General features: G+C 52.2%; 4 protein-coding genes across 17 annotated transcripts; 2 read left to right on the top strand and 2 right to left on the bottom strand.

Moving 5' to 3' along the window:
* The first annotated feature begins 14,410 nt into the window (after window positions 1–14,410).
* On the top strand, window positions 14,411–34,127 carry TMEM221 (transmembrane protein 221). Its single transcript, XM_005278961.5, has 3 exons — window positions 14,411–15,194; window positions 24,020–24,105; window positions 26,249–34,127. Exons 1-3 carry the CDS (start codon window positions 14,908–14,910, stop codon window positions 26,767–26,769), a joined length of 894 nt encoding a protein of 297 aa, XP_005279018.2. The 5' UTR covers window positions 14,411–14,907; the 3' UTR covers window positions 26,770–34,127.
* BORCS8 (BLOC-1 related complex subunit 8) lies at window positions 24,826–43,186 on the bottom strand. 3 transcript variants are annotated; one of them, XM_005278962.5, is made up of 6 exons: window positions 43,015–43,173; window positions 39,607–39,719; window positions 31,870–31,934; window positions 30,627–30,734; window positions 29,512–29,599; window positions 24,826–25,304 (listed from the first exon to the last, which is right to left on the bottom strand). In XM_005278962.5, exons 1-5 carry the CDS (start codon window positions 43,049–43,051, stop codon window positions 29,557–29,559), a joined length of 366 nt encoding a protein of 121 aa, XP_005279019.1. In that variant the 5' UTR covers window positions 43,052–43,173; the 3' UTR covers window positions 24,826–25,304; window positions 29,512–29,556. The 3 variants fall into 3 exon arrangements, with proteins under 3 accessions (XP_005279019.1, XP_042717918.2, XP_065434468.1); XM_065578396.1 differs by lacking the exon at window positions 24,826–25,304 and adding an exon at window positions 27,010–27,943; XM_042861984.2 differs by lacking the exons at window positions 30,627–30,734; window positions 31,870–31,934 and having other exon boundaries at window positions 43,015–43,186.
* A 2,486-nt stretch (window positions 43,187–45,672) lies between these two features.
* On the top strand, window positions 45,673–58,278 carry RFXANK (regulatory factor X associated ankyrin containing protein). 10 transcript variants are annotated; one of them, XM_065578392.1, is made up of 11 exons: window positions 45,688–45,882; window positions 46,639–46,730; window positions 47,537–47,781; window positions 48,771–48,854; window positions 50,514–50,594; window positions 52,118–52,183; window positions 53,104–53,204; window positions 55,748–55,873; window positions 56,853–56,919; window positions 57,368–57,448; window positions 57,877–58,278. In XM_065578392.1, exons 3-11 carry the CDS (start codon window positions 47,640–47,642, stop codon window positions 57,933–57,935), a joined length of 807 nt encoding a protein of 268 aa, XP_065434464.1. In that variant the 5' UTR covers window positions 45,688–45,882; window positions 46,639–46,730; window positions 47,537–47,639; the 3' UTR covers window positions 57,936–58,278. The 10 variants fall into 10 exon arrangements, with proteins under 10 accessions (XP_065434465.1, XP_065434459.1, XP_065434464.1 ...); XM_065578389.1 differs by lacking the exon at window positions 45,688–45,882 and adding an exon at window positions 45,917–45,967 and having other exon boundaries at window positions 47,507–47,781; XM_065578393.1 differs by lacking the exon at window positions 46,639–46,730 and having other exon boundaries at window positions 45,673–45,882; window positions 47,507–47,781; window positions 48,774–48,854.
* Window positions 58,279–61,160: 2,882 nt separating this feature from the next.
* On the bottom strand, window positions 61,161–66,896 carry NR2C2AP (nuclear receptor 2C2 associated protein). 3 transcript variants are annotated; one of them, XM_005278958.5, is made up of 6 exons: window positions 66,761–66,896; window positions 64,653–64,898; window positions 63,869–63,959; window positions 63,325–63,430; window positions 62,461–62,528; window positions 61,161–61,788 (listed from the first exon to the last, which is right to left on the bottom strand). In XM_005278958.5, exons 2-6 carry the CDS (start codon window positions 64,691–64,693, stop codon window positions 61,672–61,674), a joined length of 423 nt encoding a protein of 140 aa, XP_005279015.1. In that variant the 5' UTR covers window positions 64,694–64,898; window positions 66,761–66,896; the 3' UTR covers window positions 61,161–61,671. The 3 variants fall into 3 exon arrangements, with proteins under 3 accessions (XP_005279015.1, XP_023963927.1, XP_042717917.1); XM_024108159.3 differs by having other exon boundaries at window positions 64,653–64,868; window positions 66,761–66,893; XM_042861983.2 differs by having other exon boundaries at window positions 64,653–64,784; window positions 66,761–66,892.
* Window positions 66,897–68,323: the final 1,427 nt, after the last annotated feature.

Genomic DNA, 68,323 nt, shown 5'->3' with positions numbered 1-68,323 from the left:
AAGCTTGAAGGATGAGCAGTGGAACTACTGGCTACAAAGCACAGCTGCCAATTTTCACAGGGTAAATAAGCCCCCCGACTTTCACAATAAGCCAAAAATCAAGCTAATCCCATTTCAAAACAAGGCCAAAACAAGCCAGTCCCTAAGAACCCCAACACTCAATGTGACTAGATCCCCCCGGCGTGCAGTCTGGGACTGTGGTGGGCCTGCTGCACCCCTGACTCTCTCCCTGCCCCTTACCCCTGTTTGCCCCCCCCCTTGACTCTGCTTACCGGGAGCCGATCAAAAAAAAGAAGCAAGAAGCTATGAGCCAAACAAGCTACAAGCCAAAAACTAGCCAACAAGCAACTCACAAGCCAATTAAGCCAAAACCAAGCCCAATTTCTGCAGTTTTGTCACAGGTTTGACATGTCTGCTACAAAGCGCCAGGCTGCTGAAGTGTGTCCGTTTCCAGGAAGGCGCTGTTAAAACGAGCCATGGATCCATGCATCTCAGGCCCCAAAACAGAGAACACTGAAAATCTGGGCCAGCTAGTCTCATGCCTGGAGTTTCCAGGGACAATAGACATGTGCTGTGATTATCTCAGTACTTTTACCCCACGTCTCAGTGAATCAATGCGTCAGCCTTGCCGCTGGAAGCCCCTCTGATGTACATCACGAATGCCACAGAGCCACTGTCAAAGCAGCTGGCCAGGAATCTGAACTCTGCCAGAGTCCACAGCTTTACACACTGGGGGCCAAACCCGAGGCTGACTGACCCCCTGGGAAATGTCTTTGGTGTCACAGGCAGAATCTGGCCCTTGCGCTTCCCTTGATTAGGTTTGCTGAGCAGCTCGTGGCACTGGAAATGGGTGGGACACTGGTTTTATTGGTTTGAGCAGAGGACCGGGACTCAGGACGCCTGGGTGCTTTCCTCTGAGTGGGAGAGAGTGTGGTCTGGTAGTTAGAGCAGAGGGGTTGGAACTCAGGACGCCTGGGTTCTCTTGTCAGCTCTGGAATTAAATAGCAGTCAAGACCTAGCAAGTCCCTCTCTCTGCCTTAGTTTCCCCATCTCTACAGTGGGTGTAATGCAGCTTCCCTACGCAGCAAGGGAGGGCTATGAGGTGTAATCCAGGCTTGCAAACACCCTGGGGAGGGTGACACAAATGCCAGGGCCTTATTGTTTTTTGACTCTGTTACATTTTAAATGACCTCCCTCCGCCCAGTCAAGTCCCAGAAAGTGCTTGAAACGCTCAGAAAATCTTATCAGCACCTGAGATTTCCCCTCCTTCTTTAAGCCCCACTCCAATCCCCTCCATTCTGACTTCCCTTCCCCTCCCAGCAGGGTCCACTCCAAAACACCTGGCAGCCAGTCTCCTCCCTTCCACTCTGGCACTCTTCGCTGTGTGACATGGGGCGAGCCACCAAGCAAAGGGATGACAGGGCCCTCCCCTTCCCCCAAACAATGTGGTCTTTGTCGGTGCCACAACAGAGCCGCCAATTCGGAAACGGGAGGTGGAGCATTTCACCTCTCGGCCACGCATTCAAATTCTGCCAGACATTCTGCAATGAGTTGGTGGGGTCTCAGCTCAGGACAAGGACCAACCTCACAACAGGAACTCTAGTATAACTGTCTCCTTGGCAGCAGTCTGAGCTGACATCCAGGTCTGAGCTCCCCTCAGGCCTGACGTCCCTGTTCCTTCCTAAAGGTGGACTCACAAGCTGGGATGGGATGTTGTGGAAGAGGAGGGCAGTTTGCCGTGCCATGGTGGTGCAGACAGGGCTTTGTGCTCCAGATCTGTCGGTCCGACCCCTTTCACGGTGCTAAGGGCCATAAGATTCTTTGAACTAAATCCCAGACAGACACAAGCACACGGGCCTACTGAAACTGGAAGCTCTTTGGGGCACTGACTCTCTTTCTGGTCTATGTTTGCACAGTGCCTAGCACACTGGAGCCCTGGGGCATAACTGCGGGTCTTAGGTGCCACCATAATACATGTCAATAATAATACACACGCAGACACAAACCCCGACACTTCCTTATTCCCTTCAAATAAAGCTATTTCCCACCCATACCCTTCCGCTTTGGTTTCAGGTCCAGTCCCAGCCACACCCTGGACCTGGCCTGGCACCACCCCCTGCTCCCCTCTGGGGCCCAGAAAGTAATGCAACACGGACAGGGGGTTTTAAAAACTACACTGTGCGAGGGTGCCAGAGATGGGCTGAGCGACCAAACGGGAAGCTGCTGCTCTCCAGTGAGAGAAGATCCAGCTGGCTTCCCAGGGATATGCCCAGAGCGAAGGCAAAGCCTGAGATAATTATTGCCACAAACCATTTTTAGTGGCTTATTGTTCTAAACTGCAATCAAGGCCTCACAATAGCGAGATCTAAATAATCCAGGGCAAAGTCACAGTGGAATAGCTGAGGCTGCAACTGCTGAAATCTCCCTTCTTCTAAGCACATCCCAGGGTGTTAGGGGCTGGAATGTTACAGGGTATTTATTATCAGTGCATCTCTCTCTGGGGCCCGAGACATTTCAAACTCAGCCAGTTAAAGCACCGCAGCTAATGGGCCAGATTCTCTTTTGCCCTCCAGCTTGTGCAGACACTTACAACAGTGCAAAGTGTTGTCAGATCAGAATAGCTGCGTTTTACACCCAGACTGCATGGGGGTAAATGACTGGAAATGGTGCAGGGAAAATCAGGCCCAATGTAAGAAACAACCCTGCACTGGCCAGATTTAATAGCGCCTAACACAACCGTTCCCTGATTATTAATTATTTGTATTATCGCACCATTCGTCTCTGACCCTCACACTTTACACAGCATTACTAGCGGACTGACTGAGCCTTTCTAATGACAACGAATCCTAATAGGTCACACGTCTAGGGGCTCGAAGCATGTTAGACATGAGTAGAAGGTGCTATAGATGGTTATAACTGTGGTTGTAAGTAACCTAGTGACCTGTGGTAATTGATCAGCCATTTACCGAAACATCTACTAATCCTTTATTAACCCTTTATAAACAGAAGCTGAGCACAAGGTGCACCCCATTCGTTTTTAGCTCTTAGCCAGGGCTTTTCATGCCTGGATCCCCACAACGCATCACGAAGGAAGGTCAGTCTCATTATCTTCATGTTACGAGAGGGGAAGCTGTTGTTGGAATCCTGCTAGGACCTAATCTGGAGCGGATCAAGAATGAGCCCTGAGCATCTCTCGTGATGGGACGTCAAACAAAAGCGAATCTCCATGACTGGTCTCTGACTCAAACTCCTCTCTGAGTTCTACTGGTGATCTTGCCCTAGGGTAGGTTTGGGGGGGGGGGTCACCGTGGGGCAAGGTTTTTGGAGGGAACGCAGTAGGGCAGCTGAATCCTGCCCCAGATGGGATGGATACTACAGTCCATGATTGCTTTTCCCAGGCAGCAGCTTTCTGATGCTGCTTTTAATCAGGTTAAAAACAGATCAAATCTGGGTGAAACCTCACCGCGATCACTCCCACCATGAGCGGTGAATCTCCCGCCCGAGGACCGGTGCTATGAATCTGGAGCGAGGCAAAACGTTTGTCAGTTCTGGAAAGCAAAACATCCCTCCACCTCAAATGCAAAGAAATGGCAAAATTCCAGCCTGGCGCCAGTCTAGATTCATGGGAGAAGAGTCGCAGCAAGAAACTTTATCACCAGCAAAATTTGCCCTGCCTGTCTCTCTGACACATGGGGATGTTGAGCATGTGAGGACAGCATGAACAATTTGCTGTGCTCCACGCCAGAGATAACTGATTGGTTTCTTAGCCCTGCTTTCCCAGTGGTGCGTTTCCCCCAGCTCTCTAGTAACAGAAGATGGCCTGCGTGTGAGACCCCCCAAGGCACCATTTTCAATGCACACAGAGTGACTTCACAGCACAGCTCCTGACCAGACCCTTTGGCTTTTCTGGTGCAATCACCTCCCCGATGAGCCCTCGTTCATTTCAGCCTTGCGGGTCCAGCCTGGGGCCAAGGGGTTTCCACCTCTCTGGCATCTGGCCACTAGCTGGATGGCTATCAGCATGCGAATGTCAAGCACACATGGAACAAAAAGTCTGCACCGAACAGCAAGCCCAAGGGTCTATCAGTACTGTGGATATCTGGTCTGAGGAATCTACACCCCCAGGGCAGATGTGCTGCACCAGGATGACCCAAGACTTGCACCCAGGCAGTTTATTCCAGTCTGAAAGCAATCAAGTGCTTCTAACACTGGGGGTTTGCATCAGCACAGTGACACCAGTGCACAGATCCCCGGTACTGACAGGCCCCGAAGGCAGCCAGGGCTGGGCGAGGGGGAACTTCACAGTGGATTTGAGAGTCAAGAGAAGTTTGGACCTCCCAGGGCACTATGTTGCTGGTGAATGGAATAATCCCTCATCTGCGTGAAAGCAAAGCTGGACCCAACTCTTGGCTTCTGCTCCAGACAAGGCTTCTTACAAGAGCTGGGAAGTCACCCAGGTGATGCCCGAGAGCAACTGGAATGGACCTTCGTTCCTGGACAGGGATGTAGGAGACTTGGGTTCTACTCCCAGATCTGCCACTGACCTGCTGGGTGGCCTTGGGTAAGTCACTTCCCTGCTCTCTGCCTCAGTTTCCCCTCTTACCCCTTGTCTACGTAGACTGTGAGCTCTTTGGGACAGGGACTGGGTCGCCCTTTGTGTCTGTGCAGCACCTACCCAGTGGCGTTCTGATGGCTGTTGCGCCTCTGGGTGTGACTGTAATAAACGTGATCACTCTTGGTTCAGATGTGGTTACAACCCTGAAATTTGGGCTGAGGCTGGTGAAGTTCAGGGTGGGGCTGGCTGGGGGGAAGGAACTGGGGCTTTTGGCAGAGTTTCACTTTGAGTCCTTGGGCGTTTTCAGACCTGCAGTCTGGGGGAGGTGCAATCCCATGGGGCAGAAGCGAGAATAGGTTTGTCCCAGGCCAGCTGGGTTTGCTGGCCATCGTCCGGCAGACCCTACTTACCCCCCGGGAAGGGAATGTGTCTGCACTGGCCTCACGAGCTACACTGGGTGCTACTGGACGCTGAACGGTTTGACCAGGAAGGCACTTCCCATTCCCCTGCACAGGGCATTCAGCATGGCTCCAGCTCTGCTCCAGACAGCGGTAAGGAGCTGTCCTGGCAGCTGGATTCAGAAGCCTTGGGGGAGCACTGGGGGCCCTGGAGAACACCACTGTTTACAGCAGCTAAATGGAACTGATGCAACGTCTAGGCTCTAGTTACGTGATAGGAGCTGCCTAGCTACCAGGTGGGATGCTGGATTAGAAAGGGCTTGTCAGGAAATACACTCTCTCCCCAGCCCCATGCAGGGTCACACTGGGATGACATGGCTCCTGTCTCCAGGGAGAGTCTGTGCATAATGAACGCCCCCACCCATTAACCCGAAGTTCCCAGCCCTGAAAGTAAAACTCTAAAGGACGCAGGCACGTTACCGCAATGGCTTTGAGACTCATCCAGTTTCCACAGGTAGGGAATAAACTTGGGTGGATAAACAACAGGACAAAATTCCTATGGGACGTCCCAAACCAACCCTTCCAAAGGCCCAGAAAGGGTCTGTTGCTTCCTTAGAATGGTTAGTGCTGGGGAGACTGGCTGCCCCAGGATTTAGGGGGACGGGACACCTCTAAGTCACCCGTCCAAATCCAGCTGGTGTGCTGGTAGTGACCAAAAGCCAATCAACTGAAAGGTCTTTGGTGGCCTGTGTGAGGTCAGCGGATGGAGCTCAGTCCAATTCCCAGCCAGGCGGATGTCCACAGAACAGACCTGCCTGTGGCACAAGTCAGCTTCCCTGCAGGAAGCCACGGCAGAGAGGCCAAAGACTGAAGGAGCCCGGGGGGCTGCACTCTTGCCCTGAAGGGGCGGCAGCAGAGTCACTGGGGAAGAGGGAGCCGAGGCAGCGGTCGGTGCAATGTTGCCTGGCACAACAGTCAAACCGCTGAGCTCCGATGCACAAGTATCACCGTGCTGAGCGGAGGGAAGTCTGGCTGCCACTCAGAGCTCTGGCAGGGATCTGCCGGGCTGGGGGCCTTTCTCTGCCTGCCGCCCTCAGGCGCTATCGATGGGGAGAGCATACTAGCTTGCTGGGCCAATTCCTCCTGCCATGCTGGTATGTCCAGGATGTCTAGCGACAGTCAGCTCTCCTGCTGGGCTTTGGTCCTATGTCCTGAATACAGGCACTGGGTGAATTCTGTGGGATCCTCCCGAGAGGCCGTGAGCTGCCCCGGGATGAAGGAGCAGTCCTGGGAGCAGCAAGGCGTGAGAGGGGAAGCGGAGCGAGGTGGAAGGTCTCTCCATCCTGAATGCTGGGAGAGACTCGCCTTACCGGCAGCTCTGGGTAGACGAGAGCAGCATCTTTCCCAGGCCGGTGGCTGCTGGCTGCTTATAAATCTTGTGATTTATAGAGGGCTGCAGAGTGCAATTAGCAGGGTGTTAATTAGCCTCGCTCATAATCTTAATTGATCCTGGAAGGGGAGGGAGTGCAGAGGATATGTCAGCGTGTGTGGAATGACACCCTTGTATCCTGGGGTCTCCTAAGAGCTGCTTGGACCACAGAATAGGCCTCTGGCCGGGAGAGAGCCCCGCTGTCCCCGCCCTGCCCTGAGACACCCCTGCTCTTGCAGGCCGGAGACTCAGGAGCTCAATCAGGCAGTCTGATCTCTCCTTAGCCTGTCAGCAAAGGGGGCCCAGCAATGTGGACACCTGGGGGGGCCCAGAGGTGTGTCCCTGAGGGTCAGGGCTGGTTAACCAGCTGCAATGTTTGTGCCCTCCCCCTGAGGCTGTGGGTGGGCTGGTGAAAGCTTTCGGCTTTGTGGATCTAGTGGCCTGGGCAGGCTGCTTCCTGGCCAGTCATTTCACTGCCAGTCCCAGTCTCTGCTCCTCCTGCCTTTGGTGCTCGGAGCTTGCGCTCAAAAGCTTATGGCTCCCTCTTGAGGTCTTTCCTGTCTCTAGATCTTTGCTCTGCAGTGAGAGCCAGCAGGTCCCAGCGAGAAATCAACAAGATGAAGACAGCCAAGACACCTGTCAGGGGCCCCTCGCTGCTGGGCGTTGTCCCCGAGACGAGAGCTAAGCAAATGTTTGGCCTTAACCCACCTCGAAAGAGGCCCGGACTCAGAATAGGGAAGTGGGTTTTCATGCCCCATAGATGGCAGAAGAGGTAGAAAAGGGGTTGATCCAGAAAGAAGGGGAGAGTCAGTGCGACAAACTCATCCCTGCTGTTCCATCAGGTGCAGCGCCACTGACTCCAATGGAGTTGCATCTGTTTACTCCAGGCGCCTATTGGGACCGGATATGGAGTAGCCCAGCTACGCATTAGCTAGTCCGTCCCCCTGGATTGTTTTACACACGGTGTTCTCAGCCTTGGCCGAACCCAGAAGAACTCGGACAACATCCCATTATGGGGGGCGCTCTCTGTGCCAAAATGACCCGGGGCCTCTCGGTCGTCGCCCTTCTTTGCCAGAGGGTTCTGTGACCTGTGTCCGAACTACGCAAGAGGAGCAGCGCAGCTAAAGTCAGAAAGAAGTGAATCCAACTGACCACTGGTCACTTTGCTAAACCCTCCCTCCCATGGGCTCTGGACGATAGGCTGTTAACTGGGACAGCAATGGAGTAAATCTCAGCACGGCCCAGGGACACCAGAATCTCTGTGTTCCAAAAAATATTCCCAAATCATCCAGGCTTCTTCAGACAGACTCAGAGCCTCTGCTCACATCTTGCCACTGACTGTCCGCTGTCGGGTGCGGGAGGCAGATGGCAGTGAAGGGGATGGGAAATAAATGGCACAGGCTTATGGGTTCATGACCTTGGGCCATGTTACAATAACACAGGCCAAGGAGCTGAAATCCCCCAGGGCAAAAATGTTGGGTGGTCTGGAAATTAACAGGCGCTCAAACAGACTTCCTGCCAAAGCCAGCAGGCTGGCTTCCAACAGAGTCTATGGACCTTATTTTTGCTGGGCAGAGGTGGAAAGAGGCAGGCTGGTACCATACTACCCACCCAGATGAGACCAATTCCACAGCGATACAATTAGTAGCATTGTTGTCTCTCCACGAGGTGGTCATGGGTTCAAATCTCCCATGAAGATTGAGGCTCAGACCCCAATGCTGATGGCACAATGCAAGCCACGGCTTTGTGCCGGCAGAGACATGCAGGGCTGAAAGGGGCCTCGAGAGGCCGTCAGTGGTCATATCGCCCAAAATGAACAGTGTGACCATCTTGTCTGACCACCTGCAGAACTTGGGCCTTCCCTGGATTACTTCCTGTTTGAACCAGAGCAGATTGTTTAGAAAAACATCCCATCTGGATTTTAAAAGTATCAGTGATGGAGAATCCACCACAGCTCTTGGTAAGTTGTTCCAATGATTCATTACCCTCACTGCTGAACATTTGCACCTTATTTCCAGTCTGAATTTATCTAGCTTCAACTTCCAGCCACTGGAGCTTGTTAGACCGTTGTCTGCTGAACCGAAGAGCCCATTGTCAAATTTTGTTCCTCCTGCAGGTACTTATAGACTGTGATCAAGTCATCCCTTGGCCTTCTCTTTATTAAACTAAATAGATCTAGCTCCTTGAGTCTATCACTATCCGGCATTACACTGAGTTCCCGCCCTGTCTCTGGTGGGTTACCTGCATGGACAGAGCGATTCTGTGGTACATTTAGAAAAGAGTCAGGAACAAGCCCGGAGCCCCAGCCAACGTTCCCCCTCCCAGTAAAGCATGATCCAATGTTGTATGTGAGATGTCGCTGGGCCCACAATGGTTGCTGCCTTTGGCCGCAGCCACTCGCCTGCTCATTGCACAGGGAGTGTGCAGAATCTGAACGGCACTAGGCCTGATTCTGCCCTACACCATGAGTAGTCACTTGCACCAGTGTAACATGCAGCCACCCTGATTCACTAGCGTTTTGCTCTTGTGAAAAGTGACTACACCAGAAACAGCCCCGCCCCATATACAATCCTATTCTCTAAGGAGGTGAACTGGGTACTGACACACCAGATGTTACTACAGCAGAGTTCTATCCTGGCATACTAGGCAGATCACTGCAGCTTCAGGGGAGAGGTTTCAAACGGAGGACGGAGGCAGCTTAGACAGGCTCTGTGTAAGTCAGATGATGGATGATGCTAGGAAACTGGGCTGCCTACAGACCCAGAGTCAGGCTGCCTAAAAGGTGGATGGATCGTGTCAAGTCTCTAAGCAGCAAGTGTCTTCCTTGGCCCGTCTTCGACCCATGGGCATAGCATGATGCCAGGGCAATAACAATGACTGAACCCCCAGCCTTAGAACTGAACCCCCAGCCTTAGAACAACACGTCCTCTGCAGATTGATTCTGACACAAACCCGGCCTAGTGGTGCATACAGAGCTCCAGCACCCCCCGCTCCCCACACTGACTCCATCAGTGGCCTTGGACGCATCTCAGAACCTCCCTGCCTCAGTTTCCCTATTTTATAGAACGGCCCATCCCGCAGCAATGCTAATGTTTGTGACTACGCTGAAGAAGTCAGGCGGGAAGTATTTGTGCTAGTGATTGCCTGGGCTGGGATTTACAAAGGATCCTTTTACGAATGAAAGAACTTTGGCCAGGGCCGATGTCTCCCTGTAACCAGCACTCCGGGCATCCCCAGTCTATGTCCAGGTACTTCTCTGGCCCCCATCACCAGAGTATCTTTAAGGTATTTATCCTCCCAGCAGCTCTTGATATCCCCATTGTACAGACGGGACCTGGGACACAACGAGACTTGCCCAAGATCACACAGGAAGGCTGTGGCAGAGCAGGGAATTGAAGTCAGGTGTCCAAATGCCCAGGCGAGTGTCCTAAGCATCGCACCGTCCTTCCTGCTTCTTCAGCATTCCAGTGGATCACGGCTCAGAGCACATGGATTGTACGCAGTCTGAGACACTGCAATATGTCTGCATGTGTTTCTAGGGATCACACAACAGGAAGACGAGACACATCCCCGCAGAACCAGGACCATGGATCTGTTTCTGGGACCAGCCAAAACTCCTGGTGAACCATGGGCAATACAAACATCCCCCTCTCCGCCGAAGGGTCAGCCTTGCTAGGAGGAGGGATGCTTTCACACTGAAGAATGTGATTCCCTGGGAGCATCAGCCAGGAGGACAATCCCACGGGGAAAGCACTGCTGCTTCTCAGAGATATTTATAAGAGATGGCAAACCCCTGTCGGCTCAAGCGGCCCTTTTGTTGAGTGAACACCAACGTCCAGACCTGTCGTTTCTTAGCCTCGCTGCTCAGTGATGTATCTTGAGGGCTCTCTTCCCTTGCTCGCTCCTGACATTTTTAATAGACTAGTAATAATACCCCAGGCTGCATGCAGCAGCAAGAAGAGATGCCTGTCAAGGGTCTGATTTTCAAAAGAGCCTAAGCATGAGTCCCACTGAGAGTCAATGTGCTCCTAAACCTCCTGGAAAATCCCCCACCCTCAAGTGCAAAGTGGTCACAAACAGGTGCGAGAGTAGGCAGCAAAGCACTGTATGTGGTACTGCAAGGAAGTCCAAATCAAATGCACCAGACTCTTGGAGAGTCATAGAATTGTAGGACTGGAAGGGACCTCAACAGGCCATCTAGTCCAGTCCCCTGCACTCATGGCAGGACTAAGTATTATCTAGACCATCCTTGACAGCTGTTTGTCTCACCTGCTCTTAAAAATCTCCAACGATGGAGATTCCACAACCTCCCTGGGCAATTTATTCCAGCGTTTAACAAGGTGGAAATTGCTGTGGGCACAGCAGAAAAAGCAACTAGGAGGAGAGCATGGGGGAAATCAGAAGTCACAAATGTACAGAGAGTCAGTCTTCATTATACACATCCAAGGGCTAACACAACAGGCATCCACACAGCAGGGGTCAGGCTCTGTCACACCCTGTGTCACAACAGCTGGTCACAGCCATATCTCATGGGACAGGAGTCACAATCACCGCCTCAGTGATTTCCCCGGTGCAAAGGGTTGCTGTTCCTTACGGAGATCCAGACTGCCAGGGAAATGACAGAGCTCGGACACTATGATGATTCTGGCTATATAAATACCTAGGTCAGTTCACGCTTAGGAGAATGCCTGTGTGTCCATTGCTGCAGCATCCAAAGTGCAACTCCCATCTTTTCAGGTGCTGTGTATTTCTACCTGCCATCCATGCATCTGATGAAGTGGGCTGTAGTCCACGAAAGCTTATGCCCAAATAAATGTGTTAGTCTCTAAGGTGCCACAAGGACTCCTCGTTGTTTTTGCGGATACAGACTAACACGGCTGCCGCTCTGGAACCAGCAAAGGGTTACTGGCATTTCTATTAAAGGGGAGGGATGGGAGCAGTTAGCACCCCTGATTTTTATGTCCTCCCAAAGAGCTGTGTGCACAGATGCCGCTGTGTGGTGCTTTCAGCCGTTTCACCTGCCCGGCTGGGAGCATGTGAGACCCCTTGGGGCTCTGGCCCCCGGCGTGCCAGAGGTGACCCTGCTCTTCACGTGTGCACTCCTGACTGGGCAGCTAATGGCTGAACCCACCTATGTTTCTACATCTGCACCAAGAGCTTCCAGTTAATCTGTAACAGGAATGCGGCACCCGAGCGCCGAACATGGCTCACCTCGTGTTCTTGATGTTCATTTGCAATTAACACCTTGTACAAAGGGGACTAGGTGGGAAGGGAGAAAAAGCACAAGAAAAACAGACACAAAACAAAGCAGTCTGTAGTCCCCTTCCCTTGCATTAGGGCGCAGTCTAATCTGCAGGCATCTCATCTGCATGGAGTAGGAAGGGACAGGGGGACTGACAAGAGTATTTACCCAGTTGCTTTGGGGACCTGCAAAAAATGCCCCCCTTGGAGTGAAATCCTCATATGTAGTGGGGACAGAGGGCAGGTGGAAAGGTCTCGGCGCTGCTGAGCAAGGCAAATAGAGCATCACAATGTATTTAAGCACAAGATCATGCAAACCATGGGGAAAGAGAGAGGAGGGAAACCCATTCCCAGAATTCCTCTCTGCTTTCATTCCAGTTTCTAACAGAGCAGCCTGAAGTGCTGGGGGATTTGGTGAATGGCAGGGCAGGCGAATCCGTTTAGATCAAATAACCAGCACCCCAAAGCTGCCGTTGAAACTCACAGGAAGCACGAGACATTTGATTGCTGCTATCGCTCCTGTCTCTGTGTTTCCAGGCTCTGAGCAGGCCCACGAACAGTGGAACCTCATGAGACCGGCCCAGCCAAAAGCCCTGGGAACCTCCCCACAGCCTCTCTCCTTGTCACATGTCTAGCCTGGTTTTTGCAGTGCCAGGCGGCTTGAAGGGATCAGTAAAGCAGTGGAATTCCTGAGTCCAAACACCCAATCCCCCCAGCCTTTATCGACTGACCCACTCCGCCTGCTCCCTTCTGCACCCTTCCCCATGCCTGGTGCTGCTTCTACACCTGTGATGCTGCTGCTATGGGGCAGGAGGGCCATGCAGAAACACACAGTACAGGCAAGGGCCCCTGCTAAAAATACAATGAGCAATGGGAAATGGTATTTATAGAGCCACTGACTCTAGAGATGTCCCTGCTACCTCGATAGCCTCAGTTCCTTCCAGTTGCCCCCTACTGTACATGAGAGATTCTAGGACTGGAAGGGACCTCGAGAGGTCGTCGTGCCCAGTCCCCTGCCCGCATGGCAGGACCAAATACTGTCTAGACCATCCCTAATGGGCTGTGGCTTTCTTAATGCTGCATTTGCACACGTGGCAGGACAATACCTACAACCTGCAGGGAAGCAGACATGGAAAGAGTGGCTTATCCCTCAGTGCCTCCTGACGTAGCTGTTAGTATCTGCAGGAACTGGACATCCTTTGCCACAAGTACTACATACAGAACCACCCACCCAAGCACGGAACATTCCTGACCAACTTCCTATTTAAATAACCCAGTTCTGCCTCTAATTTCCCTCTGGAGTTTGACGTATATGTTGTATTAATCCTTTCCATTTCTAAATGACACTGAAGTGTCACTGCGAGCTATTAGGCAGCTGCCATGCTCCTCCCCAGAGATGGCTGCATTTTAGCCCTTAACCAAGCAAAACATGTTCAAGATCATAGGAGTTTTGCCTGACTGTGGACTGCAGAATGGAGCCCATAGCTTGCAAAGTGCTGTGAGATCCTCCTGATACATTCAGGAGCCCAGGGTGACTGACTGCATCACTACCAATGGAAGGCGGATTAGACTATTGTGTTGTTCTCATAAAGCAGTCAAGACAGATTTCCCGTTCTTCCTACCCCATCCTCCTCCCCAGGACTAGATATCACCCCATGCCGCCGGGGCTATTTACTCACAGGCGCTTAGCTATACACAAGTGCTGCGCCCTAGACCTGCGAGTTTTGTTAATAGGGTTGATCCAAGTCCTTGATGAACTTGAGAGCATTTTCTCACCATACAGGAAGTCAGGGTTAGCTGAGTCGCCATGGGAACAGTAGGAAAAAAATGTGGACAAGATGAAACTTCGGAGAGCAGCTTAAGGGCTGCACAAAGAGCCACATGGAAGAACGTGAGAGGAAGAGAGGAGCTGGAGACGCCGCTGTGCGCTGCACAGGCGGCCAGGGGTCCAGCCTGGACATCTGAATATCATCTCTCTCCTCCCCCTTCAACACAGAAAGGCACATGGGTGCTGATGCAAATCCACCTTGCTCTGGTGAAGCCAACAGATCTTCCCTGATTTACCCCCTCTGAGGATCTGGCCCAATATAGATAAAACAAACCAACCAGAGGTAACACTGACCCCACTTCCTACAGGCCAAAGGTTCTTGATGCTCCTTCTGGCTAAATTACGCTAAAGCCCTGGGCCAATGGGACTCCTCCGACTTTAATGGCGTTACTCCTGTTGAGACAGGTCCAAATTCTCCTTCACTAGCCAGGGACAAGCCGTAGGACTCCTCAAAGGCCAGATTTTCAAGCGCTCGGCACTCAGCAGCTCCCAGAGCCACCAAGAGCCGGCCCAGTGCACTGGCTAAATGGCCAAATCCTGATCTACGGGACCTGATCGAAAGCCTGTTGGAATCAATGGGACACTCTCCCTGGACTGCAGTGAGTTTTGGATCAGGAGACCGCAGGTGTTTGGAGCAAGATTCGGAGTTGGTGTAAATCAACGTACCGCTATCCAGAGCGACACTGATTTACACCCGCTCTGGATCTGGCCCTGTGAAGGGCTCTGTTCTGCTGATGTCAAACAGAAGTGACTCGGCTAAACTGGATAGAAGGACCGGGCTGTAAAAGCTGGGGTAACTGAGAGCAGATTCTGGGTCCCCAAATTAAAGGTCCCATCAAGAACATTCCAGCCTTATTCCTTGTTTGAAGGAAACAAACAAACCTTTCTCTGCAAAACAGATTGTCACCAACAGCACACAGCTGTCTCCTGCCAGGCCTGGCAGGATTGAAACACGATTAAAAGGCAGAGAGGGGAAGTGCAGAGCTAGTCGGATCTTTCCACACAGATTCTGTCTAGGTCCCCCGTTCAACCACCAGCTTTTCTTTGCACGCAGCTGGCTGTGCTGGGCGGAGAGCGGGAGTGAAATGGAGCAGAGGCAAACAGCGCACAAGGAGGGGCAGGCAGCCCTCGGCCCCAGGCTGGAGAAAACGCCTCCTTTGCGCAGGGAGCTTTGCTCCATCGCCAGGAAAAGTTTGAAATCCCTAATTAATAGAAACATCACGTGGGCAGAGGTGTGTGTGCGCGAGAGACAAGCCCCAGTGTGTGATTAGCAGCGCCGGGCTCCTCTGGCGGGGTGAGACCCAGCTCCGCTCCGCTCCTCCCGGGACGGCTCCGCGCTCTGCAGCCGGCGCTCCCCGGTCCCCTCGGCTGGGCTCGGCGAGAGGCAGGGGGCGCGCGGCGGGGAGAAAGTTTAGCACAAACTTTTCGGGGGCCTCTTTCATCCCTGCTCCCCGCGATGCCCTCCGCCTACACCCAGCGCTCCCTGGCCGCGCTGCTGCTCTTCGGCACGCTGGCGGCCCTCATGGCGGTGCTCGCCTCCATCCTCCTCTTCCAGCTGCAGGCGGGCCGGGCCCAGGCCGGCTCCCCCGGCGCCTTCTCGGAGCGGGTGGCGAGGGTGCTGCTGCCGGTCTCGGCCGTGCTGGCCGCCCTGTGCCTGGTGCTCAACGTCGGCTGCCTCCTGCTCTGCCTCCTGCACAGCTACTGCAGCGCCGAGGTGTGCCGGGGCGCCGCCGAGCCGGACAGGTGAGCAGGGGAGGATGCTCTTGGCTGGGGCTCAGCGCCGTCCCCCGGGTGCTGGCAGGGAAAAGGGCCGGGGGGGCGGGGAGCATCTTGGGTGCAGGCCCCAGGGCTCGGTCCCCTGCCAGGGGGACTCTGTGCACAGAGCCTGTGGCTTCCGGAGGAATTGAACTCCTGGGGCTCGAGGGCCAGGGGCCTGCGTGGTCACCCTCCCCGTGCCACCCCCTGCCCCAGGGGAACTTTGCATGGGGAGCCCCTGGAGGAGCTGACCTGCGGGGGGCTGGTTACAGGCTCCCAGATGGCCCGGGATAACTGTGCAGAGGGGCGGGGCAGGAGGACTCAGAGAAGTTAAAGACCTCCCTTGGCAAGGGGTAAATGGGAGATCTCCCCCCTCCGCCCATTGCACCAGCCTCCTCTGCGGCTTCATGCAACTCCTGCATGGGGCGAAGTCCCAGCTGAGCCTACATCAAAGCCAGTCACTGACCTACAGCCCTGCCAGGCCTGGCACTCTGCTGTCTCCCACTTGCCCAGAATCCACCCATGCAGTCCCCATTCCCTGTCTTTTTAACCGTGGCCCTCAGGAGACCTGGGTCCCAACTCCCTGCTCTGACACCGACCCCCTGGACAAGTAACTGGATCTTTGCCTCGGTTTCCCCATTTTCTAATGGGGATCCCAGCCCTGCTCTGCCTCCTAGGAGTGCATACAGATACGCTCCTGGATGAGCTACATTGCTTAGCATCATTATTAGCTACCTGACTCTGCTAACGTTCATCTTCGCAGTGTCTGGCTGTGGGTTGTCACCCATTTAATACCAGGTGTGTGTATTTGTGCTTAGTGATTTTATTGACTACCAGAGCAAATTTACAGCTGCCTTTACATCCGGTGACCGTAACCCCGTACTGAACCCCCCCAACACTTGCATAAATACCCAGGGCCAGATGCTCAGCTGGTGCGCATTAGTGTCGCTCCGTTGACTTCAGTGGAGGGAGGCCAACTGGAACCAGCTGAGGATCTAGCGCGACATATGTAATCCCGTCTTTAGCCAGCAAGACTTGCCGGAGAGATACAGCCCCGGAGCATCAGCAGGCGGCTAGAGGAGACATTAGCACACACAATCCATCCCGTGTAGACTGCGGCAGGGGGGCAAGACATTAGTTGAGCACTGGCTATTTTAACCTTCTGTAGTGCTTTCCACCGGAGGAGCTCAAAGCACTTCTAGCACATCAATGAACCGAGGCATCCAAGAGCCTAAATGCTATTAGATCTGTTTTGTAGGGAAACGGAGGCACCGAGATTAAATGGCATGCCCTAAGGTCACAGAGTGAGTCAGTGGCAGAGAACCCTGGAGTCCTGATTGCCAGGGGTGGCTGGTAGTCCCAGGCCCACTGACTGCTAGCAGTGGCTCAGTTTAGCTCCTCTTCTGTGTTTCTAGCGGCTGTGGCTGGCTCATTCGCAGTGACGAGCCTGGGCACCTGTAGAAGCCGCTGGACAATAGGGGAGCCACCACCTCCTGCCCAACCAGCTCTCCAGGCACCCCAGCTTCAAAACCACACTGACACAGGAGAGATCTTAGGGTTAATATTCCCCCCACACACCGCCTCTCACACCCACAGCTAACGCTGCAATTCATTAGCATCCCAGACACTTAGCAGATTCTATAGTAGGAAGTGCAAAGTCAGAAAAGAAGGCCAGCTGGCCAGATCCTGCATCTGTTTACCCCAGCTGGAGTTCTGGCCCCAAATTCTGTCCTTATTTGCAGTGCTTACAAGTCGTCCCCCCGCCCCTCCTTCTTTTAGGAATTGGCGAGCTGGGTTCTCTTGATTGGTGCCTGGGTGTGTTTGAAGGTGACCTGCACAGGAATACGACTCAAGACCCCAAATCATTAACCCAGAGACACATGTTGACTTAATACTTGCCAGGACATTTACACCTGCAAAACCATTTCTGAACACTGCCTCTTTCCTTGGCCTGCCAGGAACCCTGCCTGGGTTCACTGCATCCCTGCATGGCTGATACAGGGCTGGTTTTGGCCAAACACATGCACCTCACCTTGGTTGGGAAGTAAAGCGGGAAAGTGATTTGCAAATATTTAGTTTGAAAATGTATCGACGTCAGATAATGTCTATGCGTACAGGCCCCTCGGTGTGACTAACGCCACGGACTTCAGTGGATTCACACTAGGGATCAATTGGACTAGAGCTGAGCGAAATTCAGAATTTCCATCCTGCGGGAAATTCCAATAGTTCAACATTTTGTTTTCGTCCTACAGCGAGACAAAATGTTAAACATCTACATTGTTCGTGGAACGAAGAATTTCAAAAAAAGGTCAATTTGGAAATGACAAAACATTTGGTTTTGGCCTTTCCGATCAAAATGAAACACTGACATTTCTCGAATCAAATGTTTTGTTGTGGATTGTTACACCTCGAGTCTGTTGAACGTTAAACTTCATTTCCTTGTGGGGTCACGTTGCCTCATGGGAGTTGTAGTTCAGAAGCCACATGGCCCCACTCTGCCCTGTGGGCCAGGCGCCCTTGCTAGACTACATCTCCCAGCCTGCACCTGAAGCCACATGACTTGTGGTGGCCCATACTGCTGAGTTGGAGGGAAACCTGCATTGCATCGTGGAATATGTAGTTGGACCAGGGAGTCCAGCCCATAGCAAGCAATGGGACCCAAATTACAACTCGCATATGGCAACATGCACAATAGGGAAATACAGTTTAATGTTGAACTGATGGAAAAACTAAAAGTTTTGGGTCCGTTCAACAATCCAAAAATATTTCAGTTTGGGTCCAACCAATCCAAACCAAAACTTAATTTGACTTTCCCAACAGAAAATTGAATCACTTCTGCAAAACCAAAATTTTCCTGTTGAAAAGTCTGATTTTGTGGCAACCACGTTTTCCATTGGAAAAATCATTGATGGCAAAATTCCTGACCAACTGTAAATTTGACCCAGCACCGAATACTGAGTTCAGATCTTAAAAGTTTTATTTATTTTCAAAGCTCTGCAATTCATCTTTGAAATCCCCCATTAAAACTGGAGCAGGTCAATCAGCTAATTAGATAGCTAAATGCAAGGTCATACATCTAGGTGTGAAGAATGCAGGTCACACTTCCGGGATTGGGGCTGTATTTTGAAAAGCAGTGATTTGTTAATGGATTTAGGGGTCATGGCAAATAACCAACTGAACATGAGCTTGCATTGCAAGCTCGTGGCTAGGAGAGCAAGTCCAATCCTAGAATGTATACGCATGAGAATGTTGACTGGATGTAGGCAGATATTACCCTTGGGTATGGCATTGACGAGAGCGGTTGTGGTGTCCACTCTTTAGGGAGAAAGTTGGTTAAGTTGGAAAGGGTTCAGAAAAGAGCTACAAGAACAATACAAGGTCTGGAAAACCTGCCTCACAGAGAGAGACAAAAGAAGTCCAGTTTACCAAAGAGGAGGTTGAGGTGACTTGATCAAAATCTATAATGGAAAGATTTCTGATAGCAGAAGGGTCTTGACTCTAGCAAAGGCAGGACAAGATCCAAAGGCTAGAAGCTGAAGCTAGATAACTTCAGACTAGGAATAAGGTGACCAATTTGTACAGTGTGGGTAATCTTAGAAACATACAAATGTCGGGCTGGATCATCACGTCCAGCCCCCTGCACTGAGGCAGGACCAAGTAACCCGAGACCATCCGTGACAAGTGTTTGTCCAACCTGTTCTAAAAAATCTCCAATGACAGGGATTCCATCTCCCTGGGAAGCCTATTTCAGAGCTTAACTACCCTCATAGCTAGAAAGTTTGTCCTATTATCTAACCCAAATCTCCCTTGCTGCAGATGAAGCCCATTATTTCTTATCCTACCTTCACTGACCCATTGAAACAGCTTCCCTGCACCTCCAGATGTGGTGGAGTCTCCATGACGTGGGGACTGGCTGCCTTTCTAGAAGAGATGCTCTAGCTGAACCAGAAGTTATGGGCCTGATGCAAAAAAAAAAAAAAGTGTGATGAGTGAAATTCTCTGGTCTGTGCTGTCAGGAGGCCAGACACGATGATCCTAGCATTCCCTTCTGGCTTTAAAATCGATTAAGCACACCAAAATGTTCCTGAAGCAATTTGATCCTTGCTTACAGGGATGGAATGTCACTAGTGGGTAGAGGAGATGGAGACTCAGGACTCCTGGGATCTACTCCCAGCTCTGCCACTGACTGACTGTGTGACCCTGGGCAAGTCACATCCCCTTTCTGGGCCTCATCTCAGAGAGCTAAAGAACCCTATCAGCTTCCTCCCACGCACGTGGCAAGGTTCAGTTAATCCATGTTTGTGAAGACCCCTGGATGCTCCAGAAGAAGCACGTCTTTACTGTAGGGCTACCAGTAAAGCGTACAGCCTAGTGCAATCAGCTCCCATTAAAACCAAAGTGAGAGCGAGACGGTTGCAGGGTCAGCGGAACCCAGCACCGGCTGACAGGATGAGTTTGTATCTAGTGTGCTGGTGGGAGAAGGAAGCCGGGCTGAACACGGCTGCTCCTGTCTTGGGCAGCGTATGCAAGAGCCTTTGGGTCTGAGCAGAGCTGGTACCTCACCGCCCCCTTTGGTTGGTTTGCTGCAGTCACAGGCCATTCTGGTGACACTGGCTGCCTGTTGCCCCACTCTGCCAGCAGGAGTTGTCGTTTGAACCCTGCTGGGGCGACAGGGGGGTTCTCCTACCCCTCACCAGCTCCAGTCCCAATTGCTCCAGTTTCTGTTCCTCGTTAAGCTCTGAGCTTGCCAGCCATAGCTCTCTGCCTTGTTCCTGCATAGGGGAGACCGAGTGCAACCGCTCAGGAAGGGCAGTGACGGGAGGGGAACCCTAGCTAACTGCAGGTGCATCTTGCACAGGGTTAAGCATCTAAAGGCAAGGCCTCAGACAATGGAATCAGGGCACTCACCTGATCCCATGTCCCCAAGGGGCAGAATAATTCTCAGACCGTGGCCTCGCTGTGAGGGGAAATGAAACAGACCCAAGCTGCAGAGACCCATCTGAGCTCAGCAAACTGGGAATCAGGACTCCTGGGTTCTATTTTCAGCCCTGCCACTGAATCACCCTGTGACCCTGAAGCAAGCTACTTCACCTCTTTGTGCCTCGGTTTCCCCTGTTTGTGGAACAGGGACAGTAACTCTCTGTTTCACAAGTGGGGTGAGAGACTTAATTAACCGATGTGATTAAAGAAGGCCAACGAAATTCAGAGGATGTTTCTGTGACCCGTCTAGCTGCTTCTAACACCAGATTACAGAAAGGTTCTGGATTTCCCTCTATAAAAGTTGAGAATGTCCCAGGTTCTTTTCATTGTCAGTAATTTATTCTGAGCCCATGAGGGCAAAAGAACAGTGTTGGGAGGGCGGGGGGGTGCCTATGACAATGCCATTCAGCAAAGGGCTTCCCACCTATGAGACAGCTGGAGCCAATGCACCAGTGGTGACCTGGGATTTAGATCCATCTTCCAATCCAGTCCCAGTGCTTGGGCCATGCACTTTGCTGACACTGGGCCAGACTCCAGGAAAGCCCCCCCCCCCCCCCCCCCCAACCAATTTGGCTTAAATAGTTTGTCCTAAATTAGCTTCTCCCACCTCTCCACCCCAACCCCCCAGTTCTTAAGCAAGGTGAGAGGCTGTTATTGCTTCACCCTTCTGCTGCTGAGGGCATGGGCGTCCCTTGAGAGCGACTGATGGGAGGCAGCGTGGAATACGGACTCCTGGGTCCTGTTCTCTCTGCCACTCTTGCTGGATGATCCTGAGCAAGTCACGTCACTTCTCTGTGCCTCATTCTCCCCATCTGTAATGTGGGAGTTCTACCCCTATGGGGGGTCAGGGTTGTGACACTCAAATAATGTTTGTTTGCAAATTGCTTTGAGATCCTAGAATGGAAAGTGCTGTTATGGTCTAAAAATGCCAGCCCGTGAAGGGTTAATTCTCACAGCCCCTCCGCCCCCCTTGACATGCGATTAGCTATTGTCTCCCCATGTTGGAGCTTGTGTTTTCATCCTGCCCATCCCCATCTCTGGGGGACAGCCCTATGCCCCGAGAGGAGCTGGGGCTCTGGTTTCATTAGGAGATCTGCTCACGTAGCAGGCGGCTTTCCCACGTTGGGCCTGTCACGCTGCATTACTGCTCCGCACTCAATAACCCCAGCCTGCTCTAAACAAAGGCTGTTCCTCCCCCCTGCTAATCCCCCAAATCATGTAATTAATAAAACAAAGTGGCTTCTCTTCCCCGACAATGAGCGAGGAGCAGGAGCCCTTCCAAGTTCTATTAACAGCTCCGGACTGCAAACTCCCAGCACTAGGCAGGCCAGACACCCCAGGAGTTCAGCATTGAAAAGATCCTGTGGCCTCCATCTCATCCACCTTGTAACCTCCCAGCTAGGGGAAGGGCCGTTCCCGGGACAGCGTTTGGAGGCTTTGCCCCATTGCCAAACCCTAGGTAGCCAGATTCCACAGAAAAGTATAGTGCAATTTTGGTCACGCTGGCCAGAGCATCGTTGGTGTTGCCTAGTCCTCAGGTAGACTTATATCTGCTTTCATCAGCTGCTGGCTAACGAGCTGAGTTAAAGTCCCTTCCCTCTCGCTTGTTCCTTATGCAGTTACTCCAGATGCAAGCAGAGCTGTTACTCTTCTGCTTTCTCAGACTGGGGGAGGAGGGGTACAGAGGATTCCCCCCCACACACCATAGGCTGACCGGCCCTTCTGAACCAGCAGGGCTGAGTACCAGAGATCAAACTCTCCTGGGTAGTGTTTTCCCAGCACCTGATCTCATTGACCCACCCAAGTCCTTGCAAAAGCTCTCCCTAGGGAGAAGTGATGGAGGGAGAAGGTTAGGAAAGACACTCGCTCACTTCAAAACAAAAAGACCCAAACTCCTTCCTGGCAGAAGGCTCTTGCATGTCACGAGTTGTTAGGTTTCAAGTCAATTCCCAATGCACAGATACCCACATTACAAAAAGAACGGCCACCCTCAGCACTAACTGGCCCCTTTGCCACCCAGTTTTTGAGGCCAGGGACTACCTGGATTTAGGAGACTGAACTGCCCTTCAACTCCTGGGGCAGTTCCTCAGTGGCCAGGCCACCGCACGCATTGCCAAGAAGGGTGTGTGTGTGTGCGTGTACTGCTCAGAACAGATAGAGTGCCGCTCCCCAGGGGCTGCCAACCCCTCCCTATGTCAATCATTCCAATGTCACAATCCGCCACCTGTCTCTCCTGGATGAGCTACACAATCCTTTCCTTGTCTCCTACAGAGACAGTTGTGCTGCAGCATCTTTCAATCACAACCTTTAACCACACTTCATCCTACAGCACTGTGTGTCCTTTTCCCATTGTGTCCCCTCCTTTCATGACTATGTTCCGCTCTCACAATTAACAAGAGGCTGGCGTGCCGGCTTCCTTCAGTGATAATGGCCCATGAAGTCCCATAAGTGGAGTGCTGAGGTTCTGTAGGTCACCTCGGCTGTAATGAAGGGAACAAAAAATCTCAAGCAGTTTTCGCAGGGTGGATAAGAACAGCTATTGAATGCCTGCTCACTCGCATCTAGTGGCAGGGCTGCTGGCAAGTCTCAAGGGAGTCTGTGCGCCCGCAGAACCCATCCGGTGTCACAACTGGAACAAGCTGAATCTATCAAGCGGAAGGGCTCAGATACTACCGGGAGGAGCATGGAATACAGGCCTAGATAGGAGCTGACCTTTGATGTTTTATGCACTGTTCAAAAAGAAGGCCAACCCTTTCCAAACTGTGCATCTAAATGAACACAGCTAGGGTCTGAGCTAAAGCAATTCAGCACCGAGGATGAAAATGCAACCTGGCTTTGCTTAGGTCACTGCAGCAGCCCTTCACCCGTTCATGCTCTTTTAAAGGGCGATAGACTTAGGGACGAACACGCATCATCTTTTCTCTTTGCTCTTCGTTTCTTGTAATTGTCTTTAAGAAGCATTGAACTATTTCTCGCTCCCACCAGCTTTTGCCCTCTTTTCCAGCTTGCAGCCTCTTTAGGTTTATCTCCCTCCTTGCAGAAAGACAGAGCTGAGCAAAAACGGCTCTTGCTTTATTTGCTTTTTATGTAGCTGCATCAGCAGTGTTTGGAAAGGGGGTGGTGAATTTGGGCTCCCTCTGCTGGCTGACTGAACCTCAAGCAGAGCTAACGGAGCGTAGGCTCCTTTGTCAACTGGGGATTGTCTCTTCGGTTTTCATGTCTCAGCCAACAAAACAGTGGGTGGGGGAACAGGAAGGAAAGCGATTGAAATGAAGACAACCTTGCCCCACCGCAGTAGAACAACGGCCCAGGCAATCCTCTCCTCTTAGAGCTGCACAGCAGATCTGGGATTAGGTACTTCGCTCCCCCTGCACGTGCCTGCAGAGACCAGAGTAGACCGCCCCATGCACACTGCTGAGGGGAGAATTTGGCTCTCTAGGAAGCAAGTTTAGAGCTTAAAACGCATCACCGCATCTCTGAGACGCTCTAGAACTTGCAGCGAATGCACTTTTCACCCCAAGTCCCGATTTTGTACCGAGGAGCTTTACTGCATGTAGAAACCCCTAGCCTGGGCCATCAAACTAGAGCCAAACCCCAGCCTCTTAGCTCCATTTGAATACTGGGGCCTTGGCATAGCAGCTGTGCACTACTTTACGGAGACTCCGAGAATATAAGCGCTTAGGGTCACTAGGTGACAGAGTCAGTCCCCTTGCAGGTGCAGGAAAGGCCTCTGATCAGATTAAAATGATACTTCACGGGGATCAAGGCAGTGGGCATCACTAGATATTGCTCTGTTTTACCACTGAAGTGTTTCTCTCTCTTCTGTTTTGCAGAGCCGACTGGTTCCTGTTGGACAGCCGGATGATTCGGCACGTTGCCATTGGCTTGTTCTGCTGCGGTGTTTCTGTCTATTTAGCAGGCAAGGATTTTCATTTCTCTGCCAATGCTGGGATCTCATTCCGCCGGGAGGGAGGGAGGGCTCGGCCCCGCACATTTCATCTAGAATGCTCAGGCCCCTGCCTCCCCCTGGTGCTTTGTAGGTTGCTGAACATCTATTTATAGGTCAGGCTGCAATGATGGCTTGTTTCCCAGCCGGTGTCACCAGGTTCCTGAGTCCAGGTTTATTCCTGCGGTGGTGGGACCGGAATCCTGTTTGCAGCCTGGCTGCAGCGTAACTTCTGGAGAGCCCTTCAGCCAACCACCCTGAGCATGATGCCAGCCAGGGCTGTGCCCGAGGAAGGATGGTGCAGCAGTGCTGTGTGGGGACTAGGGCCAGCTGACTTCAATTCCCTGCTGTGCCAGAGGCTCCCGGCGTGACCTTGGGCCAGATCAGTGAACTCAAGGGAGATTAGGCACCTAACTACCTTTGAGGATCTGGGTTTTCATCTCTCTGGGCCCCAGTTCCTATCTGTAGACCAGGGATAAGAGTCCTGTTCTGGCTCATGGGAGGTTGTGAGGTGCTCAGATCCTGCACTAACAGAGGCCACCGCCAGACCTACTGTGCCATCTTGGCCAAGACACTTAGCTTCTCTCTGCCTCAGTTTCTCCCTTTGATGAGGCCATAACACCGAGAAAGGAGCAGAAGGCGGCTGTGGTGTTTTGGGATTCGGGGGCAGGGGAGGAGAGGGACAATAGCAAGTAGTTTTAAAAGACTTTATTGTGACCTGGTTTTTGAGATACTGTAACGGTTCTGCCACCTGTTTTACGCGGGAGAAGCTGCAGCACAAACCCTGGAAGGGAGGGATTCAAAGGCACAAGAAACATAGCCCCTCCCCTGTGCTGGCTTTCTCCTGGAGATTGGTGGGGAGAGCACACCTCCGTTCTCCTTAGAGTCTCTCAGAGGGGTGGCAGGGAAGATCAGCTGTGATGGGCAAGTCCCAAAACCCAGCCCCTGGCTTGACACAAACAGGGCAACTAGTCAATGAGCTAGCTAGGGCCAGGACATCTGCCCACGGAGATCACAGCCCTCCACTGGGCCTTTATATACCACGCGTGGCTAGTCACTTGTAGCTTTGGCTTCAGAAGCTTTTAAAAGGAGTCAGCGGCTCTCATCCCTGCACGTCCCCAGAGACAAGGCGTGTGGGCAGCGTCCTCTCTTGACACCCAGGCCATCCAATGCTGCAAGAAAATAGCAGAGAGCTCACTAGCAAGTGTCGACACTGATGAGCACCTTGGAGGCTCAATGTGGCTCAGCCAGGACTCCCCCCAGGCGCCAGCACTGCGGAGAACCCCCCTCGTGCTGCCTCTAGGAGCAAAGGAATTGCCAGGGTGGATCAGCCCAAGGTCCAGCTAACCTAGATTCCCCTCTCCAACTGGGGCCGCTGCCAGCTGCTTCAAGGGAAGGTGTAAGAGTGCTGTGGGGGTGGGATAACCCAGACCCAGGGAAAGTCCCCTCCTGTCCCCGTCTGGATCGCTGAGGAGCCGGATGCCAGGGGCCAGGCTGCGGCTCTGTTAATGGAGCCCTTGCAGGAGTGGGGCAGTCAGACACCTTTTTTTAAGATTTCAAAATAAAAAATTAAATCCAATTATTTAGCAGGCAGTGTGGGCACGGCCAGGTGCCAGCTGCTGGTAAAGAAGGAGCAGAAGAGCAGCACAGAGGAAAAGCAAACACCGAGAACAGGAGAGCGGAGCACACAGGGATTAGTCACCGGTTAAGCCTCAGGAAGGGTACGGTGCATGCCTCAATGAGTGGGGTTTTCCAAAGCACCCAGGTAAACAGGACTCGTGTTCCTAACTCACTTAGGCCCAGATCCAAAAGGGAGATAGGCGCCTAAATACCTTTGAGGACTGGAAACTTGGGCGCCTTTGGAAATCCCCCTCCCCACCCAGAAATGGGCCCTGTGGGTAAGTGAAGTCCAGAATCAGGCTCGCGAGGCAGTCGCAGAGCCAAGGAAGCTGCTGTCGCTCAAATTGAGATGGGGCGTTCAATCCAAACTGGACGTCCCTCCCTAACAGCTCGGCCCTTGCTCAGCCGCAAGAGGTGGGCTTGGCCCGGGACTCATTTCCCTCGTGTGTCAGGCGACTGGCCTTCTCATCTCTGCCTTGCTCTCCTTCCCCTCCAGCTCTCTCCATCTACATGCTGCTGCTGTTTGAAATCGAGACTGGCATAACCAGCGCCTGCATCCTGTCCTCTGGGATCATCGTCCTGCTGATCACGGTGATGCACGCCTTCGTCAGGGCCTCCCAAGCCTCACGGCGCAGCCAGTCCGAACTCTGCCGTACCCTCTACGAGAACGACTCCGCCCGGCGCAGCGACACCCCGGCTAGCGACCTCAACAATAGCAAGAACGTGGCTGCAGCCCGCCCGCGGCCAGAGATCCACCGAGAGTTCTCCTACCCACCATACATAGAGCAGAAGTCCCACCTTGCCTCACCAGGCAGAGGCAGCTTCACCTTGCCAGGAAGCCATAGGCCACTGGCTGAGAAGGATAGCTGCAACCTGCCCCGGACACACAGGACACTGTCAGCAGAGCCAGGCCTGCTGCAGGTACAAGGCAAGCCCTGGAACAGCGTCACCCAGGAGATGAGGAATATTTTGTCACGGAAGCCAGGAGTCTCTGGGAAAGATTCAACTTTGGTGTGAAGGCTGGAGTGGGGAAGTCTCATCCCACCGCTGCCAAGATCTGCATCTCCCTTTAGCCCTTAACATGGGCCAGTCTCCGCTCCGTCCCCACCTGAACAGCTGAGATACCTGCCCAGGAGCTCGACCAGACATCGGGCGAGGGGAAATCTACTGTCCCACCCAAATAAAAGGGACTTGGGATCCCTCCTGTCTGGACTGCACTGAGATGGAGGGGCTTGAGGGGGGTGCAGAGTTTTAAAATTATATCTTACTCCTCCTGAAGCCTGGAGGATTATATCCGAGCTCCTTCCCAGCTGGGCTGGGGCTGCCGTTAACCAGCCTAATGATTGTAGCGGGCAATTAGAGCTGGAAAGGTGGCTCTGTAAAAACGACAGCCTGCTGCATTCTGCCTCTTGCATCGCCCTCCTGTGAGTAAAGATCCTTCCCTGGCAACTCGGGTGATGCAAGAGACAGAACAGGGCCCATGACAGCTCTGCAGGACGGAGAGGCACCAAACTGCAGGAAAGGGAGTGGGGGTGAGTGGTAGAGTCACTTGTCTGATTAGAGCTGCACTTTGAAGTGCCCATCACCCCTTCCCTGCCGGGTCGGTCTGAGCTGGGAGGGGCAGACAGGAACCGGCTCAGCGCCGCGGAATGCCATTAGTTGCGTGTTAGAAGAGAGGGCAAAAAAACAACAGCCAGTATCAGCCATAGGAGAGTGGCCATCCTGTGTGCTGCCTTCTCCCACAGCCCAGTTCCCCTCTGCACTCCAAGCTTTTTGTCCTTGCTGGTCCCTCTCCAGCCTGCTCCTGTTATTCCTTAGCTAGCGCTACGGCGGTTTAGACAGTTCACATGACAGACTCGCTCCTCAACACAGCTGCTGTATGTGACGGTGAAGCAGAGATTGCTAGCCGCTGCTGGGGAGGGTAGAAGACGACGCAGCTGGAGAGTTGGCTTGAGAGAGAGGAGGTTGGAAGGTGCGAGTGAGAGAGAGGGGCCTGCTGCTCACTGACCTGGCCTTGCCCAACGTTCCTTATCTCCAGGACTGTGCACAGACACAGCTCAGTCAACAAGATCGCTTCCTGTGGCAAAACCTTTGCTCCAGCACGAACCGCTGTGCCTGACCGCCTGCCAGAAACACAGCCCTGCACGTAAACACCAGCCTTTGTAATCACTTTTCCTTGTTCTCTAATTGCCTACAAAGGACATGTGAAGGAAACAAGATCTTTGTTCACCTGGCCCTATTGCTGGTCTCCCCACTGAAAAGGCTAATCCTGGGGACAATGCAGTGGGGGCTGCCAGGAGATTGGTGGTTCTACAGACAGGGCTAGGATTGATTGGGCTGGAGCAGGGGAAACAAGAGCCCTGTTTGGTGCAACTGCGCAGTTAGTACGAGAGAGAGAAATGTACAATAGGAAATAAAAATACAACAGATGGTGCTGGTTACCGTGAGACACACCCAGCTCTTTAAACGGAGTCTGATTCACCGTTATAACTCCATTGATTTCCAAAACCAACGAGGAGTCCTTGTGGCACCTTAGAGACTAACACGTATATTTGAGCATAAGCTTTCGTGGGCTAGAACCCACTTCATCAGATGCATGGAGTAGAAAATACAGGAGCAGGTATAAATACATGAAAAGATGGGAGTTGCCTTACCAAGCGTGAGGTCAGTCTAACGAGACAATTCAATTAACAGCAGGATATCAAGGGAGGAAAAATCACTTTTGAAGTGGTAATGAGAGTGGCCCATTTCAGACAGTTGACAAGAAGGTGTGAGTAACAGCAGAGGGAAATTAGTATTGGAGAAATTAGGTTTAGGTTTTGTAATGACCCAACCACTCCCAGTCTTTATTCAGGCTCTAAGGTGCCACAAGGACTCCTCATTGTTTTTGCTGATACAAACTAACACGGCTACCACTCTGAAACCTGTCACCAAACAAGGCATTGATTTCCAAGTGTTTTATACCAGGAGTCCCAGCACAATGAACTGGCAATAAGAAAATCGGGGTTTTTTTAAAGCCATGTTTCCTGCCCTGCCATCTGGAAGGATCATTCCAGGCTCCCCAAAGCAGCAGTGTGATTGATTTATTCTGACTCCTGGCCATGTTACTCGTGTGCTAGCTTTAGGACAGCGATGGGTGCGGCATTGCAGGGAGCGAGTGGAGATAGAGACCACGTTTCTGGATTAACAAGCCTTGTGCGTCACACTATTAAAACACGGCTGTGTTCCTGAGCACACAGCAATGGCTAAAATACAGAGTTTCTCTCTTTAAAATCACACTCTTTGGGGTGTGATTGTTTGGGGTTATTCACCACTATCGAGAAATGCCAGGCTAACAACCTTTTTTCTGATCTCAAACTCCCTTAAGCCCCTTTCTTCCCAGCCCTGGGAAAACCACCCGCTTGTTAAAATCCTTTCCATTGGAAAGAAACATGAAGTTGTCGGCTCCAATGAAAAAAACAAAACTGAAGCGACACCCTTTCCAACTGCCAAGCTGTGTGCAGGGCTTTTTCCCATCCCACTTCTTTATGGTGTCTAAAGAAGGTCTTTGGGGCACCTAACTACCTTGGAGGATCTGGGACGTGTGCATTCCAAAATTCACCACCACTTCCCATATATCTAGTCAATATCATTGCCCTTTGCTGCAGTGTCTTTCAGTTTGAAGGGGAATAGTCTTCTAAGCAACCTCACACAGACTGACCAGAAAGTTTAAGGGTGGAAGATTTCTCGCCCTTCCATCTGGCCAAAGAGATCACTGACCTGGGCTGGATGAAAAAGGCAGAGGAAGGCCAGTCTGGTCTGAAATCAGGAACTGGCTGGCGGATTCGGGGCTTGCAGGGCAGCGGCGCTGTAAGAAAACAATCACATCCACCAGGAGATAAGGACAACAGTATCCATGGGAGTGTGAAGCACCAGGGCTTCCTCACATACAGCCTCTAAGCCTGGAGCCCTCCATGTGCAGCGTAGGGGCAAGTGTGGCCATTGGACATATCCATCTTTAATACAGGGGGGTAGCCAATGGAGGCTACATGGCCCCTATACCTGCCCCCTGGCATGTCAAGACCCACAGTCTCTGTGGCTTCGCTTCCAAGAGCTGTTGGAATTTGTTCCACTGTGTGTAAATTAGGTATAGCCCCAGGCAAGTTGGCAACACGGCAAAACAGGAGAACTCGTAGCCACAAACATCTAGTACAGAAAGTCACTTGGCACAGAACCAGGCATTTTGCCCCCTTTAGCCATGTGCTCGCAACAGGAAATTCAAGGCTGTTAGGTTTATGGAGCAGCATCTGTGAGTTTCGTTCCCACAATGCCCCTGACACTCAGGCCATTACGGCTCTTGGGGCGACGGACTGAATATCCTAGACTCACCCCATCTATTGACAGATGCTGGAGTGGCTTTCCTTGTGCTGCAAACAGCAAAATGCATCGTCCAGCTACACTGACCAGCGTAAATCCCATCCACACACAGAGCCCCGCGAATGACCTAGCGAACAGTCCTGCTTCAGCAGACACACCTTTCCTCAGCACTAAAACATTCATTTATTATTATGGCCCTCGCCATGCTACAAATATGTTTAACACTGCACAAAAATGCTACATGTTACCCAAAAGCCCCCCCCCCTTTAAACGTAGGGAAAGAAGTTATTTTGCAGGAAACATTGTAAACAAGAGGCTTTTCTTCCCAAAGTACAGTGAACCAGAGTTTCACTGCAAGGCAAGGAGCTTATTCCTTTAAATAATAGCACAGAGTCACATTACGCGTGTAACTGCTTGGCTTGTTACAGCCCGTGAAGCCTTCAGCAGTCACAGAACAAACATTCCTATAAAGCAGTAGGGCAGTTCTCAGAATTCAGGGTGTCAGACTCCCGAGCTACCTGCGGCCCTGAGCGGAATTCAGCTGATCCTTCACAGCGATGGCATGCTTGAGCAGCCTGTCGATGCTCTCAAAATACACGCTGCTGTCCATCATGTTCTTTATGGCGCTGAAACAGACCGGGTGGAACAGGGGATGCAGTTAATACCTTCGAGGGCTTCACTGGTTTAGAATAGACATGCACGCCGGCGAGGGGATGGCTATGGACAATTTACAGCTACATTGGGCATTTTGCATCTTCAAACACTAGCTAAGGGGTGGATTTCAGGGGAGAGACTGGCAGGTCTGTATTGCCCTCAACGGCCGGGGAAGAAAGAGTGCATCAGACTCAATGAAAAGAACTAGACCTGACAGTAACATTGCAGAGAGCCGTGCCTGCTGTCAACATGCCTCAGGCCTGACTCTCTGCTGAGATGGGGCTAGTTAGTGCCACTTGTGGGCTCAGTTCATCACTGCCCTGAACCTACACCAGTGCCAAGCGAGTGCCAACTGCCACCACTCTGATTTCTGCTGCATGACACTTACTTTGCAGTGGGGCGAATGGCTCCCGTGGGCACCTGGGAAGGATGAACTGTGCCTTGTGCTGGTGGAATGGGGGGGGGGGGGGGGGGGGGGGGCAGGAAGCTCTTACAGAATCTTGTGTGTGAGAGCAGCCAAGCAACACCCATAAATGGAAGCGTTTGGGGTTGACAGGATTTTAAATCAGAGGCCAAAAATGTCCAAGTCGAGGTGCCTAGAGTGAATCCATAATTAGGCTCCTAAATACTAGTGGCTGGATTTGGAGAGGTGCTGAGCACCCACAGCTCCCATTAACGCCAGGAAGAGTTGAGGGTGCTCACCCTCTCTGGAAGGCAGGCCCCCTTTATCGAAGGAACCTGTGTGCAGGTGCCTGGCTTTGACCTGCCGGGTTTGAAAATAGGAGCTACGTTTATTTCTTAAAATACTTCCCCTCCCCTCAAAGGCTTAATCATCGGTCCAAGCAACTGACCCCCAAAATAACCAACACAGCTTCTCGTCACTAACCATCAGGAGCAGGGAATACCTTGGGCACGACCGTGAGCTCAACGGTGCTTTCAATGGGGGTGAAAACACACCTGTACTGTGAAATCACCAGCGGGGGGGGGGAGGGGAGAACAAACTGAGCCTCCTTGCCAGCTCCTTTGATTTACCACAGGTTTTAAAAAGGGAGGGCGGCTGCCCCAGAGAATTGCAAACTTCAAAGCTCTCCCAGCACCCTGCTGTACCTGCAGGCGTACTCCACAGTATAGATGGCTCCTTGACTCTGCTCCTCCCAGCTCTGCATGTCAGCCTGAAAGGCAGATCACGGGGAACACAGAATGAAACTTCTTGTCAGGAAAAGTGAAGGCGGCCCTATGTACTAGACAGATATACCACCCACATCACACACACAACTAGCACCAAATGCAGCCCATTCTCTGACATGCTACATAAGCATATGGAACACCTGAAGAAATGGTCTAGCAGGGAGACAGTGCAGTTCAGTGGTTAGAGTAGCAGGGTGGCCGTTCTGCTCCCAGCTGTGTTACTGACATGCTGAGTGATCTTGGGCAAGTCATGTTACCTCTCTAGGCCTCAGTTTCCCTATATGTAAAATACTGTTTTCCTTCCTTGTAAAGTGCTACAGAGCTGGTAAGAACATATTATTAGTGAGGCTCAACTGGAAACGCACTGCTCAGCCATTGATACAGACCACACATAGATCTTAAATTCTGTGTAGCAGCATTTAATTCACTGCCATCCCCTGCAACATCCGACAGCCAGATGTCACCTTCCTTGTAGGCTCCCATGTCCTCCTACCTCACACAGCCTCAAGTTCTCGTTGTTTATAGCTGGGAACTGACAGCAGGCAGGCCGAATTCACAGCTGAGGTTACAGTAAACACTGCGCACATTAAGAACATGAATCCCACATCACTTCAACCTTTGGCATCTGCTGCTTTTTGCTGGCCATCACATTATGAGTCCCTCTCCCATTTTAAAGGCTAGCGTCACCTCGGGGGCTTTTTCCGAGAGCTGTACTCAGACTAAGAGTGCACTGGTTTTGTTTTAAAAAGCAGCTGCTGCCTGGAGCTAAATACTTTGCACAATCTGGCAAAATTTCTCTTGGCCGTGAATGCATCCATGACACAGTTGAGAGCCAAGGTGAGGCAGGATCATACCAATGAGCTGCTAAAGCGAATGCTACTGATCATCTGGAAGTTCCAAAGCATTCCACACAGGTGGTACGTCCATTCCAGCTGCTGCAGCTACCATCAGAGCTGAGTCGGTTCCCATCAACTCCAATCCAGGGCCCCTAGACAATCAGCTTCTTTCACAATTCAGGAATCTCATAGGAACTGTTCTGGTGAACGTTTTTACAGCCTGCTTGCAAACAGACTTTTCCATCCTCCAGTCTGCTAAGAAACCCCAGTGCACTTGGAGCCAGAGCACAAGTAATGACTAATACTATTAATAATAATAATGCACGTTCCTATAGTGCCTTTCCTCTCAAGGCCTACACAAACGATGCATAGGATCACTTCCTGCACATCTGATAAGCAGCAACTCTGGTGTGGGACATAACAGCACACAGCAACACCATGGAACAGCTGAGAACAGAAAGTAAAAAAAGCAAATCACAATGAAAAGGCAGATGAATTTAGTGAGAGAGGGAAGATGGAAATGATTCATGCTTAAATTTGGCCAGAACTTGGAGGCTTAATATGTAAAATTTACAGAAGTGTCTAAGTCATTTAGACACCGTTGAAAATGTTACCCAACAAACTCTTGTCTCTGCAAAAAGTGCCAGGGGATCGTTAATGATCACTAGTGATCACAATGGCTCTCACCCCAAACCGGCAGCACCATGCTGCTTCGCACCACTCTGGTACACAAGCTCACTACTGACTCGAAGGGAAGAGTACCCCAGTAAAAAAATCCCCAACACTGTTTCTGCAGCACGTAGTTGCTCCTTTAAGATTTTCAGTTCAAGTACTAACCCGGCTCCACACTGCTCTGCTTAGCTCTGCTCTAGTTACTTGCGAGAGCCAACAGAGTAAGAGTAAACGGTGACAGAGCTGGGCTGGGCTGAAACAGTGGCTGAGATAGAGGCTGGGGGACGGATGGAGGAAATGACAAAGCGACAACCCTCCAGAGAGCGGCTTTGCTTTGGCCCCCGTGTTCCCTAGCACTAGTAGATTTCCAACGTTGCCTTGTATCTGAGGCCAGGCCCCGACGCCTGTTCCCAGCATTCTCGCCACTTCCTGGAGCTTTCATGTTCTTAATTAGGAAAAAGCCTTTCCGCTGTGTGCCTGTCTTTTTAATCTTTTCACAACATCCTCTCTCAGAATTCCCAGGGCATCTTCTCGCATGGGGTTTAATAGCTAAAGCCAGCTAATGGTATGCAATAGCACTAAATGATGAATTGTGGTCGCTCAGCAGTAAATTAACGAGGAGTTCTACACCCCTGAAAGATCAGGGGAAATCCAAAAGGCGGCTTTGTGCAGCGCAAAAGCAGAGCTTAGCAATGCAGCTCAGACACCGCGAGGCACCCTGGGTCCTGCATCTCGCTGTATCTTATCAGTGAGGTGTTAAGTCTGCCTGGAGAGTTTGAGATGGATGAAGGTTTAAGATTATTTTTAATCAAATCAATGAAAGTCACAGAGATGACCTTCTCCCTGCACCAACCTTTCCTCCCAAATCACCCCCAACAGTTTATTCCTATTTAAACTCTCTGGGAATCTCTAAGGCTGTATCTCCAGAGAACCATATGACCTGTAACCAGACAAGGCCTATTAAGTCCCATCTAACCCACCTCCGAACCTGTGCAGAATTTTCCCTTACAGTAGATTTCCTAACATTTTGTCCATCAGTTCTAAAAGATTCAAGTGATGGGGCTTCCACTGCTTCCTTTGGGAGCTAATTCCTCAGTCTACTTCATGGGAGACGCACAGACAACCTAGAGAATTGGGAGCTTCAGAAGCGTGGGGTAAGGATTTGGACTATAGTCAATGTCACTTATGCTGCTCAAAGCCTGCTGTCTGTAACAGGATACAGGCGAGTCTCATCTTACGCTGGGGTTACATTCCACTGTCAGCGCGTAAAGCGAAAATCGCATATAGTCAAAATTACATTGAGTGTAATGGCAGGCAGAATCGCCCACACTACAGGTACAGTATTTAAATTGTTATTTTTCTCTTTTTTTTGTTTTTGCCGACCGCGCAAAGCTGAATTTGCACATGTTAAATGCGCGTAAGATGAGACTCGCCTGTATTTTGCTACATGGTGTGGAACTGAGAAGGAAGCAGGACTTTTCAGTCAGTTCTCTGTACAGGAGAGGATCCTTCACAAACACAAACCACTGCTGTAGCAGAGATCTCACTCGAAGTCACCCAGAAGACATACTCAAGACACAAACCATGGTTTACCAAGTTTCTATATGCTGGTTGCTGAGAACATGCTTCGCTAGATGAAGACAAATAGTTTTTAAGGTCTAATTTCCTTTCTACCATTTCTGTTGCATTTATTTTTTTCATGTCAGTTTGGAAAGTAAAATCACCTGGTCAGTTTCACTTTTGTCTCTAGCGAATTTCACTGTCTGGTTTTTGTGTGTAGATTTCAAATACCACAGGGCAATGCCAAAAGAAAAGACTTTTCATATAAGTAACGACATAAATCAATCAATATATTTATTGAGAGAGAGAATGGTGCAGCAGATAGACCACTGGACTGGGACTCAGAACACCCGGGTTCTATTCCCAGCTCTGCCAATGACCTGCTGTGTGACCTTGGTCAAGTCACCTCCCTGCTCTGTGCCTCAGTTTCCACTCATTTTTGCCTCATCTCTCTATAAATGAGGATAACGATGCTTACTCCGTTGTAAAGGGCATTATGATCTACTGATAAAAAGTGCTACAGAATAGCTAGGCATTATTTACGATCTGCAGGATGGGGGCTCTCATACTATGTGTATATACAGTATCTAACACAACAGGTCCCGACCTCGGTCAGGGCCTCCGGATGCTACTGTGCAAACAATAATATTCATATATACTCTCCCCAACCCCCTTTTCCTTTCATAGATCCTAAATTAACTTGAAATGGACCCTTTCAACAATGGATTTTAAAAAACAGTTTGGAAGAATTAAAACCAAGTCAATAAGCCAAGGTGGTTTGGAGCGAGATAAAACCGGACAGCTCTTCCCTGGAGCACAGCCTGCCTGACGCCCTCAGCCAGTGCAAATTCTTCTGTACTGCCACAAAGTCAACAGGCCCTAGCAGAGACAGAGAAAGAATCCACCCGGCCCTAATGGAAAGCGTTCCCAGCGGTAATAGCCAAGCCCCTTTCCCGTTTGAAACGGCACCACAGGAAACTGAATAATAAAACACGAACAAGCTCAAGAACAGAAGAAACAAGTAGTTCTGAGTAGCATTAGAGAACGCTCAGGACACAGCGTCCTTCAGTGAGCTCGGTAAGAGGGGGGGTTTACACAGGACTACACCCCAGCAAGTAGGACTGTGCGTTAGCGAACACAATGTTGTGTTGTTTATCATAAACCGTTCCGTTTTAGTTCTCAGAGGGAAGGGGCAAGCAATGTTGAAGATGCAGGGAGAGAACACTCACTGTCCTCTGCAGCCAGCACAGTCCCAGCTGCCATGAATAATTCTCTTTCCATCTTTCTCCTCCTCACTCCACCATTAACAACCAGGCAGAAACCCAGGAACTATTTTAAACACCTGAAGAAGCACGAAACCAAGACAACAGGTCCCATTCTGCCCCCTGAAGTCAGTGGTATGATCCTGGTGCGAGCAAAATCAGAATTAGGCCCAGTTAGTGGGGGGAACTATATTATCCAAGTGACATCAAGACGCAAACAACGCAGAGAAGTGGAAATAACTGAGAGCATGCAGACATCACACGATTCCTAGAGACTCATGCCTCATCTGGGAAGGAATCCCGTGTACAGGATTCTGGAGCTATTGACACTCATCTGCAATACAGAATGAAGACTACAGAAGATTTAGGAGGTATCTGGGGGAGGGTGGAACTGAAGTGGGTTCTCTCAAGCCCCACAGCTCACCCCAGATACTCTAAGGATCCTCACTACTATCCTTTATGGGTATGTCTACACTGCAAAGGGAGGTGTGACTGCAGCACACCAAGGCATAGCAAGGCTAGCTTTAATCTAGCCAGTCTGGGTACCAATAGCAATGAAGCTGCAGCGGCATGGGCTAGCGTCCTGAGTACAAGCCCACCAGGGAGCCTGGAGACATCCTCCCTGGCTAACCCGTGATGCTGTGGCTTCGCTGTTATTGGTACCCAAGCTAGCGAGACTGAAGCTCGCTGCAAGCATACCTCCGATTGCAGTATAGACATACCCCATGAGACATGTGAGGACGGCCAGACTGGGTCCGATCAATGGTCCAGCTAGCCCAGTATCAAATCTTCTGACAGTGGCCAGTTTCAGATGCTTCAGAGGGAATGAACAGAACAGGGCGATTATCGAGTGACCCATCCCATCATCCAGTCCCAGATTCTGGCAGCTGGAGGTTTAGGGACACCCAGAGCAGGGGTTGTGTCAGTGACCATCTTGGCTAATAGCCATTGACGGACCTATCCTCCTTGAACTTATCTAGTGCTTTTCTGAACCCTGTTATACTTTTGGCCTTCACAACATCCCCGGCAATGAGTTCCACAGGCTGTGCGTTGTATGAAGAAGTGCTTCCTTTTGTTTTAAACCTACTGCCTATTAATTTCATCGGGTGACCCTTAGTTCTCATGTTACAAGAAGGGGTAAATAACACTTCCCTATTCACTTTCTCCGCACCACTCCTGATTTTATAGACCTCTATCATCTCCCCCCTCAGTCATCTCTTTTCTAAGCAGAACAGGCCCAGCCTTTTTAAACTCGTCTCATGTTCCATAGCCCCGAACCATCATCACACTCCACATCTAGCCAACGAAGGCTCCCTTTGACCATGCTGATTCTATACTGGCCAGCAGAGGACCAAGCAGAGCAATCGGACATTCATCTGCTGTCTTCGCAGAGGTACTAGGTAAATTATTTTCCTCCCTTTTCAGGCAAAAGTCACTCCTGAGGCAGGACTGGTGGCCAACGCAGGAGAGGGATAAAGGCCTCCATACCTGCATATGAATGCTTATAGCTGTGACACTGACATGGGCAGAAATAGGGACAAGACCCTCTGGGTCACTGAAATCTGACTAGATGACAGTCTTCTTTTCATGGAAGGAAAGTGAAAAAAAGACAGCTATCTTGGCTAAAACTAGGAGGGACGGCAAGTAGCTACCAATGTGAACTCAAGCAACCTCCAGAGACGGCACTGAGGTTTGAGAGTACTCATGAAGATGACCCTGCCTAGCTGAGAAAGTCAGTAAATAAAAGATTGAGAAGGCTGCCCCTCAACAACCCCCCTCCCCACACTGCCTAACTACATGCTGTGTGTCTCATGCATTCACCCTGCTGTCTTTTCCAGTAGGGTTTCATGTCCCCCTACCTTCCTTGGCACAAGCTGTTCAATGCTGGCACCCAAGCTCTTCCCTTTGCATGGCTTGTCATACAATCTGCTCAGTTCTCTTTTGTTCAGGACACACTCCCTGAAATTGGGCCTATTCTGATTACATCAAGGTGAGTGACAGCTCGGGAATTGTATTACAAACCTGTCCCCCACGTCCTGGTGATGTGACCAGATTAATGTTGCACTACACATACGTATACATCTCTATAGACCTCCGCTCTCACACAGAAACCTACAGAAATAGTTAATAAATAAGTGAATAATAAAGTGCCACAATCCGGGTTAATTTGGAAACTAAGGCTGTAAAGCAAAGGTGAGAAATGAGGACTGACAGTGCATTAGCATAGACACGGAGCAGTAATCTATTCATGAGGCATCACTCCTAATGAATCATGACTGGCAGGAAAGGGAGAAGGACACCAGGGCTAGCGTTAAAGTGTCAGCACTCCGTGCTTCGGAGGAAAGGGGAAGCGCAGCTGTGGGCTGCGATTCATTAGTGAACTTTGCCTCTGGTGGGCTCTTTTTACTTGTTTCTCTCCCCATATTTTATGCAGGAAATAAAAACACCTTGCAGCACAGCCAGGGGAAATGAGATTTAACATCTCCCCTCCCCCAAACAAGGCAGGTAGCTCATTTTCCTTTGTCTCCACGTATGGAATGGGGGCGCTGTCACCCAGTGGTTAGAGCCAAGGGATGGTAGTCAGATTCCTGGGTTCTTCTGCTGCTGTCTCAGGACGTGAACTTGGAAAGGCATTTCACGCCTCCTAGAGTCAAGCTGACGTGGGGGGAAACAAGTCACTCTAGACACCCCCCAGCCTTCCCTGGTCCAGGGAGCAAGGAATCAAAACTCAGCACAGTCCTCTAGGCTCCCCCGGCAGTGCAAAGTGCAGCCACTAGAGGTCCCTGGCCAGCTGCAAAGTCCTTTTCGTTCTGCTTTAGTCCAAAGTGAACCCAGCAGCAACTTGGAGCTTTACGGTCAACCAAAATTGGGATCTTCCAAGGGGTTCTGGTCACTTTGGGTCTACTACTGCCAGCAACTATCTGAAGCAGCTTATGTTACACTACTTTGCCCTTCTGAGGATCCTTTCATCTGAAGTTCTCAAGGTGCTTTACAAACATTAATTAGATAAGTTTCATAGCAGCCCTGGAAGGCCAGTCGTACCATCTCAATTTTACAGATGGAGAAACTGAGGCACAGAGCAGCAAAGCAACTCTCCCAAGTCACAGAACAATTCAGTAGCAGACCTGATAGAACCCAGAAGCTCTGGCTCCCAACCCCTTTCCTCTAACCATTAAACCGTACTCCCACCTGGACTTGATTATCCTGTTCTCTCCCGCCTCAGAGACTCAGGAAAAAATGGCCAGGGGTGCTAGTGTCATGGGGAGAAAGGCAGCTTGCACCCTGTTCCTGCCAGCCCTGGACCCCTGACCCAGACTGGCTCTCACCTTGTGCTGGGCTAGCTCCGGAAGGGAGCGCCTGACATGCTCCTGCAGTCGGTACAGTGCCACAGACGGCTCGTTGGCCAGGATGTACATGCTCTCTGTGAATTTGTCTGTAACTAAAATAAGCAAAACAGCGGCATTATTTAAAATGGGAATAAACGGAGAGAAGCCAAAGCTCCAAACCCCTGTGATACGTCTAGCCTATCAGCAGGTACATTAAAGCAAAATCAAGCTAAGCACTGATTTCTGCTCAGAATCTTTCCCCCAAGACTCACAGCACAGCAGCAGGGTTTACCGTACCCTCTGGGGCTCTGGAATCTGCGGGCCCTTCTGGGTTTGCTAGCCACAGATCATTCTGGGAGGTCATCTGCAGTCCTGTAAGACCACTGGCTTTTCTGGGATCAGTAACATCTTTGAACAGATTCTGGGCATCTTAGCCAAGCCAGCAGATTAGCAGAGCCTAAAATTAATCTTGAAGGGGAAAGTTAACTCTTGTTCCAGTGCGGAGTGCATGAAAGGCCGGGAAGTGATGGCAGAGAGGGGGTACTGACAACACAGAAATCTAGACTGACCTTGGGTTTGAGGTTCCCTTTCCAGCTGCTCACCCAGTTCCATGCATCATGCTCCTTACATCTCAACAGCCCCCATGGGGATCCTAACAGAGTATGCCATGAACACACAGTAGCATGCAGTCGGTGTGACAAACCTATCATATGGACATGGCTCTGGGCCATAGAGTGCCTTGCCAGAAAAAAACCCTAGAGGGCTACAGCACAGTGGTTTTAAAACCCAGTAAACTGCTTTGAGGCAGGAAGTAAACAAATTTCCTTCCAGCCCTGCTGATGTCTCCATGACCAGCTTCTAAAGCCACTAAATGCTGTTTCTTGAACATGCTGCATCACCTTCAACCTCTCAATCCTGAAGGCTGTGCATCACACTGTCCCACCACCTCTGTGATCTCCCCCATCCTTCTCCCAATCTTCCTCTCCTTTATTGCACTCTCTTTCTCACCATCCGCAAACCAACTCCTCCCTCTTCCTCCTAATAGCACAATTCCTTTAGGAAACCTTCCCCCATGGATATCCCCACAATGTTCTTTAGAGAGGCAGGACCAGGGCTCAGGAGACCTGAAGTCTATTCCCAGCTCTGCCACTGACCCACTGTGGGACCCTGGGCAAGTCACTTCCCCTCTCTGGGGCCCCCTGCCCTTCTCACCCTGAATCTGTCTCTTTCTGGAGCACTCTCTCACTATGTGTTTGTACAGCATCTGGCACAATGGGGCCCTGGTCTTGGCACTAAACATGACCACAATACAAATCATTGACAACATCTTTCTTGTGATTTAAAATGTTTTATTTATTGAGCACAGACAGCATGCCTGTCCTCAAACACAAAGGGGAGACGTTAGTCCTGCCTTCTGGCTCATAAGCTCCATAGCCTGTGAATTAGATTGCAAGCTTTTGGGGGGGAAGAGAGTGCCTCCTCTTCGTGGGTTTGCAATGCCCCATATACACCTACAGCCCCTTATCAATCATAGCTATCTGAAACACAAAGACCAGAGAGGTTTTCAGAAGTAACCTTTCAATAGTGGATGGAGATTTTTTTTTTTTTTAATCACAGCAAAAAGTAAGTAGTGGGTATTTTTTGCCATATTTAAATACACTGGTTTATGGCTCAGCTAGTCCTGAGCCCGTGCATAGCGTGAGCTGGCTGATGTTTTGGAACTGAATACATTTTTTTTAAACAAGTTCCTTTTAAGGCAAATAGTTTTACTTCCCCAGCTCCAGCTTTTGTTTTATTTATGAGTGTTCAGTTACTGCAGTGTTTGCTGTTAGCCAACTTTCCAAACAGCTTGAATATAGATGTAGATAAATGCTGAGCTTTGCAAAACAAGTGGTAGCCACGTGCCAGCTACATGTTCCAAAAAGGATACGGACACCCACTACTCATCTGACTTGCAGGTGTGAGGCCATTTTGTGTTGGGACTCACACAATGTGCTGTGGCAAGGAGGGGAGAGAAAGAGGAAGTAGCAACTATGTGACTGTTATTAAGCACAGATGAACAGACCCTTGGATGGTAGGGCACTGGAATGTGAGATTCAAAAGGGGATTGGACAGTTATCTGGACAGCAAGGATATCCAGGGTTATAACAGTTAATGCTAATGAAAATTTTGGAAGAGATATTAAACCTCATGCCCCGGATTTAAGCCAATCTCTAATGATTAGAGATCAAGATGAGATGTAAGGCAGGCTTGCATCTGCTACTGGGAAGTTCTTACATCTTTCTCTGAAGCATCAGATACTGGCCACTGTCACAGACAGGATACTGAACTAGATGGATGCTGGGTCTGATCCTGTCTGGGATTTCCTATGAAATCCCTTTTACTTCCTGACTCACACCTCTGGGGATCTCGGTGGAAAGATGCTTTTTCAGACACTCAATCTCTGGCCTAGAGCTTTTCTTGCACATCCTGGCGCTTCATATCAGCTGCCTTTGTATATTTCCAAATACCCACAAAACACCAAAGCCCAGAAGTGGGGTTTTTTTTAGGCCTTGTCAACACTGGGGTTTTAGTCACCGGTGCAAACCCCTAGCATAGACATGGGTTTACACCAGTGCAACAAACCTTGCACTAGCACATCTTATCCCAGTTTCCAGGTGCCTGCTTCAATCTGGGCTGCAACAATATAAAGTCATATCTTCACTGGTGAAGTTAAACCAGTAGCAAAAAATCCCAATGAGATTCTTTTAACCAAATCCTTCCTCTCGTTTTAATTCACATGTGAAGGCTCTGCTTGCTAACCACAGACCTGCAGCAAGTCAGACAGCGATGGATTTAATACACTGCAAGAGGGCAAGGCAGTCCACTGAAATAAAAACTCAAACATTTTAACATGTATCTTTTTAAAAAATGCTCTTTAAATGAACCACAGGAGCAGTCTGTGGAACTCCTTGCTGCAGGAAGCTCAGTTTAGGAAGAGTAAAAAAAAAAAAAATCAGGATTGATCTGAAGAAGAGACACAAACTAGCAGTGGTCAGAGGCTCCTTAGGTTATAACTATCAGGCCCCACCCACGGGAGGCCACATAGAAACCCTACAATTGCACGACCCACAGAGCTGACCTGGGGCTCCATAACTGCCCCAATACGGAGAACGCCCCATGACCACACAGGAGGGCAAGCTAGGGCCCTATACCCACCTAGGGGGCTGCCCTGAGGCTCTGTAAATGCCCCCACCCCACCTATGGGAGGCCCCACAAGGGCCTTATAACCCCCTCCCGCGTGCCTGGGCACTGTCCTGAGACCCTCTGACCCCGCCCCCCGGGCATTTCCTGGGGCCCTCTGACCCCCCACCATGCCCCGCCCATCGCGGCCCCCGGGGATGGTCCGGCCCCGGCGCCGCCATTTACCTTTTTTCACCTTGAGCTGCATCTCGGTCTCCTCCATCGCGGGCGGGGGGAGAGGGGGGTGTAGCGGATGCCGAAGCCGGACCGGAATCCCAACCCGCGGGCAACTTCCGGCGCCGCGGTGCAGCGCTCGAAACGGCCCCTCCGGAAACCGCGCGACGCCGCAAAGGTTCCGCCGCTTCTCTTGCTCCCTCGCCCGACCCTGTTCCTGAACATTCCCTAGGCCGCTACCATCTGGGGCCAGTGAGCCACCCCTCCTTGGGGGACCCTCACCTCCCCGCTGTGTGGCCCCATAGGATGTGACTTCCCCACCCCAGCAAACCCCAGCTCCCAACTGCGCTTCCGTCTGCCGGCCCTAAGAGGCAGGGATTTTCTGCGGCAGACATAATGGGACGTTGTCTCTGCCCTTGAATGCACTAGAATTAAATGTGAAGGGTTATCACGACAGCTGTTGTAAATTCCACCCATGATTACCCTTGGGGGCCCCATCTGGAAGGAACGCAGTTGCTGGGGGAAGCCCAAAGCGTTTCCAGGTCCCCTGATTTCATCCTAGTGCTGCTAATTCCAAGCGGTCGGAACTCATGAGTCAGGTTCCAAAAAATCATGAGATTGGTGCATCGGTGCCTTCCGAGCGTGAGCCCCTCCCTCAGTGCCATGTACCAGGGCCAAGTGGAAATTCCCAGGGGAGCTACCCCTGGTGATTATAGTATGGGCGTGGGTGGTGGGTTCTGCCCATCATGCCTGCCCCTTTCCACAAGGTAGCTCCATCACTGTGGGAGAAGTTTTATGGGCAGTGAGCCTCACCCCCCTCTTACCTATCGCTGCCCTCTTGTGTGGGGAGACTTAGTGACTCCCCTTTGCACTGAGGCAGGAGAGGGGCAGCTGGCATCACTGGCCAGTGCTGGTGGCTGTCACCAGCAGTGTACAGAGAGGCAAGTAGACACCAGTGCTCCACACGATCTTGCTTGTTTGACGGCACTTTACGCTGCTGTGACCTGGCTGGCCTGACAAGGTCAAGACTCTTTCAGTCTAAGGAGAGGAGCTGATATGTCTTACCTCAAAGTGGCTCTCAATGGCAGACATACGCCCAGGGACACCATAGGTCACCCTCTGTATATGCACTAAGCAATTCTGTGTGGCCCCGGCCTCTAGGGAGCATTGCATTGTGATCCTGCACCTTGTACAGAGTGCGCCAAACTCTCTGAGCCTCATAAAGGATTTCTTTGGCCTGTGTCTTTTGGTCAGTTGGCTGTTCATACGATCCACTGGTGAGAATCCGGCCCAGATGGTGTCTTTAGAGAGGGGGAAATTGCTCACGAGTAGTTCTGTTTCTCTGGAGATATTGTCTGGCAGGATTCTCATCCCACCCAGCATTCCCCTCCCCCCATTTGGATTTTCTTTGAGGAGGGGGTGATGTGTGTGGGGGTCACAGTCTGACTCTAGGCAATCACGTACTAGGTACTCAAGGCCCATTCCTGATCTGCAGTGCTAGTCACTAGAGAGAGAAAGGTGGAATGAGATGCCTGCATGTCTCACACTGGAGACACGAGACCCAGCAGTGAGAATCCGGTGAGACGATCCAAAAAACAGAATGACAGAGGAGTAATTTGCCATTACTCATCTTCATTCAATAGGTACATAAACCTCTGAGATCCCAGGACAGAAAGAAGGGCAACACACCATTATTCCGATTCCCCAGAAAGAACACACATGGATTATGATGTGGGGGAGAGGAGAGATTTTCACTGGAGATTTTAATTAGCAATTAGTAAAGAGATTTTTAACTCAAATGTAGTTTCAGTGCTAACATACAGCTGCAAGAGCAGAAGATCTACCAAAATGTTAGCCACCTTTGAAAATAAGTGCCTATGGAATATCCTGGGCACTGGATGGAAAGATTTCATCAGCAACAAAGAGATCCAAGAAATCACCAACCAGCAGCTCACCTCCACTAGAATCAGAAGGAAGCGCTGGACACATGGAGGGCATGTACACTGGAGACCAATGCAGACTCCCACAGGAAGCTGTTCACCAACTGGGGTGAGGAAAGGAGGGCGCCCAAAAGAAAGCTTAAGAAGACCCCTTAGCAGGGAGGGCGGGACAGTTCTTAACACCGCAGAGCAGCTGGAAGCAGCCGCAAATGGCAGGGAGTGGGACTAGTTTCCACCCTGTGCAGGATGCAATAATAATAAACGAGATCTGGAATCCAGGCACCTTGGCATCTAAAGTAGTACCACACCCGCCTTGTCTCCTACCCAGGCCGCCCTCCCATGCTAGCTCAAGGCCTGGCTTCCTCCAGCACCTGGCGCAATGGGAGCCAACAACTGGCACCTCTGGGCAAGGGTGTGTTACAAACAGCAATAACCCAGGTGACAGATTCTGGGTTTGCATCACTCTGGTTTGAGCTCTCCAGGCCGTTTGCACAGACCGCACCAGTTCAAGCATTAATAAGGGTCCATCATCAGTCCAGCTTTGGTCCTATCTGCACCCCCAGAGAGTCCACAGACCTACCCTGCAATAAGGGGGAAGGCGAGTCTCCGTATAAACTCCCCCCCCACACACACACCCTTGGCATCTGTGCATCTCCAGCCGGACGGGGTTACCCCTTGCTGCGGGGCCGCGTAACCAGGTCCGAAAGAGAGGGACTGTCCCTTTAAAGCCAGGCTGTGTGCGAAGCCCGTCCCACCGCGGGTCAGCTGATAGGGGCTCCAAGCCGGTGCAGAGCAGCCTTCTCTCCACGCCCCCCAGCCCCCAGCTTTGCAATGCACGCGCCCCACTCAGAGCTGCTCCCCCCACTGCAGCCCCATCGGAACTCTTAAAGGGCCAGGCGGGCTCCGGCTCTGCACCAGCAGCCACTGCTGCGGGGCTCAGGTGCATTGTGGGACAACAAAGTTACTTTCAGTTCGGAGTGAGGAAGGGGTGGGGGGCAGCTGGCCTCGCCGGGTGCAAGGATGCGGTGGGTGCAAGGATGCGGTGGGTGCCCCCAGCCGCGGGGGCAGCGCGGGGCTCTGCCTGGCCAGAGGGGCGGGTAGACAGGGCAGCAGGTGGGGAAAGGTCGCTGGGGAGCGGATGCAAAGAGAGAAGTTGGTGCAGCTCGCCAGGCAGTGGCTTGGGGGGGGGGGGGGAGGGAGGGCGATGCCCACGTTGCTCACGTTGCTCATGCTGCCTTCAGCCCCGCTAGGCCCTGCCTTGCCCCCTTGCAGTGGGATGTGCCAACAGGTGCCCACATGCCCAAGGGGACCATACCCATTAGCGGAGTCTTTGCCCTCTGGCAGCTGGATTGGCTGCGTGACCAGGCTTTGCGAGTTACTGCAATGGGCGGGGAGGGGGGAGAGTCTGGAGCCAACAGCTCCCCATGAACCCAGCCAGCAAGAGAGGCACGGAGCCAATCTGGGCTGGGAGTCGCCTCCCCAGGGCTGGGACCCTCTGACTGGTGTCCTCTGTACGCCTGATGTGGGCCTAAGATGCAGGCGGGGGCTGGCCCAGGAGAGGGGTTAGGATTGGGGTCCAGGCTTTGCACAACTTGGGTGCTTCGCTAGCGTAGTGCCGTTAAACTCAACTGTTACCACTGGAAGGTTTTTCCTTCCCTTGGTGATGTCTTGGGTTGACCTAGAAGCATTTCTACAGGGGCTTGGGGAAACTAACGTCAACTCTTCAGTGCAAGAGGCCAAAGTGTGTCTGATGGTTGGAGCTGGAAATCCCGAGAGTCCGATTTTTGGGTACTGACTCCTTGGACTTGGGAGCCCCAGGTTCAATTCCTAGTTCTGTCAAAGACTTCCTGCGTGGCATTGGGCAAGTCGCTTAGCTTCTCCGTGCCTCAATTTCCCCATCTGTATAAGGGGATGACTTGCATGTCTTTTCAGCATGGGGGGGGGAAAGAAAGTGCATTTAAAGATAGTGAGGTGCTCACATACTGTAGTAATGGGAGCCATATAAGTTATCTTAGAGAGTAACTAGAGAGCCAGGGTGGGTGAGGCCATATCTTTAATTGGACCAACTATAATATAAGATATGGCCTCCTCCACCTTGTCTCTATATCCTGGGAGCCACACAGCTACTACTACACATAGATCTTAATCAGCGTAATAGGACTTCACAAATGAACTCTGAGTTTCTGATCGACACTGACTTGCTCAAACCTCAGTGCCGAGAGCAAGTGATTTGGCAAGGAGAAGTGCACCAGCGGGTGTGCAGACACAAGTCTCTGATTTATCCCAACCCTAATCCCATTTAAACCAGTGCCAGAACTCCTCTAGATTTCAGTTGGCTCCAAATTATGCCCACAGACAGGCTCTGCAGAACAGATCCACTTTTAATCATAATTGCAGCATATACCCTCCAATCCCCAGCTGTGCTCCTGCCTTCTTTAATAAGTTATTAGTTCCACGGGGAGTTTCACTCTGGTCAAGCTCTTTGGAAGCCCATTCCGTGGTAGGAGTGTCCATACGTAGGTCTACGTCCATCTCTGTAAAAGGTATTTTGTCTGTTACACAAGGAAATATTAAGGACGGGAAAGTAACAGCAGCTGTATCCGGGGACGGCGAAAAAACAGTCACCAACCCCTCTGCGGAGGGCTCTGTAATCAGCAGAAGCACCACTAAGCGCCTGAAGGAGCGTAACGCTGAACGATGGAAGATATCCCACCAGGAGATCTGGACAAGGCTGCTGGTGGGGATCAGAACAGCTCAGCGACAGTGCGTCTGCATTTGTATCCAGGCATGCAGGACGATGCCAATCCAGATCTTGACCAAGGCCTTGCTGCGCAAACCGGTGAGTTGCTTGGGGTTGATGGGGTGGGGAATGGCTGGGAGGAATGGATCCAGAAACTGGTAGTCACTGGGCACCATGAGTGGGAGATAAACCCAGCAGCAGAGGAAAATCCCTCGCTGTGATCTTAGGAGAGAAGAAGAGGGAGTGCAGGAAGCGTTGTCTGGAATGGCTGATTATCTCCATGCCACTTTATTAACCCGTCCCTTTACATACTTCCTGGGCTTATAAAGTCCACCCCAGGGGGACTCTGGCCAGCCGCTGTGAACTAAACCCACTTCTATCATTCAAATAACTGAGGAACAAATGGATAGTAAGTGGTGCTTTCGTACAAGCAGTGCACGAATAGCACCCAAAGGACCCTCAGCCTCTGGGACAGCTGTTCCACAATGGTACGAGTGAGAAGCAGCAGCAAAGTTTACTGTGGCTGGAGCAGGAGCGTGGGGGTCAGGCCATGTGGGTTGTGTTATTAGAGGACTGAACATAGGACTGGGAACTCGAAGCTCCTGAATTCTAACCCTAGCTCTATGCAGCCTTGATCAAGTCACTCAGGTCAAAGATAGCAAAAGTGGTCACAGATTTGTGAATGTCACAGTTTGTGGGTGTCCTGTTTGAGACCCCACAGGCCTGGCATTTACCGCTACTGCACGCTGCAGCCTTCATCGACTTCTAATGGAGTGACACTGGCCCTGGTATCTCAAGTTGGGCATCCAAAAGTCGACAGCTACTTTTGAAGATTTGGGCCTTAAACTCCAGTCTGGTTCCTCTCGGTAAAACAGGGAGGAAGATTTATTTATTCCCTAAGGGTTAGCTAGTAATCGTATAGCGCTTGGAAGATGGGTGCTGTGTAACCTTGTTCGTTGCATTATGGTATATAGCATCAGTCCCTTTTTGGGAAACATCACTAGCCCAGATTCTGTCTTCAGCGAGAAACAACTCACCTTCTCAACCAGTGTTTAACTTTTTTTTTTTTTTTTTTTTTAAAAACAAAGCAGGTGCTTCCCTGAATCACTCGACCACCGTGACAGACAGACAGAGAGGCAACGAGGTCTCTGCCCTTCCAGCAACCCTCGACAGTGAGTATCGCAGGGCTGCAAGATCACATTCTCAGAGGCACAACTTCTGCTGTGAAATGCTCATGGGAAAGGCTGTGATCCAAGACTTCGGAGTCTTGGCATTTCTTTGGTGTTCAGCAAATATCTGTGAATCCCACTAACAAAGTGTGAGTCTTGTCCCCCTCTAGGGGCAGGGCCACATAGAAGATAATAGCTTCTACTGCTGCCAGTTACTCCATTAGTTCACATAGTAGAGGACTGTGCTGTGAATCCAAAGATCATGGATTTTTGGGGTGTTTTTTTTTTTTTAAATTTTTCCACGTTTTCCTTTTTTAAAGACCTTAGGAAATTGCATTAAAATATGGTAAATAAACATTCAGGTTAGAAAGTCAAGCTTTCAGAAGTTAGGAAATGCCAGAATTAAGATTGCCTGTGCAACCTAACTTGGCCCGCCGTGTGCGTGTGCATTAGGACACAGTATTTAATGACGTGAGCACATGCTATTTTTAACACCGAAACCTGCCTCATGCAGTGCTCAGGATGGGTGGTGCTATACGAATGAGCAGCTATTCGATATTCTGTTTTCTTCTCACTGTTCGGTGTCTGGCCCCAGGCCTTATTTACTGCGCACTATTCAAACCCTGCTCCGACTACAGAATTATAATTTCCTCGTGAGCTTTTCTGCAATACGCTCCACTATGGCCTCGGAGTGTTTTACAGACATAACACTCCTGTGCACTGAGGGGATTATTGTTACCATAGTACAGGTGGGGAACTGAAGCACAGAGAGACTAGGATCAGAAGTGTCCAATAATTGTGGGTGCCCAATCGGAAAGGGCGAGGGCTGATTTGTCAGAGGCCTTAGCCTTAAAGAACATTTCAGACGTTCAAAGAACAGCTCCCATTGACTTCAGCTCTTCTGTATGTCAGACCCCAGGGGGTCAGAGTGGGCCCCTAGAAAACGAGGCATGCGCAATTAGTGGCCACCCGCGTAAAGTCTGATGTAAGTGACTTGCCCAGCATCACACAGGAACTCTGTGGCAGAAGCAGGGGTAGAATCCAGTTCTCCAGGGCTGCATTCGACCACCTTAACCATGAGACCCTGCGTGCTCTTCCTGCAGTCCCCTGCCTCCGTTGCTGCACACCTGCCAGCTTCTACAACAAATGAGACAGGGGCCTTACAGACAGCAGCCTCCTCTGCACAACCCGAGTACATCCAGCCTGTGCAGTGAATAAGGCAGGGGTCCTGTGGAAAAAATGCCCCGGTTTCACAGCTGTTTGCGAACAGCAAAGGAACGTTGAGAGTCAGGGAACTTCCACAATGGTCTAGGACTCCTGCTTTGGCATAGATACACGCTTTACTGTGGCTGAACGTCCGGGCTGTCCCCTGGTGTCATCTGTAAAGTCAGAATGGCTGAGACCTTCCTGGGTGGTAACAAACTGCGAGCCCCACGGACGATTGACCCTGGCGATATTCCGAACACAGAGTCGTCAGCGACGCTTGTAGCTGCTCCCCTCGCTTCACGCTGACTCGGCCGTTCTAGGCTTCATGGTGACCGTCCCAGAATCCTGCGGGATAGACTTCTGTGTTGGTAGAACCTCCCCCAGGTGGAACTACCCCGGTTCTGCTCTGCAACATGTCACCACTTCAACTCTTTTTTTTTTTTTTAAACGAGGCAGGTACGTCCCTGAAGCACTCGACCACCCTGACAAACAGACAGAGAGGCAACGAGGTCTCTGCCCTCCCAGCAACCCTCGACAGTGAGTATCGCAGGGCTGCAAGATCACATGCTCAGAGGTGCCGCTTGCGCTGGGAAAGACACTTGTGTGCTAGGGCCAGTGTCCCTCAACCTTTTCGATACCAGGCACCAGCTTGCTGCCTTCCTAAACTGTGTCAGGGAGATCTCCGGGACCGGTCATTGAGACACACGGCACTGGGGGGGGCTTCGAGTTTTTCAGCCAGGGAGAGCAGCTTTTGCAGCTAAGACACCAGTAGATGTTCACTCTTCCTCCTTTTCTCCTGCCAGTCACATGGGGCACTCCCGATGTTTCTGCAATGGGGTGCTAATCAGGGCATCCAGCAGAACATTGTCCTTGTATCTCTCTCTTACAGTAAAATTGTTCCCAGAGCATTTTTACTCCATTCCCTTTGTTTTAATGATATGTCGGCGCTCCTCTCCCGCACTAGTTAACAAATAGCAGGGTAGTTTTAACACAACTAGCCTGGTAAGTGATGGTAGGAAAAAAGTGTAATTTCCCCATGTTTTTATAGCTCCCCAGTTGCTGTGAACTTTGTTGTAAATCTTTCAAACAAGATCAGGTCGGATATTTGATTGTATTTGTGTTGTTTGTATTTGCCTCGTATTAATGGGACGCTCAGCTAGTTAAAGATTAGGTTGAACAGATACATTTTTTAAAAACAAAATGTTTATCAAACCAAAATGTCAATGTAGCAATGTTTGTATGAAACAAAAAAACAAAAATCCGGGATTGTTTTTGTTTAGATGTGAACATCCCTGCAGCTCCTGCACCCCAAACATTGCAGGGCAGTGCTAGTGCAGAGGAACTTGAACGCAAAACTAGCTAAAGACAGTCAGTTTGTGGCTAATTGTGCAAATGGATGCCAAGTGGCAGCACTGGTGGTGAAAGGCAAGGCCTCCGTCCGGCAGACATTTAAACACGGGTCTAACTAATATGCATGAAGAGTTGCAGTGACTCAATGCAGTAGGAAGTCCTCCAATGGGTTAGAATCATAGGATATCAGGGTTGGAAGGGACCTCAGGAGGTCATCTAGTCCAATCCCCTGACAGATTTTTGCCCCAGATCCCCTAAGTGGCCCCCTCAAGGATTGAACTCACAACCCTGGGTTTAGCAGGCCAATGCTCAACACTGAGCTCCCCTCCCCCGCATCTCAGAATTATTTTTGGTGTGATGGCTGGGAGTAGAGCTATTAATAGGTAAGAGGTTTTTGTTTGTTTGTTTTGTTTTAACACAGATGTGATCTTTATCCCAATAACGTTTCTTATTTTATCCCGTTTCAGTGAGAGGAAGTTTTCTGAGCAGGATTAGTGAGGAGAAAGAAACCCCAACTCCTAATTCACCCATTTTGGCTCAGTTGATTCTACCCCACGCTCCCACCAGAGCACAGAATGTGAAGCCATAATGCAGCTGCTTGCTTAGGCCAGCCCTGATCTTGCATAGGCTGTACACGTACTTACCTGTATCTCCAGACAGCAAATACGAAAAGATGTAATTCTAACGTTTTGTTTCTTTTCCAACACCAGCTTTGTCCATCCACCAGTTGGCTGCTCAGGGTGAACTCAGTCAGCTGAAAGAGTATCTCCGAAAAGGTGCGTGCATCAAACTTCAAGTCTGTCTCTCCGTCTCCTTCCCCCATTTTATCCTGGTTTTTAGGGACAATTTAAGTTTTTGATGTAGAACTTTAATGGCTGCACAGAGTCCTAAGCACGTACCTAGCTGGTCCCCTCCGTTGCTTCAAGAGGCACAAACCCCAGGTGCCATCGCAGAAGGTTTTCCCCAAGCGGGGCTAGTTCTAACTGGAAGCCAAGCCCAGTTCACACAACCCCAGACTCCTCTGGTTGGAGTACCAGCGGGGTAGTATTCTTCTTCCCCACTGATAACGGCCAACCTCTGTCTCACAAGCAGTCAGTAGATCGCCTGCCTCTATGCAAGGCGAAGGGGAGGCTGAGATTAACCCCTTCTTCCCCAGGGATCAGGTCGTGCTCCCACACTTCGTAGCACCAAATTCTTCTCTAAAATTCATTTTGTATTTCCCTCCATTATCTTCTTGATTTGTTTTCCTTCCCCTATATCCCTCCTGGAGCCTTGTTGTTCCCTTCCTCCCTGAGGCCAGGCTCTGAGCCAGTGTTCCAGGCCCAAGAGAGCAACACACAGAGTGGTACAGGAGCAAACTGGGAAGTGCCTCTCTCTTCGGGAGCACTGAATTGTTTTAAGGACACACATGCTCCCCTGGGAGCAGTGGGGGACAGGTGACATGCGGCCTGAGCATAGGAGTGGTAGCCAGGAACCCCTCTGACCTCTTCTCCTGCTCTGTGACCTTGGGCAAGTCACGCCACCAGTCCATGCCTCGGTTTCCCCATGTGCAAAATGCAGCTAATGCTACTGAACCAGGGGGTGGAGAGGAATATTCTTATGACTGCAAAGCCCTCTGAAGGCTGAGTTCTTGTAACCACGGGAGCAAATGGTGGATGGTCCGTATGTACAAGGCTCTTTTTTCTTGTCTGCTCAGGGGAGAACTTGGTGAACAAGCCCGACGAGAGAGGCTTCACTCCTCTGATCTGGGCCTCTGCCTTCGGGGAGATTGAAACAGTCCGTCATCTGCTCGACTGGGTAAGAGCCCAGCGCCAGCCTGGGTGTTTATATTAGCTGGCGGTTGGGCGAAGATGCCCCTCTGGATTTCTCCCAAAATTGAGTGCCCTGCGCGGACCTCTCCTGGCCACACAGCACAGAGCGTAGCTGTGCCTGGCAAGCGCTCAGCTTAGTCAGCCATGTTTTGATGGAACAAAGCAAAGCGCTTTCCCTTGGTCTCCCCCAGCCCCTCTGGGATGAAGGGGCCACCTCTGTTGGACTTAACCCTGGAAATCGGGTCACAAAACTTGCTCCTACACTTTGAGCACCCCTCTCTCTTCCCCGCCGCCCCTTCCCATTGCGCTAGTTACGGTATCAATCTGACAGCAAGATCATTGTCGCTGAAAAGTCTCTGCCGACCCCAGGGCAATTCGGATTTCCATCCAGCCAATCGCCATCTCAGGTCTTCACAGAAGGGTGGTTTTACTGATGGATTTATCAGCTGGTTTTTTTCCAGGGGAACAAAACAGATAGAAAAACACTTTTGCAAGGTTAATGTACCATCAATTATCAGACAGTTCTGATCAAGCCATCTGTAGGCTAAGTCAGGAGCTTAAAGAGCCTTATCTTGCGACTCGCAATAGCTGTTTGTAATTAAAGATCTGCATATTGGTAATTTGAGATCCGCCTTATCGCTGGGCTGCATAATCCACCCGTATTTTTACTCCGTGCTGCATTGTCCTCGGGCTGCTCCCTCGTTTGACTGGGGCCTTTAGAAATAGGTCAGTTACAGTCCTGAAGCAGTGGAGGGTTTATTGTTAGCTTCTGGACAAAGCAAAATTCCTTGCTGCGTGGGGTGTTTAATCCAGGGGGAAGCTGCTACCCCAGAGGGTTCAGAGAAGAGCCACGAGAATGATTAAAGGGTTCGAAAACCTGCCTGATAGTGATAGACTCCAGGAGCTCAATGTATTTATTTTAACAAAAAGAAGGTTAAGAAGTGACTTGATCACAGTCTAAGTATCTACCCAGGAAACAAATACAGTAAAAGCTGTTTTATCCGGCATGTTGGGGGAATAGGGGGTGCTGGTAAGGGAAAAGTGCTGGTTAACTAAGAGAGAGGGGTTTGGGTGCAGGGCAGGAGATTGGGGCATGGGAGGAGGTGTGGGACGGGGCTTGAGGTACCGGATCCGAGGGGCACTCACCTTGGGCGGCTCCCCACAAGCAGTGACCTGGCCCGGCTGCTCCTAGGTGGAGGTGCGACAGGCAGGTCTGCGCGCTGCCTCCACCCACAGGCGCTGTCCTCGCAGCTCCCATTGGCTGCGGTTCCTGGCCAATGGGAGCTGCCGAGCCAGCACCTGGGGCAGAGCAGGGGCAGACCAGCCTGCCGCGCCTCCGCCTAAGAGCAGCCGGGACAGGTCACTGCTTGCGGGGAGCCGCCCAAGCTGAGCGCCCCACAGATCTAGCACCCCCACCCCACACCCCCTCCTGCACTCTGAACCCCTCGTGGCCGTTCCTCCGCTTAGGAGCAGCCGGGACAGGTCACTGCTTGCGGGGAGCCGCCCAAGGTGAGCACCCCACAGATCTAGCACCCCCATCCCGCACCCCCTCCTGCACTCTGAACCCCTCGTGGCCGTTCCTCCGCCTAGGAGCAGCCGGGACAGGTCACTGCTTGCGGGGAGCCGCCCAAGGTGAGCACCCCACAGATCTAGCACCCCCTCCTGCACTCTGAACCCCTCGTGGCCATTCCTCTGCTTAGGAGCAGCCGGGACAGGTCACTGCTTCCGGGGAGCCATGTGGACCCAGGTAGGGAGCCTGCCAGCTCTGCGCCAAGCGGGACTATAAACCAGACTTTCTATGGAGATTAGAAATGCCGGTTTCTAGAGCTTTCTGGGTGGCACAGGGCCGGATAACACCGCTTTGACTGTATTTCATAATGGGCTCTTTCATCGCGCAGAGAAAGGTCGAACACCAATCAGTGGCTGGAAGTAGAAGCTAGCTAAATTCAGACTGGAAATCAGGCGTACATTTTTGACAGGGAGGGTAATTAACCATGGGAACAACTTCCTGAGGTCGTGATGGATTCTCTGTCACTGACACGTTTTCAGTCAAGACTGGATGCTTTTCTAAAAGATCTGCCCTCGGAATTATTTTGGAGACGTTCTCCGCCCCATGCTGACCAGGAGCTCAGACTAGGTGATCACGGTAGTCCCTTTGGGACTCGGAATTTATAAACCTACGAATGACCTATACTGTAGGGGGAAGGGCTCGGTAGCTGCGCGGGGCTTTTCCAATATCCAGTTTCTTTAAGGGGGGGTGGGAAGCCCTCGTCGTCTCTGCCCCACAGAAAAGACTCGGCATGCTGGAAAGCAACGGCCAGACCGTTCAGTCCGATCTCAGAGTTCGGACAACACCTCTGTGAGTTGGAGCCGCTCAGGTGAGCGGATAAGCCTGGGCATGCACGTGCCAGCCAAGTGGCACGTCACGCAGCGGTAACCGTGAGCGAACAGAGCCTTGGCCATCCCGGTGCACTTGTGTGTGACCTGTTTTCTTCTGCATTGCTGGTTTCCCCCTTGTCCTGTCCCCAGGGTGCGGACCCCCACGTACTGGCCAAGGAGCGGGAGAGCGCGTTGTCGCTGGCCAGCACCGGAGGATACACTGATATAGTGACCATGCTGCTGGAAAGAGACGTCGATATCAATATATACGACTGGGTAAATGCACTGGTGCTTACTGCCAATGTCACTCCCTGCAACAGCCATCCTGGGCTTTTGCTGTTGCTAAAAGTGGTCTTTAAAAAATAGCCTGCTTATGACTGGGGTTAAAGAAATTAATTTTAAAAAGAAACACTGATGCCAAGCGGGGGAGAAATTCATTGCCCCCCCCCCATCAAGCCCGTTGGTCTGTTTTCAGTTAAGATTCCACATAGGGCCAGCAGTGTCTTGAATGCCCCCTTCAGGGACCAGCCAAAATTGTTTGCCTGATGGAGATCTTTAGTGAACTGCCCATCCTGGGGAACTTAGGAGACTTTAAAGTGGCCCCTTCAGAGAGGCCATTGCTCATTCTCTGGGGTGGTTTACAAACTACAAGCCAATGCATTTAGAAATAAAATGACTTTGAAAGTAAACTTCTAACCCACCCAAAGCTCCCGAGAATGCAGAGCCTTGAAAAATCAAAACCAAAGCTCCAGCCAGCCCAGAGAGACACAGCCACGAGCCGTGGCCCAAGAGCAGGCCTGGTGGGCCTCTGAGATCTCACCCTCTCAGAGAGAGCTCCAGCCAGCCCAGAGAGACACAGCCACGAGCCGTGGCCCAAGAGCAGGCCTGGTGGGCCTCTGAGATCTCACCCTCTCAGAGGGAGCTCCAGCCAGCCCAGAGAGACACAGCCACGAGCCGTGGCCCAAGGGCAGGCCTGGTGGGCCTCTGAGATCTCACCCTCTCAGCCTGAAGAGCAGCAGAATCGAGTCCTTCATTTACACCGTTCTTCCGTTGCGACTCGCTCGGGGCGCTGCTATAGCGGGTGGGCGGCGGGAGCCGGGTGGCCCGCTGAGCTCACCCCACACCTGCTGACTCGGTTTAGCTGCCACACGACACCCTGTGAAACTTCTTTGAGTTCTGATGGTACCTGAGCGTTTGGCGGCCGGGTGGAATTCGAGGCGCACTCTCAGGGCTGCCGTCTCCTGTCTCCCTGCAGAACGGAGGCACCCCGTTGCTGTATGCCGTGCGTGGTAACCACGTGAAGTGTGTCGAGGCTTTACTAGGTAATGAGACAGACTTTCACGTGCTGTTTACTGCGAACGCTGCCTGGAAGCGCTGACGTGGGGAGAGGCATGAAGTTATTTGGGTATCAGAAGGGGACGTGCATCCCTCGACAAATAGTAGCATGGAACAGATGGGCCAAAGCCAGGGCTCCCGAGACCCAAAACTGCAGCGAGTTTCCAGCACTTGCACCTTTTGTTCTGGGTCTCTGCATGGAATGGCCCAGATAGGCAAAGCCTGGGTGTCACGCGCCAGGTCATTCAGCCCCAGCATGTCAACTCCGAGCATTTACAATGGTCCTTCTGCTGTTTCCCGGAGTGGTCGCCCAGCCCCAGCCGGGGAAGATCAAAGCACCCAGGCCGGCCCTAGAGCCCGCTGCTCAGTAAAGTGAGATGAGCTGTCTGTGTAGAGAGGGATCTGCCCTGAGCATGTGCTCCTGTCTGCTTTCAGCTCGCGGTGCTGATCTGACGACGGAAGCCGACTCCGGCTACACCCCCATGGATCTGGCCGTGGCGTTGGGACACAAGAAAGGCAAGTGTCCTGCCCTTCAGACTGTCTAGAATGGGGGGGTTGGACCCGAACCCTGCCCCACTCCAGTACGGTTCCTCAGTGCCGAGTGCCACCTGTGGCATTCCCTAATCTGCACGGACACGGGATCGTCCCACTTTCCTGCTTGCTGAATTTGGCCCAGAAAAATCAGATTCTCTAGAGAGGGCATGAACACGGCACAGCTCACACCCAGCTGCTCACAGGGGCCAAGCCAGGGAGGGGTTGGGTGCGGTACGTGGTCAGCCAAACAGAAACAAGTCTAAATTGCCAACTTCCAAGGGGATACTGGAAGCAGAACGACTAAGAAACCCCAGTGGTGGCTGCCACGTGGGGAGCGCATATAGGCTGGCCACACTCCAGCTGTGCCTGTTTGAAACTCTACGGGTGTCTCTTCTCTTTGTGCCCATTAGTTCAACAGGTTATTGAGAACCACATCCTCAAGCTGTTTCAGACCAAGAAACTGGAGTGACGCTGGCTCGTGCTCCCTGCTGAAAGAAGCAGGGCTTTGCTGTCTCCGTCAGCTCTCCGGATGCTGCATGGGAACACGGTGGCCAGACACGCTGTCTCTTTCCAAGGGCTGACACTCCTGCAGCAGATCTGTGCTGCCACCGCTGAGCGGGTGTGGAGGGAGCGTTAGAGGAGATCCCTGCTGGAGGAGGAGCTGTTTACTCTCCAAGCAGGTGGCAAAGGAGAAGCATCCCACACACAGCAAGACACGGAGTTGTCCAGGTAGCTGCATTTCTGCTGCGAACAAGACTGCAAGCCGCCTCCCTCTGCCCCCTCTGTGTGTGTATTAAATGGAGCCTAAAGCAGCCCTGCCTGAATGCAGTAGCCGCGGGGTGGGGGCTGCGCTGGGAACTGGGGCTGGCTCAGAGAAATGCTCTTTGGGATGCTGCCTGTTCTTCAGATGGGGTGAGGGTGAACCCTGCCGCCTTCGAACGGGATTGAAAGTCTGCCCTGCTGGGGCAACCCTCTTCCCCCGGCCCACGCCACGGCCATTGACCATGCTTGTTGCAATGGCTGAGGGAGGGTTCAGGTCAGCGCACAGCATGCTGAACGTACTGCAGCGAGCTCTGGGGGAAGCAGGTTAGGTGGGGAGACCGTCTGCTCGACAATTCCCTACCGCCCCGGGCTAAACTCTGTGAGCCGCTCTAACCAGAGCCCCCTTCGCCTGGCTATTCAGACCAGCCACGTAGGGCTTGAAAACGCCACCCTGCTGCACTTACCCTCGCTCCCAGTGCGGACAGAACAGGCAGCAGCGCTGGGAATCATGTCCCACAAGTAACCTCTTCAGTCTGGGGCTTCCCTCCACCATGGTCACACTCAGCAACTGTTATTCACGCAGGTTCCTCCCTGTCTTTGGAGGGGAGAAATGTGCTGCTTGGATCTTCGGCCCTTGCAGCATCAGCTGGAAGGCAGCTGATTAGTTACAGGTGGGGCTGCAAATCCCCTTAAAGGGCCAGTCCCCCCATGACACTCATTGAGGTTTATGCCCTTCACATGTTAGTAGATGGTTAGGTCACTCCCCCACCCCTCACCAAGGCTGCATGTGCTTCAAATCTCACCTCTTTAAAAGGCCAGTTACCCGCTCTAGTTCAACGGTGATTAAAACTAGGCATCCCTGAGCCGCTGTGCTGCCCTGGCCTGCAGCCCCGGTGAGCAAGCCACCATCTCGCCTTCCAGAACGGGCTGCTGGGTCGGACGGATGGGACCAACGCATGTGCTGGTGGACCCGCTAGGGTCAATCCTGTGGCCACCCCAAGCACGTTGCAGGGAGCGTTAGCAGCAGTTTCTGCCTGGCCCCCGCCGGGGACCATGGTGCATCTTTGCAGCATCGTTCAAAGCTGCTGCGTGGGCGGACTTCCTTCCCCCCTCCAGCTTCTTCACGGAAAAGCTCAACAAATGCCCCCAGCACCGACGCTCCTTTCCTGTTCATCACCTGCCACCCCCCCCCCGCTTCCACATTCCTATTTTAGCCTCCCCCATCAACCACCGCCCCTCTTGACTCTCCCCACCAGCTGTCTCCCTTTTTCCATTCGTCCCTTTCAGTGCTGGGGTCAGAGGTACCTCCCCTCTTTAGTTCTCTGTGCAGGCCCCCTGGGGCGCCCTCTGCAGACAGCGCCACACTGTCTCTGTCCGTCCAGTTAGCTCATCTCTGCGCACGGCTCTGTCCGCTCATCAACTGCATCCAGCCACCAATGTTAAAGTCCACATGGTCCAAGCGGAGCTCCCGCATTTTCTCCTTAAGTGCCCATTGCTGCGTGGAAATCTTCCCTAGCCCATCTGGCTTCTCCCAGGCCCAGAACCTGGGCATCATTGCACCAGCCCATGTCACAAGAGTGGCATGAGACTGTTTAAGGTGCTCTAGACGCATCGATAGGTAGCCATGGCCTGGTCCATGCCTGTGTGCAACGCCACCCTCTGCCAGCTGCAGGCGAAGCTGGGACTTCAGTTAGAAGAGAAACCAGCTGAATTCTATGCCAAGCCATTAGCTTTGAACGCAAAGAAACCTAACTTGTATTAGACTGGGGAGCTTCTGGCGCGTAACTAGCACCCTGCCTTGCTTAACCGAGGGACTACGGTGTTTGATTAACGATGGCGAAACCAAAACAGCCAGAAACCCGGCTATTCTACAAGACGGGGGCGGCTAGTTTATCGCTTTTCCTTTGAATGCTGAAGTTACACGACGATGCTTTCGGGAGAGCGTATTTAGAGAAATGGGATTGTCGCCTTAGTTAAAAAAGAAAGAACAGAAACGCAGAGCGCGCGGAGTGGAAAAGGGGGGCACAGGGGGATTGGTCTAAATGGGGTTAGATTAGAAATGAGCTCTAATGGAATCTGGCCTATGTGATGGGGGCTGGGCTCGGTACCAGAATCAGACCCCCCACCTCCCCTAAATCAACAGGGGAATCGTCTGCTCCTTACACTTCCAATCACTCGAGCACTTGACTGAACAGCTCAGACGCTGCGTGCAGAGGGCCGAGCTACCGCAGGCAGTCAGTAGCTCGTGCATTGCCCCCCTGCTGCCTGGGGATGGCAGGGTGCTTTGGGGCATGCAGCCTTGAGCCTTGGGCTCAGTGGGATTGTCTCCCCCATAAGTAAAAGGCCTGGAGCGAGTGGACTGTCGGCTGATTGTGGTTTTATGTAGGTGTTAATGATACTTTGGATAACTCGGGTCTTATCTCGCCCCCTGCAGAGGCGAAGGCAGCTAGCCCCATTCTCACAGCTGAGTGTTAGGGGCTTGAGGCAGCTCTGACGGTGCCATTAGTCCTACCTTGGAGGAAGCAGCCACATGATATTTCATAGTTCTCTCTCCTGTAGGAGCAGGATTATCCCCACTGTCTCTGAAAGCCCTCGAGTGCACGATCCCAGCTGTCCCCTGGCAACTACCACCCTCCCCAGCTGGGCCGAAGGCAATTTAAATCTGGTCAGTTTGCCGGAGCAGCTCAGGCCTCACCCTACCGGGAAAGGGCAGAGTGGAATTCTCCCGCCTGACAAGGGTCTGAAACTCACTAGGCTTCATGGGCTGCAGCCCTGAGAGCAGGAGCCCTGAAGAAGCAGGTGTTCCTGGGGGAACAGACACTTCCCAGCTCTTCAACACCACTTTCTGAGCAAAGCCCGGAGCTGCCACCTCTGTGACCCCACTGCATGGGCAGAGTGGGCCCGAGCTGGGGGCAAGGAGGCAGTTTCCAAATTCAGTATGTGATTCGTTTAATCTCTACAGACCCACTCGCTTGCCCCACATCCAGCGTGGGCCAGGAGGCGGGAAGCATTTATTCAGCCATTAAACATGAGCTTCACCGCGTGACGAGCCACTAGAATACGGCATGTTTGTCATGCACTGCTCTGCACTATGCGGACAGCCCATGAACGCCACGGTGCGCTTCCGGGGGCTTTAGATCCTGCTATGAGGCCGCAGCTGGGTGGGGAGGGGGCCAGGATCCCCGACTTGTTCTGTTAATGCCCACGGCTGTTTTCTGTCTGAGCGTTTCCTGGTTTACTTCCAAGTGCCTACATTTCAATTGCAGAACAAGTCTGGCATCTCTCCTCTCTCGTAAGAGGTGCTGTCTGCCAAGGCAAATATGCCAGTTCATGCCACCGGGCCCTATCAGACAGGGTGGGAAGGCAGAGTGCGGCTGATCAAACACCAGGGGAACAAACCCACTTGGGGTGATAGGCTGCTGTTCTGCCATTTCTGTCCCAGGTTAGAGCTTTTCCCCGAGGACGCTGAGGCGATACACGACGATTCTCCCGAAGAAATCCGTGCTGTTCTCAAAGGTGATTTTCAGTTTATCCAGCATTGTTTCTTCTGTCTTGAAGCTGTGGACGGAGCAGTAAAGGAAGAAACAAGGGCAGAGGGGTACATGACACACACACAACTTCCAATACAGCAAGAGAGTCACTCACCCAGCACAACCCAATCAATGCAGGTAGCGAGCTGGGGCACACGCTATATTCTCACCAAAACAGGGGTTCATCTCACACCCCCCAACTTCCCTGGTACCCTCCTGCAAACTGCACAGAGAGCAAGGATTCCATCCAGCACCTGCTCCAACAGATTTACGGCCACCTGCCTTTCGATATGCCCGGGTTACACAGACCCTGCCCTGCTGACGTTGTGCAGCATTGAAACAACTTATGCAGGGCTGCGGTGGATTCTCCATCACCGGCAGGTTTAATATCAAGCTGGTTTTGGTTTTCTAAAAGATCTGCTCGACTTCAAACTGGCATTAATTCAAGGAAGTCTTATGGCCTGTGCCACACTGGAGGTCAGACCAGGTGATCGCAGCGGTGCCTTCTGGGCGTATACTCTATGGAAGAGCCATTCTAACCTAGCCCGTGGGGGTCATGGATCAGCGTTCACACTGCACTCCACGTCAGTACCCAGCCCTAGCCGTGGACCAAATTTGGTGACGAATCCTGGTCACGTGCCACCTGCAGCACGTTGCGCATACGCTTAGCAGACCTAGCCCCCAGCGAGAATGGAAGGATATCTGCAGAGCATTGATGTCTTCAGGGTAGAAGTCTGATATCTTCACAAGTTCTTCACCTTTTCTGCCACCTAAAGAAGCAAGAGGAGAGGATGGAAATGTCTGCGCTGGTTGCAGGGTTAGATTAGCATTATCACTGGATCCACGCTGGGAACTGGACGTCCAACTGTCTTTGGCACTTTTGAAAAATCCCACCCCATGGCTTTAGTACAGGACTGGGGGTCAGGCCAAGAACTGGGTTTCATTCCTAGTTCTGACATTTAATCTCTACAGTGCTATCCGTCCAGGTACCTGTATAGCCCTCATTGTTCTGGCCTAGACAAACCACTTTCTCTCTCTGGGCTTCAGTTTTCCTGGTTATAAAATAGGATCAGTCCAGGCCCTGTGAATTCAAATTGGACCAAAGTTCTCCCACACCCCAGCCCTGGGGAAAGACATTCCACTACAGAGATTCACACTGAATTAAATACAATTGATACTGTAACATCTAGTTCAATGCAATCCTCTGCGTCTGGCTATCCTGCCAGGCATTGCACAAGGCCACCCATCGAGCTGCAGAAGTGAACGCGCTGGGCTGTGGATTTGCGAGCCAGTGTCTCGCAGGCTCTTTGGCAAGGTGCTTTCACATGAAAGGCACCGGAGAACTGCCAAGTGCTCTTCTGCATAGCTGAAAATAACGACAGTGCATCGGCCACAGATCTTGCTCTGGATTGGTTCTTGTCTCAGTTCATCTGGCCTGTCCGCAGCATCAGTAGAACGTCGTCTGAGCCCCAGTCTGCCTCTGTCCCGTCATTAGAGCCCTGCAATCGACAGGAACGAATGGCACAGAATGCCGCACGTTGTTCCCCTGCTGGGGAGGCTCTTTACCTTCCAGTGTGCACAGCTGGCTTGCAAATCCACCCTGGAACTGAATCTGGAACTGGGAAACCTTGACAGTCTGTGGAAATTCCAGCATCACCCACTGGGAGGAGCCCTACAGCCAGGAATGAAACGGGAGCGCAGGTTACAGTCAGCTTTCCACAGGGGCCACTCCGCCAGTTACACCCAGCGAGGGCGGATTCTGCAGGGAGCCCTGTAAAGCCCGTAAAGGTGGGAGTGAGCACCGGTGAAAGTGCCCCCTGCCGTGGTTAGCCAGGGCCAGCGCTGTGTAGCCGGAGCTAGGGCACAGCAGAGCACTGGGGCAGTGCACGGCGCCTGGCACATGGAGTACTGCGGAGCGATGGCACAGCGGCCGGGCACGGGGAGGCAAGCGTGGCACCCATTCTACACTCAGCAATAGCCCCCACGTGAGCTGGGCCGGTAGAGCCCGATTCCCTGATGGGACGTTTGCTCCAGGGGGTGGACGTGCCACCGTTCCATTTTCCATGCTTGCCCCGACGGAGCAAGCACTGGGGGCGTCCGTGCAGCTCACCTGGTCCGAGTTCCAGCAGGTCTCCTCGCTCCCGTCGAACATGTGCTTCTTCCCGAACTGCTTGGCGTCCCGGTTGAGCACGGAGCTCACTCTGCAGAGACAGAAACCAGAGTCGCGAGGGAACGGGGCTCTGACACCTAGTACAGAGCGCGCTCCACTGGTGTCTGCAGACACAAGGCCAGGCTTCTCGGGAGAGCGTCTCTAACAACGGCGCTGCACCAACGAGACCAGGCTGGGATGGAGCCGGGTGTTCGGGGCTGCGTGGTTGGCGCCTTTCCCAGAGTCTGAAGTCCCCCAGAGCAGGTGCAACACTGACAGCAGAACAAGCTGCCCCCGCCCCCCATCCCCCACAACACCGACCCTTCAGAGCCCCTCCGAGGGCGGGGAGGGGAGTTCAGGAGCTGACCCTGGTAACAAGCGGCTTCAGGAGCATTCACTGAGCAGGAACGAGGCTGAGAGCATCACACTTGTTCCACTCAGGGCAGCGGGGAGCCGCCAGGCGGTAACAACATGAGCCTCTCCCAGTCCTTTAGCTCCTTGGGGCTTCAGCCCGGTGTGTGGAGAGCCTAGCAGCTGCTGGCATTAACACACAAACCATACTCCGTGAGTGCTCTGACCCAGAACAGGTCCGGGGAAACCAACCCCCCCCCCCCCCCCCAAGAGCTCATTCTCTCAGGGGTGGCGGGATTTTACCCCACTGTGACTCATCCACCCAGGACAAGTTCACTACAGCCTGGAAAAATTCAGGCAGTGGGTTCTTCGGGGCGCAGGAAGGAAAACTCACCTGCTCACAGTCTCCCTGCAGATCAAGGGTGCCGTGGGCATGGCGCTGCTGGAAGTATTGCTCCTCTCCAGCCAGGGCAACCCCCAGCACACTCCACTGATGAGGTTCGGTGCCAAAGCACCCAGGTGCAGCCTGCGATGGAGGGGCACCTGGTAATGGGGCCGCAGCAGAGTTGCGGGGTTCAGAGGGGAAAGGGGATCCGTTCTCTGCGCTGCTCTGAAAGATTAACTTCACAGACCCTGGGTCCTGAAATGAGGGAAATGCTCCCCAGAATCAGTCGCAGAGACTCCAGGAGACAAGTAGCACAATGCACAGAGCAGCCTTAGCCAGCCAGCCGTGCCTTGGCTAGGGGGTCGGGAATGATGTGCAGTACCGTATGGGTCGCTGCAGATACTGCCACACCCTGGGTCAGTACCACGGCCCCAGTCCTGCAAAGGGCAGAACTGGAAGTCAGTGGGGCTGGAAGCAGTACAGGGGCCCACCTGCAGAGATTGGGGCCCCTGGGAGGCACTAGCCTAGATTCTATTTTGAGCCAAGCCACCATCTGCAACCTCCAAAGAGAAACAAGATTAAAACGTCCCCCGAACAAAACAGTTCATCACAGACTGCGTGAAAACAAGAGGAGGCAGAACAAAAACAAACAGAGGCGGAAAACCCGGCCCCTCTTGCAGTGTGTCCCCTCCAGAGCAAAGAGATCACCCCGAGAATGTTAACAATCCACGCACTATTTCCTCCAAGCAGAGAGCTGGAGTGCTTCCATCCCAGTGTTCATTTCACACAAAAACGGCTGGAAAGATCTTGCCCACACTCAACTCCTCCCACCCCCATGCTCACTCTCAGTTGGCACCTCCAGGCACCAATGTAATGTACACTAATAATGCCCCCCCCAATCCACTTTCAGGCTCAGACCCAAACTGGAAAATACAGCTCCTGGCGCAGTCATTCGGAAAGAGTCCCCAGGGGTTTGGCATCAAGGACTTGGGTTTTATTCTGCTGCCCAGCACCGCAGCCTCTGAGCCCTTCTACATAAAATCAATACAAAGCGTAAGGAGGGGGATTCTATCCAGGGAAGCAAGGACTCTGAAAAAGATCACAGGGTCATAGTGAATAATCAGCAGACCCTGGATTCCTGCCCTGACACGGTGGGTATAAGAGCGAATGCGATCCTGGGATACACAAACCGGGGAGCAGAGAGGTTATTTTGTCTCTGTATTTGGCGCTGGTGCAACCGCAGCTGGAATCCTGGGTCCAGTTCTGGTGCCCACAACTCACGAAGGAGTTGAAACATTGGAGAGGGCTCAGAGAAGAGTCACAGGAAAGATTAAAGGGTTCGAAAACCTGCCCTAGAGCAATAGAGTCCACTGGAGCTCAGTCTATTTAGCTTAACAGAGAGAAGGTGAAGGGGGGAACTTGGTCCCAGTGTGTCATTATCTACCTGGGGAACAAACATTTAATAACGGGCTCATCAGCCTAGCAGGGAAAGATCTAACACACGAACCCAGGGCTGGAAGTTGAAGCGAGATATGTCCCCACTACAGACCTTACAGCCGCACTGCTGCAGCTCTGTCGCTGTAAGGTCTCCCGTGGAGCCGCTCTCTGCCGGCAGGAGAGAGCTCTATTTAAACTAAACCACCCCCAAGGAGCAGCCGGAGCTCCGTCCACAGGAGAGCGTCTCCCACCCACATAGCGCCGTCCACACCGGTGCTTCTGTCGGTCAAATTTATGTGGGGGGGCGGGGGGAATGTTTTAGTCACACCCTGACCGACAAAAGTGCTAGTGTAGACATAGCTTCAGACTGAATCCGGTGCAGATTGATGGGGGGAGGGGGGAACTAACCAGTGGAATTTACCACGGGGGGGGGGCTGGATTCTCCATCACGGCCAATGCTTAAATCGCTCAGGATGTTTTCCTAGAGGAATTGCCTGGGGGAAGTTCGAGGGCCCCAGGAGGAGCTGACCCCAAAGGTCTCCTCTGGCTGTGCGCGCCCCGCCCAGGGTGTCCCCAAAGCCCGCTCCCAGCTCCACGGCTCAGCGCTGGGGGCCCCGTCCTGCCCCAGCAGCGCCCCCAGGAGAAGAGAAGGAAGCGCCCCGGACCCCCCGCGGACCTACCCCGGCTCCAAGCGCGCTGCGGGCTGCGCCCTCCCGTGCGCCCCGGGGAGATGGGCCGGCTGCCGGGGGGAGGCGCACGCCGGCCGGCCAAGGCGGAGCTGGGCTGCTCAGGAAGCCCTGAACTGCTTCCTGGGGCTGCCGGGGCCTCTTAAAGAGACACCGCCCCGTGTCAGGGCCGGGCTGCGCCGGTTCGGGTCCCTTCGGCCCCTCTGTCCCCGAACCCGGGTGGGGGGCTCCAACCCCGCCTTCCCGGTGACTCCCGGCGGTCACACAGCTAGTCTGGAGCCCCGACTCCTAGCCCCCGCCGGGGGTCCCAGTGCCCACTCCCCTGCACTGCCCTGGCAAAGCTAGCAAAGGAACCCAGGCGTCCTGGTTCGCAGTCCTCCTACCTCTGCCAGGGCCACGCTGTCAGAGGTGGGACTAGAACCCAAGAGTCCTAGCTCACCCCTCCCGCTTTAGGCATTAGACCACTCACAGCTCACCTAATACCGCTCTGTCCCCATCACAGCCTGAGCAAGCCTGGGACCTGGGCTTGCTTTGTAATGAAAGAGGTGCTGGGACAGTGGGACTCCTGTAATTTTTTTGCATTCATAACTGATGCAGCAAACCCAGAGGTGCCGGGGCCCTGAACCGCCAGGCCCAGAGGTGCCGGGCTCTGAACTGCCAGGCCCAGAGGTGCCGAGGCTCTGAACTGCCAAGCCCAGAGGTACTGGGGCTCTGAACCGCCAGGCCCAGCGGTGCCTGGCCTCAGGCCTGGCTGGCCCTGGCACAAATTAAGCCCTGCATGGGACCCTCAATGTCATACATGAATCCTCCAGCATCATTTTATTGCCTCCAGGATGCCCCTGTAAGAAAGCTATTAAAGGGCGTGTTGTCTAGGGGGTGGCAGAGAGGGGCTTGGTGCCAGGACGCCTGGGTTCTGTGCCTGCCTTTGGGATGGAGTGTGGACTGGTCTGCAGCAGTCCTGACTTCCCACTCCGGGCTTGAACCAGCCTGTGTCCCTGACTAAAATGGGGATAAATGCTGCTACCCTGGCATGCAGACGAAGGTGACAAGACCCTGCCAGATAGGGTGTGACGAACTGGGCCTGTTCTCACTGTGGTCTGTGAATGCTGACAGGGGAGTGTGCTGGGATAGTCTGCATTGGAGAATGGGATCTGCCCGGGGGCGCATTCCTGAGTGTGTAACATGAGAACCCAGGAAGGGGTTGAAGGCCAGGTGACTCCTGAGCCCGGGAAACTGAACAAAGGCTGTGGGAGGGGTGGCTGAAGGCAGAGTGCTGGAAGCGAGCTGGAGAGATGGCTGGGAGACAGAGATGGCTCTGACCCCCCCCGAAGGGGGGCGGGCTGGAATGCCCTGGGACCCCAAGCTGGACTTAACTGAGGGGGTCCTGTTGTCTGTGCCTGCAAGACCTGTCTTGGACTGTATTCCTGTCATCCAAATAAACCTTCTGCTTTACTGGCTGGCTGAGAGTCATGGTGAATCGCAGGAAGCCGGGGGTGCAGGGCCCTGAGTCCCCCAATACTCCGTGACAACTGGTGGCAGCGGTGGGATCTACTGCAC

The sequence above is a fragment of the Chrysemys picta genome, chromosome 25 (genome assembly GCF_011386835.1).
Source record: "Chrysemys picta bellii isolate R12L10 chromosome 25, ASM1138683v2, whole genome shotgun sequence".
Lineage (NCBI taxonomy): Eukaryota > Metazoa > Chordata > Testudines > Emydidae > Chrysemys > Chrysemys picta.
This window is presented reverse-complemented; position numbering and strand designations above follow the sequence as displayed.

What these genes read in the sequence shown, in the direction of transcription:
- TMEM221 (XM_005278961.5), top strand. Translation starts at nt 14,908, where the DNA reads ATGCCCTCCGCCTACACCCAGCGCTCCCTGGCCGCGCTGCTGCTCTTC. An exon ending in GGCGCCGCCGAGCCGGACAG is followed by an intron (nt 15,195 to 24,019) that starts GTGAGCAGGGGA and finishes TCTGTTTTGCAG; the next exon opens with AGCCGACTGGTTCCTGTTGG. An exon ending in TGTTTCTGTCTATTTAGCAG is followed by an intron (nt 24,106 to 26,248) that starts GCAAGGATTTTC and finishes CTTCCCCTCCAG; the next exon opens with CTCTCTCCATCTACATGCTG.
- BORCS8 (XM_005278962.5), bottom strand. Translation starts at nt 43,051, where the DNA reads ATGGAGGAGACCGAGATGCAGCTCAAGGTGAAAAAAG. An exon ending in CGGAGCTAGCCCAGCACAAG is followed by an intron (nt 31,935 to 39,606) that starts GTGAGAGCCAGT and finishes TCTGCCTTTCAG; the next exon opens with GCTGACATGCAGAGCTGGGA. An exon ending in ACTGTGGAGTACGCCTGCAG is followed by an intron (nt 30,735 to 31,869) that starts GTACAGCAGGGT and finishes GGTCTGTTTCAG; the next exon opens with CGCCATAAAGAACATGATGG.
- RFXANK (XM_065578387.1), top strand. Translation starts at nt 47,640, where the DNA reads ATGGAAGATATCCCACCAGGAGATCTGGACAAGGCTGCTGGTGGGGAT. An exon ending in AGGCCTTGCTGCGCAAACCG is followed by an intron (nt 47,782 to 48,770) that starts GTGAGTTGCTTG and finishes TTAAAAACAAAG; the next exon opens with CAGGTGCTTCCCTGAATCAC. An exon ending in GGCGTTGGGACACAAGAAAG is followed by an intron (nt 57,449 to 57,876) that starts GCAAGTGTCCTG and finishes TGTGCCCATTAG; the next exon opens with TTCAACAGGTTATTGAGAAC.
- NR2C2AP (XM_005278958.5), bottom strand. Translation starts at nt 64,693, where the DNA reads ATGCCCACGGCACCCTTGATCTGCAGGGAGACTGTGAGCAG. An exon ending in CCTGCTGGAACTCGGACCAG is followed by an intron (nt 63,431 to 63,868) that starts GTGAGCTGCACG and finishes TCCTGGCTGTAG; the next exon opens with GGCTCCTCCCAGTGGGTGAT. An exon ending in CCAGCTGTGCACACTGGAAG is followed by an intron (nt 62,529 to 63,324) that starts GTAAAGAGCCTC and finishes TTGCTTCTTTAG; the next exon opens with GTGGCAGAAAAGGTGAAGAA.